Raw genomic sequence first — 72,089 nt, 5'->3', positions numbered from 1 at the left:
ACTTCCTAAATCTAGTGGACCTTTTATGTTTTTCTTGTCAGTAATTTTAAATATAGTCTTGAAAGTTTCACGTACAAAACGCACGAGTTAAACTTTTTATTATTCAGCTTCAATTGCGTGCTTTAAATAATAATGCATAAAACAGTGTAATAAAACATTTGGTTAACAACAATAACATACGGATAAGATAACAGTTACTTTCATAATTTATAAATAACTTGTACTTTAAATATATCACTGACAACTGTAACGTTTGGATGTATAACGATCAAATCACCATGACCTTAACCTTTGAACTAGTGACCTTTGGTAGGAACTGACGCGGCCTCGTATGGAGGGGGTTGGTCATTCATTCCAGGAACAGAACCATATCCTGTTAAAAAATCAAAGGTATTTAAGTTACCACGTAGAGAAGATATGTACGTTTAAAGATGAAAATTGATTTACATTGTAGAAGCTAAATAAAACGCGTTCATTAAAACCAAGTACTTATATGGCGGTGTTAATTCGTGATAACGCAAATGAGATGATCACTAATTACCATCTCAATTTTACTATTATGTGCATTATCAGTACCTGTACATGCACAGACCTATATACATGTAGCTAAATGAAAATTCCAAGAGCCGGGGAGGGGGGTTCTGCTATATATATATATATATATATATATATATATATATATATATATATATATATATATATATATATATATATATATATATATATATATATATATATATATATATATTTGTGTTTGCCGAGGTAAAATTTCGGTAAATGCCTTTTTAAAAAAAGATTTTAAATCCGCCGTGTATATCTAGGTGAAATTAACAGACTTCCCACATGTACCTTACTTAAATTCTCTACGTTGTTCTTGGGTTTGAATATCTTTTTGATATTAACTTCAATGATCTGATTCAGTGAAACAAAATTATAATCTGTTTCTGGTACCCTGTTGTCAATTTGTAATTCAAACTCACCGTTCTGCTGTGTTTGATAAATACCCGGATGTGGGTTGGAGTATCCCGGTGGAGAGGGACCCGTCTGTCCGTAGTTGAGCGGCACGTGACCCCCGACTGACAATAAACGAAAAATAATTAGGTCGATGAGGCTAAATACTGTTGATTAAGAAAACAAAAGCCCACCTCTAAACCCCCCTTTGAACTTATCTTACCGATTCTATAGCGTATTTTAGCTTTTTATTCCAATACATAATTTTAAATGACATGTAATTTAGATAGAATTTATTTACAAGCATGTTTTTCTGTCCTTATTGGCAAGTTACCGTAATACTGCCCAATGTTAAAGCTCGGGTTAGGTATACCTATATTATTTCCGGTAAGATGCACTCGTTCGTCAATGTCTCTATTACAATTTTCTACCAACGTCCGCATCCGGCAAAGATCGACGAGCCACCCAATGCCAAGGAAACCGAAAGTATACATGTACAGTAGTCCCCAGCCACGCCTGTTTAAGTAGAAATGATGAAACCCGAGGAATCCGAGTGGAAACCAGAGAAGGTAAGCGTCATCGAGGTGTTTGTGGGTACTGTGGAGCATTGTCCTGCCTTTGTTAGAGCGCTTTAGTAAAACTGGAAAACGAAACCAATCCACGATGTATCCTACGCCAAAAATCCCGAAAGTGAAAGTATAGAGAAGCCCAAAACCAAATCGGTTCAAATAGTAATGATGAGCTCCGAAGAGTCCCGTAGGAGAAATAGCTAGGATGCAGGTCGTTGTAAATCTTTTTTCAGTGGAATCCTGGCTATCAGAGTTGGCGATTTTTACATGGTATGGCATTATAAAGGCATCAATTAACCAACCAATACCGAAAATTCCGAATGAGCAGAGATAGAAAATTCCGAGCCTGGTGTTATTCAGGTAGAAATGATGAAGCCCTGGTGAAAAATAAATTGAAAGATAAGGAGCTTTACCAGAGTAAATGTATTAGTTTTATGTGTAGTTTTAATATTCTATCAACTATAGTTAAATATTTCATAATTCATGTACTGCTTTCCACCGTTACAGTATAATGTAACCTACCTATAAGACCACCTGGAAACCACAACACATAAACATCATCCAAACGCTTTTTCTTGGCAAGGCTTGGATCTGGGTGAGAAGCTTCGTTATTAAATCGGGCAACCAAGACCGGAAGTCTAAATATGTCAATGAGCCATCCAGCGCCGAGCAAGCCAAAAGTGAAAAGGTAGAGGAGTCCCCATCGTGGGCGCTTAAGGTAAAAATGGTGCGCTCCAAAAATGCCCAGGACAATCATCAATAAGTAAGCCTCAATGAGAGAAACACGTATTCGTGACGTCGGCTCTGGACACATAGCCGCGTGATTGTGGCTGTTCCCCTCGTATTCCCTCATAAGTTTTTTGGAGTCTGGCGAATTCGTCGGCGAGACGTATTGTGGGTATCCATATTGCGGTTGCTGTTGCTGGTAGCCATATTGTGCCGGAAGGTGAGCCCCATGTAATGGCGGCGACAGGTGCCCGTTCGGATAAGCACCTTGCGGATTGACTGGTAAGCCTGGCGGGAACTGGTCTGTTGTGGCTTGTTGACTATCAGGCCCCGGCTGGGTGTGTTGTTGTTGAGTTTCTAGTTCGGTGCTCATTCTAAGAAGATATAGATGCCAAAAATACCAATCATCAAAATTGAGCTAGATAAGTATCTTATTGCAAAGATGGCATATTTGCAACTCCTATTTACGGTTTTTTCAACAAACTTATTTGCTTTGAGATTGTGTTTACCACTTTTGTTTTTATCATGGTTCACCTTATGGATGAGATATCTTCCTAAAATTAAATATTTTACGAGACGAAATATTAAATCCATAAGAAAATAATTGACTGCATAACTTTTATTTCTCCAACTATGAACTCTTTTTTTTCAAGAATTTAATTGATACGGAATTTTTAAACAAGAAATTCAGATGTTCCACCATTAAAAACAAAGATATTGAATTTTTTTCATTAAGAATACGCTAATTTTTGTAAAAATCATTACACATAACCTACATAACAATTATTATATAAAAGGCAAAGCAGTTGAATTTTATTTAGAAACAATTATTGAAATTAGTTTATTGGAAACGCAGTACCTTCGCTGAAACAAAAATGCCACTTTGTCCTCAGCATATTTATCCCTCATAAAATACTAAAACAATATTTCCTTAATTCATGAAATATGTTGCATGTACCATGCTAAAACCCAAAATAGTTCAAAACACCCATGATATATGTCAACTTTGTCACTCCACTCTGCGAGGGTGTGCACATGGAAAATAGCATATATGTCTAATAAAGTATAAATCAGGATTGAACATTTGTTGATGATAGATATTTCAAAAACAAAAACGTACAAAGGGGAACATTTTTTAGAATTTGTTCGCTTGTTATAATTTATAACTGTTTGTCCTGATCCGGGTTAATCAGATATTGTTAAAGAGTGTTATATACATGTATTTCTGAATAAAAATAAGATTGAACGTGTATTACACTATTTAGTACACAAGAAGCATATTAACATAATTTATTTCAGTTCAGTAGCGACATATGCATGTGTGTTTTACCGTTACAATACGGTGCATTCAAATAGACTGTATATCATTGTCAAAATTTATGACTCAGTTTTTATCGGTTACATTTATCTTGCCTTATCAATTGGCATAACGATAGGTACACATAGACAACTCTTACAATTATAAGTTTTAATGAATTCAAATACAAAGAAAAATTTTGCCCATTTTTTAGGTACTACTAAACTACATGCCTACATATACTTATTTTAAATTGTTGTATGAACGTTTAAAAAAGCAAAATCATTCTATGAAAGGTACATGTATCAATGCAAAATAAAATATCAAAGAATTACTTTTTTAAATTAACAAATGATGGAAACGATTATAAATGCTATTTATAGGATGACATAATTAAATATCAAAAAAGAAAAATGAATATCTTAATTTAAAATTTATTATTTTATCATGTATTTGTTTATATACTGATGTGAATGGTATACTGTTCGCATTTTTTGATTAACACCTTTTTTAAGTAAACGAGTATCCTTTAAATTAAAATAAAAAAACTTCATAATTATCAATTAATGCTACATTTTTTAATTTATTGATTACATGTACGTGCGTTCGTTAGTTTATCTAGTTATGTAATATAGTGAAGAAATGTTTAATGCAAACCATTTTACTATCCCTTCTTCTATTATCTTTCCTCATTTTTTTTTGGATAATGTATATGCTGCATATACAGGGGTTGTCTCCATTTCCATTTTCGTGATAAAAAGATCAATTATTTGGTTTTTCTATCAACATATAAATATAATAAATATGTGTTTTTCTTTTTCCTTCTACTCGTCTTTTTCTTCTTGATTAACTTAAACCCAATATTAAATATACCTATTTGCTTTGCTACATTTGATATTCTAATATTTTTCTTTCATATGAAAGTGTTGTTTTATTTGTTCGAAGTGTATTAATGCACAACATTAGTAAGCTACATCTCTTTTAAAAAGTTTATGACAAAACACTATGTTGGATAATTATTACAGCGCCAATATGGTTATGCATTTTTAAAAAAAAATCAAATATGCTAGAAAATATACGTTTTTATTTTTTTTTTGGAGATTTTATAGCCGCTTTTATTTTTCACGAAGCAGCATCTTATGCAGCTGCAAAATTGCCATCTTTGGCAAAGCTTTGTGGTATAGTTTTACAAATAACATTCCTATGAATGATGACTCGTGGCCCAGCCCTTACTTCAAAAAAAATAGTGCCAAACCACACTGATATTGTGATAACACAACATTATTACTTATCAGGTCTGTTACTGACTGTTTACAGAAATTTGTGGGGTCAGTAAAGTCCATAGAAGGCAAGGCGGAGCCGAGCCTTCTATAGACTCTACCAACACTACACATTTCTGTGCAAACCTGGATGCAGTTGTATATATAAGATCGTTTTTTTACGTCACGGGCAAAGGGGGTCACTCTAAATATTTTGGGGCTTAAGAATGAAAGGTATGTTTGAACGTTTGTGTAAAAAATCAGCTCAAATAACGTTACGTCCGCCATGTTGCCGTATAAATTTTGACGCCCGCCGTGTAAAGAAATTTAAGGCAGTCACGTGACGCGATTCATTCAATGACTTCGAGACATTCTAGTCCTAGGCAAAACATATGTCTTTCATGTACTTATGAATGTATAACTGTATACAGGGAAATATTCGCCCACGTTTTATTTTCCGTTCCTTTTGCCCTCGTTGTCACTGAGCGATTTTACGAGTACGCGAATTCCAATGTGTCCTATTCTATTTTTTTTAACACCAATAGCTGGGCGAATTCAAGACTGGGGGAAACTGTTGGCAAGTGTAGAAAGGCGAAAATTACACGGGGCAAAAATTACACGGGGCGAAAATAACCCTGAAAGTTATCTAGTACCATATAATTTTATTAGTCAGTTATGATTTAAAGCATTTTGTTAAATATTAGGTTAAATGTCAACATTTATTTTTGTAACAAAGTGCTATCTACTTGCTTCATTATCTATGTATCTATGAATATATCGTCAAAATGACTAATAGTAATTTGTATCAGCCTGATTCACGTTTGAACAGTGAGAACCATAACATTGCTTCATGGTCAAAGTTTGTGAGATAACAGATGACGGAACAATATACATTGAACATATTGTTTGCTTTCTTTTCATTAAAAGTGAATATTATTAGCCTATCAAGCAAGAAAACTTTATTTCTAAAACTTTTAACGTAGACAAAATATGAATAAGAAAAAGATTAAATGACAAAATTTTTAAATTACAGAACTCTTTTGTGTCAATCGTGTTTTCACTCAAAAAAAGAAGAAGTTCAAATTGATGACTGATTTTAAACATTCAGTTTTATTTTTTCTTTCTTCAAAAATTGTTTATAAAAATAATTCCCGCTATTTTCTAATATTCCAAAGCACACTGTGTTGTTGATACATATCAGTGGCGTCGGAAAAAAAATTGAAAGTATGGGGGGATTCTAGTCTTGTTAAAAATCTCGACCAAAAAACCCCCCAAAAAACAAAAACCGAACGGTCTTTGGTTATGGTTATGTATAACTTTACATGGGGGAGGAGGGGGGGGGGGTCTAGCCCGCCCGTTCGCTTCCGACTCTTATGCATGTTCATCTAAAGTAGATGAATTTTCGATTTATAATGAATTTTGAAATCAAACCACGCACCTGTCACAGGTATTGTATAAATAGTGCCTGTTCTGTACCGCCGGTTGACATTGGTTTTCTCAGGGAGTCAATTTCAACTCTTACCCATCTAAACATATAAACAGGCACAATTTATTTTATTTTACTGGATGTCTTAAATTTAAAGAACACTTTTTTGCTTTTATAAAGTAATGAAGTGAATTCTATGGCGAACTATATGCGCATAATTTACGCTCATGTAGCAATTCGTTGTGTTACCTGTTGCTAAGTGCGTTGCGAACGCTGGGGGTAATAGAACGGATTATCAACGGCGTCTTAACCAATCAGATTTCAGTATTGCATATATATGTACTTGCATAAGGGCTCCTTCGTTGGGGTAATAGAATAAACTGTAACCGGTGAACATAAGGGGTTTCTGTAAATTCGGCGGCAATAAGACTAAAATGACATGGATAATAAAACCCACTTTATCAAAACTTGAGGAAGTAATCTCTTCTTTAGGAAATTATGACATTTGCATAATTATCCATATATATATATATATATATATATAGCTGTAAAGATATATCAGGCCTATATTTAAAGGACACTGACAAGTATGTAAATTAAACACAACAAACCAATTTTATTATCAACCGAAATGTACATGTAACATACAGATAGGCTATATAATCGTTATTGTACTTAAAAAACATGCATTAAAACTATTTTAAAACATCAATTTATTCTAAAACAGGTTTCTTTTTAAAGTAAGTCTATGCTATATTTATCTTCTAGCTCAGACATATTTGTAGCAATTTGAACAAGCCATGCTATAATACAACAGGTCCGTCAATCATAATTTTAAATGATGATAAAATGAGTTTCAACATCGGATATAGCTAGAAAAGCTGATGTATGCATTATACAAAGTTCCCACACTAGAAAGTTCAGACACTTTCTTTATCCTAGAAATATCAAATACACCTGTAACAAATTCCAAAACAAACTTTGGACGCTAGTGACGTCGATTGCATAAAGGCCATTATATCGCGACCTTGACCTTTGAACTAGTGACCTTTGGTAGGAATGGACGCGGCCTCGTATGGAGGGGGTTGGTCATTCATTCCATGAACTGCACCATATCCTGTTAAAAAGGACAATATAACATATTTAAATGTGATATTTGAATGTGCTGTTCAAAAATATATCAATCAAAGTGAGAGTGTTTTCCCTTTGTTTCTGTTCTCTTTTAAGAAGATTTAAAGAAAAATATGATGTGTTGAGATAATTGAATGAAATATAGGACTATAAACGTTCTTAGTTTAGCGGTAATCATATGTACATTAACATGTATTCGCCTTTTTATCCACTGTTGAAAGATTTACTTATAAACTGAAAAAGATACTCTTACATGAGTATGTATTGGTAGAATATCAGCTCAAATAGATAAAGGTTTTGCTAAATATTGACTGCAAGAATTAGTTTTTGTACCTTTTCAGTTTTACATAACCTTGAAAATAACTTCATACATAAGTACCTAATTAGGATGAACCTAAATCATGCATGACACTTTGTCTTAAAGACACAATCAACATATTTTTTTTAATTTTGATAATTTCACTTAATCTTCCCGATTAAGTAAATTTCAGATACTTAAAGCCAATGTCTATTAGCGACGACTTCATTTTGATGCTCGCAATTTTCTTAAAATGTTTGTTAACAGTGATTTTGTTTTCATTTACCTATTGTTTTTGTCAACTCACCGTTTTGTTGTGTTGGATATATCCCCGGATTTGGGTTGGAATATCCCGGTGGACAAGGACCAAACTGACCGTAGCTGACCGGCACGTGGCCTCCAACTTGATTTAAGATAAGGAAGCCATTAAAATATGTAAAACATAGAATACAAAAAGAAATCTTTTCATTCTTGAAGAAATATTTTGGATAACATAGACTAGTTCGTAGCATTTAAACACGGCAATAAATGTATAAACTGAAAATGGGTTTTATATATGTTTATGAAAGGGTTTATACTGTGGTTTCGTCAATATTTGTGAGCATCACTTTTCGTGGATTGGATGAAAATTACGATTTGTAACATGCACATTTATTTTCTTACCTGTTGATGTCGGCATGTTGCCATAATACTGTCCTGGAATATAGTTGGGATTAGCTACACTCCGATTATTCCGGGTAAGATGCACTCGTTCAACAATATCTTTGTTACAATTAACAACCAACTTACACATCCGGCATAAATCAATCAGCCACCCAATGCCGAGCAAACCGAAGGTAAACATGTACAGAAGCCCCCAAACAGGTCTGTTTAGGTAGAAATGATGAAACCCGAGGAGTCCGAGTGGAAACCAGAGGAGATAGGCGTCATCAAGGTTTTTGTAAGAAGTGTGACCAATTTCTTTACTTTTGTTATAGCGCTCGAGTAAGATTGGGAAACGAAACCAATCAACAATGTAACCAATACCGAAAATACCAAAAGTGAAAGTATACAGAAGCCCGAACCCGGTTCTATTTAAATAGTAATGATGAGCCCCGAGAAGTCCCGCAGGAGAAACAGCTAGGATGCAAGTTGCGGCTGCGCTTTTCTCAATTGAATCTGGAATGTTTGAGTTGGCTTTCTTAACATGGTATGGCATCAGACAGGCATCAATTAACCAACCAACACCGAGGAGTCCGAAAGTAAAAAAATATAGAACTCCAAGGCCAATGTTATTCAAGTAGAAATGATGAAGACCTGAATAGAAAAAGAAGGATTTTAACGCTGTTATCGCGTTACTTAATTGACAAAAAAAATCGAACAAAACATAACTGGATGGTTAAGATTGTAACGAATGTATCCCGTAGGTGGTTGCTGTGACAACGAAGGGTTCTGGGGCAAAACGTATTGTGGTACTTGTGGGTATATATATTGTGGCTGTTGTTGATAGCCACCTTGTGGTAGGTTCTGTGGTTGTGATGGAAGGTCAGCCCCGTGTAATGGTGGCGGCAGGTGCCCGTTTGGATTAGCGCCCTGTGGGTTGGGTGTGAATTCCGATGGGGGCTGGGCTGGTGGGGCTTCTTGTCCCCCTGGTACCGGCTGGCTACGCCGTTGTAGTGTTTCTTTTTCAGTAGACATTCTATTAAAATGCAGACATACAAACTTTGAATGCTATGATTAAAACGCGTTTTAATGAGAGAGAGAGAGAGAGAGAGAGAGAGAGAGAGAGAGAGAGAGAGAGAGAGAGAGAGTTTACATGCATGTTGACTCTTATTTCATATGAAAAAGCAAGTGCACTTAAGCTGTAGAGAACGAGCCCCTTTTCAGTGCAATTTTTATGTAGGTATAACCCACGTTACTATTTGAAATAATTTATTCCATAAGTGGGTTCAAACATGGGTCACGCACGTAAAAGCTGCATCGAATTTTTTATACGGTTTTTTTATATGCTGGGTACCTGCCTAATGTTGTGCAAACTTTTTTTCACAGGAGTTTTCTAAATGTATAATGCGTCTTTTGTCTTTTCCACAAGTTTGTACACGATTAGTCTGACAGTAAACAGTTACTTTGAAATGAATACCTGTCCTCGATTTACTTTATAGAATCACAAATGTCGGCTGACTCGTACTATGTTTTAAAGCTTCGTGCTATTTTTATACACTAAATTCAGCGCTAAAACTTGTTGATTCTTTTAGTTTGAATATTTATAAAAATAAAATAATGCTTAATTTGAATTTTCATTTTTTTCACTTTTTACTTGGACTCATAAGTGCACATGTCCTTATAAATGAAAATGTTTACTTTTGGAATAAATGAAATATCATTGCTTCACATTTTTAACACATAACCCTTATAATATTGCCAAATACCCGAATGATTTTGTTACCTCGTTATACAAACTATATTATAATACATTTTTCTGCTTAATAATTAAAATAATGCTAACACATATATTTACTTACGAAAAATATATTGAAATATTCCACATTTTGAAACATGATAAAAGACTTACCGAAATTTAAAATTATAAATGATTTGTACTTCTACAGAACTGATAACAGAACAATTCATTCTCTTCGAAATATAAAAAAATATATATAATTTATAAGCGTGAACAATTAAAATGCCTGACCGCTCATTCCTTCACCACTCATTAAGTCTGAAGTTATATTCAATTTTGTCTTATAATAACATGTATTAACATTTGAATGTAATAGATATAGGAGCAATAAAAGTTGTTAGAAAAAGTTTAATATAAAAAAACAAATGAATGAATGTAACATCAGTTGATTAATTTTTCAATTAATGAACAAGAATTGCAAAATAAAATTAAACACAACCCTAATATACAAGTTTCAAACAGTGACCCAATAATTGAACTTGTGTGTTTACATACATGTACAGATATACCCACGAATACAAAAGAAGTCCAGCTATACAGCAAATCTTACTTACCTGGCTAATATCCGATACTGACAGACAGACATACAGCAAAAACACAGGTGTTTTATTCAAAGAACCGGAGTCACAAGATCCGTTACGTCACAATTGGTTCGGTTCTATTGATCTTAGACGCCGGGATTTCGGTCACCAACTCGTGATATTGACATAGTTTTGTTTACAGTCTATTTTTAGACACTCGACACAGTCAGGTGATGAGATCCAATACTGGAGCGGATCGTTCGGTTGAGAGTTATTTAAATGTTTGTGTATATTCGTTGGTTTGATATTTAATATAGCGTATCTGGGATTTCGTTGGATTTGAATGATTTTATTTTAAAATTGCAAAATTGCCATCTTTGGCAAAGCTTTGTGGTATAGTTTTACAAATAACATTCCTATGAATGATGACTCGTGGCCCAGCCCTTACTTCAAAAAAAATAGTGCCAAACCACACTGATATTGTGATAACACAACATTATTACTTATCAGGTCTGTTACTGACTGTTTACAGAAATTTGTGGGGTCAGTAAAGTCCATAGAAGGCAAGGCGGAGCCGAGCCTTCTATAGACTCTACCAACACTACACATTTCTGTGCAAACCTGGATGCAGTTGTATATATAAGATCGTTTTTTTACGTCACGGGCAAAGGGGGTCACTCTAAATATTTTGGGGCTTAAGAATGAAAGGTATGTTTGAACGTTTGTGTAAAAAATCAGCTCAAATAACGTTACGTCCGCCATGTTGCCGTATAAATTTTGACGCCCGCCGTGTAAAGAAATTTAAGGCAGTCACGTGACGCGATTCATTCAATGACTTCGAGACATTCTAGTCCTAGGCAAAACATATGTCTTTCATGTACTTATGAATGTATAACTGTATACAGGGAAATATTCGCCCACGTTTTATTTTCCGTTCCTTTTGCCCTCGTTGTCACTGAGCGATTTTACGAGTACGCGAATTCCAATGTGTCCTATTCTATTTTTTTTAACACCAATAGCTGGGCGAATTCAAGACTGGGGGAAACTGTTGGCAAGTGTAGAAAGGCGAAAATTACACGGGGCAAAAATTACACGGGGCGAAAATAACCCTGAAAGTTATCTAGTACCATATAATTTTATTAGTCAGTTATGATTTAAAGCATTTTGTTAAATATTAGGTTAAATGTCAACATTTATTTTTGTAACAAAGTGCTATCTACTTGCTTCATTATCTATGTATCTATGAATATATCGTCAAAATGACTAATAGTAATTTGTATCAGCCTGATTCACGTTTGAACAGTGAGAACCATAACATTGCTTCATGGTCAAAGTTTGTGAGATAACAGATGACGGAACAATATACATTGAACATATTGTTTGCTTTCTTTTCATTAAAAGTGAATATTATTAGCCTATCAAGCAAGAAAACTTTATTTCTAAAACTTTTAACGTAGACAAAATATGAATAAGAAAAAGATTAAATGACAAAATTTTTAAATTACAGAACTCTTTTGTGTCAATCGTGTTTTCACTCAAAAAAAGAAGAAGTTCAAATTGATGACTGATTTTAAACATTCAGTTTTATTTTTTCTTTCTTCAAAAATTGTTTATAAAAATAATTCCCGCTATTTTCTAATATTCCAAAGCACACTGTGTTGTTGATACATATCAGTGGCGTCGGAAAAAAAATTGAAAGTATGGGGGGATTCTAGTCTTGTTAAAAATCTCGACCAAAAAACCCCCCAAAAAACAAAAACCGAACGGTCTTTGGTTATGGTTATGTATAACTTTACATGGGGGAGGAGGGGGGGGGGGGTCTAGCCCGCCCGTTCGCTTCCGACTCTTATGCATGTTCATCTAAAGTAGATGAATTTTCGATTTATAATGAATTTTGAAATCAAACCACGCACCTGTCACAGGTATTGTATAAATAGTGCCTGTTCTGTACCGCCGGTTGACATTGGTTTTCTCAGGGAGTCAATTTCAACTCTTACCCATCTAAACATATAAACAGGCACAATTTATTTTATTTTACTGGATGTCTTAAATTTAAAGAACACTTTTTTGCTTTTATAAAGTAATGAAGTGAATTCTATGGCGAACTATATGCGCATAATTTACGCTCATGTAGCAATTCGTTGTGTTACCTGTTGCTAAGTGCGTTGCGAACGCTGGGGGTAATAGAACGGATTATCAACGGCGTCTTAACCAATCAGATTTCAGTATTGCATATATATGTACTTGCATAAGGGCTCCTTCGTTGGGGTAATAGAATAAACTGTAACCGGTGAACATAAGGGGTTTCTGTAAATTCGGCGGCAATAAGACTAAAATGACATGGATAATAAAACCCACTTTATCAAAACTTGAGGAAGTAATCTCTTCTTTAGGAAATTATGACATTTGCATAATTATCCATATATATATATATATATATATATAGCTGTAAAGATATATCAGGCCTATATTTAAAGGACACTGACAAGTATGTAAATTAAACACAACAAACCAATTTTATTATCAACCGAAATGTACATGTAACATACAGATAGGCTATATAATCGTTATTGTACTTAAAAAACATGCATTAAAACTATTTTAAAACATCAATTTATTCTAAAACAGGTTTCTTTTTAAAGTAAGTCTATGCTATATTTATCTTCTAGCTCAGACATATTTGTAGCAATTTGAACAAGCCATGCTATAATACAACAGGTCCGTCAATCATAATTTTAAATGATGATAAAATGAGTTTCAACATCGGATATAGCTAGAAAAGCTGATGTATGCATTATACAAAGTTCCCACACTAGAAAGTTCAGACACTTTCTTTATCCTAGAAATATCAAATACACCTGTAACAAATTCCAAAACAAACTTTGGACGCTAGTGACGTCGATTGCATAAAGGCCATTATATCGCGACCTTGACCTTTGAACTAGTGACCTTTGGTAGGAATGGACGCGGCCTCGTATGGAGGGGGTTGGTCATTCATTCCATGAACTGCACCATATCCTGTTAAAAAGGACAATATAACATATTTAAATGTGATATTTGAATGTGCTGTTCAAAAATATATCAATCAAAGTGAGAGTGTTTTCCCTTTGTTTCTGTTCTCTTTTAAGAAGATTTAAAGAAAAATATGATGTGTTGAGATAATTGAATGAAATATAGGACTATAAACGTTCTTAGTTTAGCGGTAATCATATGTACATTAACATGTATTCGCCTTTTTATCCACTGTTGAAAGATTTACTTATAAACTGAAAAAGATACTCTTACATGAGTATGTATTGGTAGAATATCAGCTCAAATAGATAAAGGTTTTGCTAAATATTGACTGCAAGAATTAGTTTTTGTACCTTTTCAGTTTTACATAACCTTGAAAATAACTTCATACATAAGTACCTAATTAGGATGAACCTAAATCATGCATGACACTTTGTCTTAAAGACACAATCAACATATTTTTTTTAATTTTGATAATTTCACTTAATCTTCCCGATTAAGTAAATTTCAGATACTTAAAGCCAATGTCTATTAGCGACGACTTCATTTTGATGCTCGCAATTTTCTTAAAATGTTTGTTAACAGTGATTTTGTTTTCATTTACCTATTGTTTTTGTCAACTCACCGTTTTGTTGTGTTGGATATATCCCCGGATTTGGGTTGGAATATCCCGGTGGACAAGGACCAAACTGACCGTAGCTGACCGGCACGTGACCTCCAACTTGATTTAAGATAGGGAAGCCATTAAAATATGTAAAACATAGAATACAAAAAGAAATCTTTTCATTCTTGAAGAAATATTTTGGATAACATAGACTAGTTCGTAGCATTTAAAGACGGCAATAAATGTATAAACTGAAAATGGGTTTTATACATGTTTATGAAAGGGTTTATACTGTGGTTTCGTCAATATTTGTGAGCATCACTTTTCGTGGATTGGATGAAAATTACGATTTGTAACATGCACATTTATTTTCTTACCTGTTGATGTCGGCATGTTGCCATAATACTGTCCTGGAATATAGTTGGGATAAGCAACACTCCGATTATTCCGGGTTAGATGCACTCGTTCAACAATATCTTTGTTACAATTAACAACCAACTTACACATCCGGCAAAAATCAATCAGCCACCCAATGCCGAACAAACCGAAGGTAAACATGTACAGAAGCCCCCAAACAGGTCTGTTTAGGTAGAAATGATGAAACCCGAGGAGTCCGAGTGGAAACCAGAGAAGATAGGCGTCATCAAGGTTTTTGTAAGAAGTGTGACCAATTTCTTTACTTTTGTTATAGCGCTCGAGTAAGATTGGGAAACGAAACCAATCAACAATGTAACCAACACCGAAAATACCGAAAGTGAAAGTATACAGAAGCCCGAACCCGATTCTATTTAAATAGTAATGATGAGCCCCGAGAAGTCCCGCAGGAGAAACAGCTAGGATGCAAGTTGCGGCTGCGCTTTTCTCAATTGAATCTGGAATGTTTGAGTTGGCTTTCTTAACATGGTATGGCATCAGACAGGCATCAATTAACCAACCAACACCGAGGAGTCCGAAAGTAAACAAATATAGAACTCCAAGGCCAATGTTATTCAAGTAGAAATGATGAAGACCTGAATAGAAAAAGAAGGATTTTAACGCTGTTATCGCGTTACTTAATTGACAAAAAATAAATCAAATCAATTTACTATCAGAATACTATCTTCCCATCTACTATGCTTGTAAATATAATGCCTTCTCGCCTACTCCTATTAGATTATTGAATATTTTTCTTATGTATTTTACCCATTAATATTTTATCCATTTAATATGGTATTGCTTTTTAAAGTAAAACAAATCTATAGTCATGACTTACACTATTGTCTAAAATAAAACCTACCTAGAAAACCGCCTGGAAACCAGAGCACATATGCGTCATCTAAATGCTTTTTCTTAGCTAGGTTTGGGTTTTGTTGTGAAGCGTCGTTATTACATCGTGATACCAAGACCGGAAGTCTAAAAATATCAATCAGCCATCCTGCGCCAAGTAATCCGAAGGAAAAAAGGTACAAAATACCCCATACAGGACGTCTAAGGTAGAAATGGTGTCCTCCGAATAAGCCTAGCACAATCAGTAGCATATACGCCTCTAAAATGGATTTCTGTGGAGCTGGCGTCGGACAAAACATAACTGGGTGGTTAAGATTGTAACGAATGTATCCCGTAGGTGGTTGCTGTGACAACGAAGGGTTCTGGGGCAAAACGTATTGTGGTACTTGTGGGTATATATATTGCGGCTGTTGTTGATAGCCACCTTGTGGTAGGTTCTGTGGTTGTGATGGAAGGTTAGCCCCGTGTAATGGCGGCGGCATGTGCTCGTTTGGATTAGCGCCCTGTGAGTGGGGTGGGAAGCCCGATGGGGGCTGAGCTGGTGGGGCTGGTGGGGCTTGTTGTCCCCCTGGTACCGGCTGGCTACGCCGTTGTAGTGTTTCTTTTTCAGTAGACATTCTATTGAAATGCAGACATACAAACTTTGAATGCTATGATTAAAACGCGTTTTAATGAGAGAGAGAGAGAGAGAGAGAGAGAGAGAGAGAGAGAGAGAGAGAAAGAGAGATAGAGTATTTACAAGCATGGTGACTCGTATTTCATAAAAAATGGGCAAGTGCACTGAAGCTATAGAGAATAGGCCCCTTTTCAGTGCAATTTTTATGTAGGTAGAACCCACGTTACTATTTGAAATAATATATTCCATAAGTAGGTTCAAACATGGGTCACGCACGTAAAAGCTGCCACTTACTATAGGAAAAACCTCGAAATTTTCAAACGTTTTTTCATATTTTGGGTACCTGCCTAATGTTGTGCAAATTTCTTATTTTTATAGAATTTTTCTAAATGTATAATGCTCTGTTGTAAAGCTTCGTGCAATTTATATACACTAAATTCAGCGCCAAAACTTGCTGATTTTATAAGTTTAAATATCAATAGATATGAAATAAAGCTTAAGGAGGCCGATTTGGGTTTTTTTGCGGAAAAACTACAATAGCATAACTCTTTATTTTTTAACCATATGTAATTTAAACCAATTCTAGTTTATTTGCGAAGGTTCATAAAAATCGACCGTCTGGTTCATTTTAGGGACCATCTCAAAATAGAGGTACATTTACTATAGGAATATATAGGAAACTGTCATTTTCCGCACATCAAAGCAGTTTTAAAAAATACTACAATAGCTTTTTTTCTCAAATTGTTATATATGATTAGTAATATCATGTCCTACCTTATATGTAAAAAACACAAAATTCTACCGTCTGGTTTTTAGTGGGGGCCATCTCAAAATATTAAAATGCGGCAAATTTTGCTATATATTTGGATCATCACGAATGATGATTGGTATAATGGATTCATTCCAAAAATGAGGAAAATATCCTCGAGGATAGCATCATTCTGTATATAAAATTTCAACAGCGTACAATTTTTACTTTTTCTTTTATGTTATTTCTTATAACGTACTCCTACAAAGCTTCATTTTATCATAACGTCATAAAAGCGCAATGGCAATGCTCCCCTACCGCACAACGTAAAAAATCGTGTTAAAAATAAGAATTTCCTTTAAAAATCTAAATATTTTTATCTGTATTTTGTTTATTGTGTTCGATTTTATAAATGATATCGAAAAAAATTCATAAGAAGTATAAATCAACTGTATTATATTAGAATGTGCAAAAACATGCGCAATGCAAACTAAAGTCGGCCTCCTTAATTGGAATTTTCATTTTTTCACTTTTACTTGGACTCATAAGTCCACATGTCTTTTTAAATGAAAATTTTTACTTTTGGAATAAATGAAATATCATCGCTTCACATTTTGAACCCATAATCCCTTGTAATATTGCCAAATACCCGAATGGTTTGTTACCTCGTTGTACAAACTATATTATAATACATTTTTCTGCTTAAAAATTAAAGCAATGCTAACAAACACATGTATTTACTTACGAAAAAAAAAATACTGAAATATTCCACATTTTGAAATTGAATAAAAGACTTGCCAAAATTTTTAAAAAATTATAAATGAATTGTACTTCTACAGAATTGATAACAGTACAATTTATTCTGTTCGAAATATTAATAAAAAATAAATAGTTTATAATCTATAATACTTGCTTTCAACAATTAAAATGCCTGACCGCTCATCCGATCGCCAAACAGTCTGAAGTAATTATCAATTTTGTCTCATAACAACATGTTTTAGATTAAGGAGCAATAAAAGTTGTTAGAAAAAGTTAGATATAAAAAAAATGAATTAATGTAACATCAGTTGATTAACTTTTCAATTAATGAACAATGAACACAAATAACAAAATAAAATTAACACTACCCTAATATACTAGTTTTAAACAGTGACCCAATAATTGAACTTACAAGTGTGTATACATACATGTACAAGTAGACCCACGATTGAAAAAAGAAGTCCAGCTATAGCAAATCTTACTTACCTGGCAAATATCCGATACTGACAGACAGACATACAGCAAAAACACAGGTGTTTTATTCAAAGAACCAGAGTCACAAGATCTGTTACGTCACAATCGGTTCGGTTCTATTGATTTTAGACGCCGGGATTTCGGTCACCAACTCGTGATATTGACATAGTTTTGTTTACAATCTATTTTTAGACACTCGACACAGTCAGGTGATGAGATCCAATACTGGAGCGGATCGTTCGGTTGAGAGTTATTTAAATGTTCGTGTTTATTCGTTGGTTTGATATTTACTATCGCATATCTGGGATTTCATTGGAAATTAATTAATTTTATTTTAAAACAGTTGTATAAAGTGTTTCATGCGTTTTCGGGGGGGGGGGGGGGGTCGAGGCCTAATTTTAATTTTACGTATATTCAAGATATTTTTAAAATTGGTTTGAGGGTTCAGATTAACCCCTCTATATGTTATAATTCATGTTTTCTACCTCTCTCATGTCGCTGGAATTTTCTTTTATCGTATATTCATAATCTAGACGTCTACCTTAATATATTTTAGATTGATTATTAACGACTAGTTAATACACAATTTCATTTAAATACATTGAATTGGACAAATTATTTCTATGATAAAGGCTAATGTTTTCAATATACATTTATTATTTAGCATATGATTGATCCGTCATGCCATAAATGCCTGGTATAGGTTTGACAATACTTCAGTCATACATGTAACACACCCTGCTTGATTTATTTTAACTTTGTGTATTGGGTCTAACTTTAAAAAAATGTCTGATTTCATGTTAATGTTTTTGCAGGTTAGAGATCTCTAAAGTAAATGAATTGTCATGCTCAGATCTAGAGTAAGGGTGGGGGGTGGGGTGGGGTGGGTAGACACTTTGCAAAATCACAGGATGAATCTCTGCCATTCAGTCAATTGAAAGGTGACTGAAAAGTGACTGAATGGCATATTTGTGTCTTCGGTCACCTTTTCCAGACCATTCAGTTATCATTCAGTTGATTGAATGGCAGAGCTTCACCTTGTGTTAGATTTAGATTTCTTTAAATTTACATTATAGAATTAGCATAAATATCCCCCCCCCCGGTAAACTCAAATAACCATCAGACCCCCCCCCCCCTCCCCGAAAACATTTTCTGGATCCGCACATGATTGTGATAGTATCTATTAATGTAAAGTCAATTTAAGGTAAAGTGGGTCAGGTAATATTGCAAACTACCTGTATTTGAAAAGCAGATAACAAAAATGGGCTATGCGAAAGTTTAAATCTTTTGAAATCCGTGCGTGTGATGAACGGGGAGTAGATTATTTACATGTACTAAAATAAATAAAAGGAAATGTAACGAAAACTTTACATAAAAATTCAAAAAAGAAATAGCAATTAGGATATATGGAATTTTATTCGTTGAATCATTTTCCCTATATGCAGATGGTGGTTTGGATATAAGTACAGTTTGTGTCATTGTATGTCATGTATGTACATATTCAAACTTGTGAATCTGACGATTGGAGTAAAAAAAATTCTTGAAAAAAGAGACTTTATTGACTGTAATTCATTGAAAGCTTGATAAAAAACTATATATTAAACCAAAATTTTTATTTGAAAAAAATAAATACGCAAATGATTTTAGAACGGTTTTACAACCCAGTGGGAATATTAAAACAGCAAAATTAAAGATCAAATGTTATTCAGCATGCCTGCATAAAGGCTTAGCTTACAACTGATAAAATTAATTCAGGTATATCCAATTGCAGGTTTGTCAAAATGAAAATGATGATTTATCATCATTTTTATCATTTTGTGTTTTTTTTAACTAAACTTTGAACTGTGATTAGTAACTTTTTAACATACGATGTATAATTATTATAATTTTTTTTTTTACAAACATTAATGTATACTATACATTTTATCATTTATATAAAACCCTGGTGTTTAGCAAGATAGCTTCAGATTTATATTATCCATTTAAATGTGGAAAAATCATTTAGCTGAACAAAATTACACCTTAAGACCTTAATATATTGCTTTGATTTCACAAATATTGAATCAATTGATCAGTAACCCCCATTTCCACGCCTCTTGATATAGATAAAGAAACAATAATAAATACATATCCTAGTAACTAGCATATATCGTCAACCAAACTTCTGAATATTATTCTCTGAACGTACACTAGATGACAGTCCAGCCACTGAAAGAAGAAAAGTAAGTAGGGCCGCTCCATAGAACACCGTTCAACACGGCTATGGGATGGGTGCGTACATACACCCTGTCACCCTCATTAAGTTCCACCACGGCTACACTTGAAGTATGGCGGATATTGTCGTCCCCTTGTCCGCTACAGAGCATGTCTCCTACACTCCGTGAATTGACCACCAGTTCGGAAATCAAATAGCCGCCATTACTGCAGTACACTGTCCACGAGAATGCATAAACACCTTGTATAGGACAGGTGAAGACTCCAGTTTTGGAATTGAATTTCCCGCCAGTGTTTGTGACCACGTGATCGAAGACTATCGTCTGCTTTGGTTTGGGGTGCATGTCAGTGTTTGAAAGGTACGAATAGAAAGCGACTCTATCTAAGCAAACAAGAAAAATGATTCCTTTAATGTGACGAATTATTACTTTCTGAAAACATCAAAAACAAAGTTACAATCAAAACAGCCTTCTTTATGATTCAAAACCCCTTTCCAACAAAACAAAAGAACAACAACAAACCAATACAATCCCAGTGCTCATTATTATACTTTTCTGTTAAATTTTAAAATTTGATTGGTTAATACGCAGTTGATAATCCGTTCTATTACCCTTAGCGTTATCAACACACTTGGCAACGGGTAAAACAACGAATTGTTACATGCGCATACATTTTGCGCGTACGGTTAGCCGTAGAAATCACATTCATTATAATAAAATAAAAAGTGCCTGTTTAGGAGGATAACAGTTGAAATTGACACCCCTCGAAAAGCATTGTCCTGTCAAACAAACACTATTTATATAATGGAAGCTACAGAACATTTCAACTTTTCCCCTCTTTTACATGCTAGCGTTACTTTCTTGTCCTTACCGCGGTCAATGTTTTGAACATCTTTAATTAAGCTGTTTGCATCATGTATGCCATGTCGACGATTAATAACTTGCTCGTTTACACCCTTTTTGGAAACTGTTGACCTTTTAGAAGTTATTGCAACGGAAGATTCACTATCAGTGTTTTTCCTGTCGAAACTTGACTTACTGTCAAAACTGTTTTTGTGCAGCATTTCGTCTTGTTGTCTTTTAAAAGCAGACTGTTTTGAAGTTGTGCACGTTCGAGCAGATAATGCATTAATGAGGTCTTCGTGTTCTCGATTCTTTTTCTCCTGCACTTTTAGCCGTGACTCCAGATTTATGTTAATATGTTTTTGTGTAGACAATCTCACCTCCAAATCGGCAATTCTCTCTGTCAATTCACCGATCACAGACGTAAGTGTTTCTGTGTTGTCAGGAATGAACGCCAAACACGAGAGAGGGACTGAAAAGAGAAACCAATTGAAGAGCATTAACATCATTGAATATGGATAGGAAAAGAACCGTAGTGATTATAAGGAACGCGTTAAAATGTCAAATTTGTTATCTCTTTAGAAATGAGGGCATGCATGTAGAAAGAGATAAGAATTTTATGAATTTCGCAACTTAGCTACCTTTTCTAATAACGAACTGATTTTGCCAGCGAAATGCCAGCTACAACAGAGAAATCAAATGAATTTCAGAATGTGATCAATGGTATTGGCGGTCACGAATGTAACATTATCCTTCTAAAGTATTGTTTTTCGTGTATGTGCCATTGTGCTTCCAAACATAGTTAATCGTAGACCGTTTACTGTAGATTTTTAAATAGACGCTAGGAAATAATATCGACGTCAAATTGCGTATTAGAGATCTAGCTTGTTTTAAAATGTCGCTTTTAGTTTTCTGATAATTAAATTAGACTATGATTAAAAAATTCGGCGTTCACGATTTCATATTCTCGCGATTTGATGCAAAACAGTTGAGTCGCGAAATTTAGTACTCGTGTAAAATAAGGAATCTACAATAGTTGATACTTTAATACTACATGCGATTATCATAACAACTTAAATTCAATTTAATAACATGTTATTAGCATTTCATTCCACTCATCTCTTTTTAAAAAAAATATATTTAAGAAAATAAAATTTATTGCGCTAATACAAATATATGCAAACCATTCTCTTTTCAATCAGGTTAAAATTGCAGATTTTTTAGGCACCTAACATGATAAAACTGTCACCCGATTAAACCTACTAAGATTTGCTCTTTATATTCCTATGTAAAAATTTGAACCCTCATTGTGGCCCCACCCTACCTCCGGGGATAATTTGAACAAACTTGAATCTACACTAACTCTGGATGCTTCTGTTCTACACAAGTTACAGCTTTTTTGGCCAAATGTTTTTGAGAAGATTTTTAAAAAATATCAAAAAATATTTAATGATTTTTAATCATCTCCCCTTCATTTTAACAAACGTAAATTCCCTTCACCCAAGGATGCTTTGTGCTAAGTTTGGTTGAAATTGGCCCGGTGGGTCTGGAGAAGAAGTCGAACATGTAAAATGTGTACAGACAGACAGACAGACGGACAGATGGACACCGGACTAAAAGTGATCAGAAAAGCTCACTTGAGCTTTCAGTTCAGGTGAGCTAAAAAGGTAAAGCATTGAGATACTAAATGGGTAGATTCAAAGGTTAAAAAAATACTATAACTAAATTTTTGGGGCACATAGCTTGGCTAATTGCATGAATATTTGATTAATTGTATTTTAGAAAGTATTTAATATTCGTTTTTAATCATGACAAAAACAATCAAAATACATCAAATGTTGTGTTCGTGACCATATTGTGTTGCCATGGTTACCATAAGGTTGTGACACAGATCATAGTATGAACCCTTGATATCTGAGCTTTAATAATATATACAGGTTACCTTTTGTAAATGTCACAGTTTTCATTTCAAAATTGTTAGCTAAATTCTTGGAAAAACTGTCAAAATGGCGGTCGTGAAACGGTAATAAAAACTACGCTGTTAGAAATATACTAAGCAACTGCTAGAAATTAGAGAACAGTTTATCTGTTTTTAAAACAATTTTTTCTCAAAGTTTTTTTTTTCTACACGCTTTTCTTCCCAATTACTTAAAAGTAAGTAAATGAAATTAAAACTTGTTAAATATGTTCAAACTTTTATAACATTGATGTCGTTTTTCTTAAGAGTGTGTTCTTGATAAATGAAATTGATAAAATCTCTTCACTGAAAAAGTGTCATTTGTACAGAGTATACATGTGTTTCTTGTGATAAACAAAGTTGATGATATATGTGCGAGGATCGCAAACCTTTTAAGGGATTTTGTAGGATGTTTAAATTTTGTTTCATGATGTATTATATAGCAATCTATCTATATTTTACAGGTATGACACGTTGTTACGTATTTTTAAAATATGATGGTACAAATGAATTTTAATTCGCTTCACAGATTAAATGGATGGACAAAAAAATAAATAAATAAAAAGAATAAAATGAAAAAAAAACAGTTTACCTTTTAAGAAATAAACAGTATTCATAAAAGGTATTTCTTCAAGTAAATGATATTATTTGTTCCAAAACCTTTGTCACTTTGTCTTTTTTCATCATTTTCGAGTATTATTAAAATGGTGTCCCAACGAATTTACAGAAGCACGATATGGAGGCAGTAAATATTGCTTTAAACTATTTTGGTTGCCAGAATCGTATCCAACTGCAGCAGAAAACTGTGAAAAGTAAGTTAACCAGACACCAACTTTGGTCGAACTCGTCAAGGTGAATTCATTGGAGAAGAAGTTGTATTAATTTGAAACCTTTTTAAAGCGTAAGGATGCTTGTTTACCAATTTTGTGACACAAAATATGATTGAAAAGCTGACTCGAGTTTTTTGTTTAGCTAAGAAGGTGTCGATTTTCAAATATTACTTAAAAATTACTCTACTTGAATTTTTGTTTTAGAAGAAGTCTTAAACGACCGTTTACTGGGAATAATCAAAGTATGCCGTTTTAGTTATGCCTTCAAAGTCAGCAGTACTCTTTATTGATTATACAGAACAAACCATAAAGAAAAAAATGCACAATTAAAAATAGATCTTGTTTAAAGTGCATGTTTACCTCCTGTTTTTTTAAATTCATACGTGGGCGTCTGTACATGTAAATAAGCGTTGGACCATGTTCAAAAGGTAACGCAAATATTCGCTGACGAAGTCATTGGAAAAATGTCCTTGTTACAGGACAAGTAATTCCTCTTTAAGATATATCTACCAAAAAAAAAAGGATTATTGTTAGTATGCATTCAGGTATGACAAAATGTTTATGTTCTTAACTTTGCCTTATGGTCCAACCACCTGTGTTAAACATAATATGATACTTTATTCAGATCATGAATGTAAGTGAACACAGATGTAAGAAACGCAAATGTAATATGGAAGGTGTTTGTTTTTTAAGAAAGAAATTACCCTACAATTAAATGTTATCACCTTTTGTCGTTGTTGCTATAAAATAGCAGGTATGTAGATCTCCTTAAGGGGTAAACAGCATAACACCTGATGCATCTGGTAAAAAAAATGATCCTTGCATTTACTTGTTTATGGCTGTATAACTCCCATCACACGATTCTCACGTGGAGTTTTTTTGGCAAGTCTTCAAGAAACCTGTGCCATACACTTATAAATGTTTATTTGATGCCTATTTGATTAATGCTTATTCTACTATCAACCAGGCACCAACTGTAAGTAGAGAGATTTAAAAATCAATATTTTATAAGTATCGATGACCGGAACCATTTGATACCATTTTTAGATCTCCTTAGGAAGAAAGTCTATATATAGATATATTAGAAAATATTATAATTTCAAAGATAATATTTATTAACATATTTTTTACTAAATACAAATTTATAGCCTTAATCTTTATTTGTAAGAAAGGGTAAGGTAGATCGGGTGGGTAATGTTTTGACCACCAACGCCTCTTAAACTGTGATATATGCCTATAATTTATCATGATATGTGTAATACCATTTTAAATAAATTGATGACATATTAAATGTATATGCATAATATAATAACATATGGTATCATATCGTTAATCATTGCATATTTAATGATTTGACTAAATATTGTACTACAAGATCTAGTCTATAAAATGGTAACGGCATAGATCGATATGACGAAAATATTACTTTAGTGTTATAATTGAATACCTGGTAATAGTTTATAATGTCATGATTATTAAAATGTCATATCTAAATCTTTTTTTTAAAGTTTATAATATCTAACGAAAATCATATATAAGGTTTGTTAAAAGAGTTCAATATGATTCCTATCCACATTCATATCGGAGCAATAGAGATCAGGCTCCAAAAAATATACTCAACGAAAAAAAAACCCCACACACGAGGGGTCTTTCTTTAGTGGGTGGTATTTCAATGTTTATGATGTGAATTTGTATCGAATCTCTGGTCACTATTCTAAGGTTTATAAGTATATGGGTCACTATTCTACAGGTCATTACTCTACATGATCATAATTCTACAGGGGCACTGTTCTGTAGAGATCCTTATTCGTGTCTACCACGGGAAAATGTAATTATTTTCATCCATGTATCTTTTGAAAAAAAAAATATATTCCTGCCCCAGAAACGATTCCCTCACCTTGACTGATGTCTGTATTTACAATGTTATGATGCATAATTTAGCTCCTAAAAAGTCAATCTTTTGATATGTTTAAAAATATGTCTTAAGTAGACGTTATAATCTACATAATGAATGATTCATTAGATAAGGTAAAATAAACAATCTCTAAGCAACAGTTTTTTTACCATATTTAAATGTACTGAGCATGTTTTCACCCATTGCTAAAAAAGAGATATGGTGTCGTCCATACAGCTACTAACAAAACCATCAACCGGTTCCCGTAAGTAGTAAGTAATGAATGTATTAATGTGAATATTATTCGACAGACTTTCATTAAAATTGATTAAATCGTCTATATATCTGCTAATTTTGTTTTTAAAATAAAAATGCATAGATTGCATCGTCTTATCATGTAAAACTCAGAGGTTGCATTAAATCGGATAAAAATGTTTTCGGTTGATTTTTCGTAACATTGAGAACATGTTGTAGGATTTTAGAAGTATTTGCTGATTAAGTGAAAAAATTTTGCCGGTTGCCATGATAATAGGACAGTTTTGAGAGAAATTTAGAGGAAATGTAAATCCTGCTCAGAAGTTTATGGTTAAAAGAGTAGACCAACCAAGTTACCTGAGTTTTCTACCTGTCAACCAAATGAATTCCAGCGAACTAATAAGTAATTATGTTTGATTCACCTTTAAACGTGAAGGGCATGATGGAAAAAAACCTCGATGGTAACCGATGAGACAAAAAACAAGGTGTATTATGAGTCCACAGGAAAGGTAAAAATTGTGTGCAGTCATACAGAACGATCGATGTCGTTAGCTTTCAACTGTTTAAGATGTGCTGCATTTTGACAATGCTGTGTACACGAACCTATCTTCGAACAATGACCGATACAAAGTTATCCTAAGGTATAACCATCAGGGAATCGGATACATTTGTTTTTCATAAAAACTACCTTGAACTCAGTTGAACATGTTCGTAAGATTTTCATTATTTGGGTTTTACATGCTCATGGCTCTCAATTTTGAAAGTTTCATGAACTTTGGGATTAAGATATACTTGTGTTTTAGTGAAGAATATTTTCATCCTTCAAGTAAGAAAGCCATTGACTGTAAGTTGATTGACTAGAAAATTATTATTTAAACGTAATACGTGCACATTCGTACTAATTGTCAAGGAATGCAATGGCAATTGTTTAAAAAAAAGAAATAAAAAGATCATAAAAATAAAAATGGTCTTTTTTTTATATTGAAGTAGAACTAATAGCATAGTAAGAACTTGAATACAAATGATTATTCGTATATCATATTAATATGTCGAATGGGACTCGGTGATTATTAAAATTGCACCCTTTATAAATGAAAGATTTGAATATAAGAGGAGTTACAATGTACATGTATCAAGAAACGTTGATTATAATTAATGTCTTATAGCAGGACAGTGACAACCATGACTGAAAAACATACAATCTATTTCGCCGGGAGAATCACTGGAGGAAGAAAGTATGCTGATTTATATCAGCGGATTGTTGAAAAGTTAAAGACATACGGCAACGTTTTGACGGAACATGTGGCAAACCCAACAGTTGAAGCCGGTAAAATAAAATGTAGAATATTTTTTACAGTTATTGAGTGTATACAATCGATATGGATAAAATATGGCAAATGCGGTTTGATTCTTTTTTGCTTTCGCAGATGAAGACAACGCGGGATTAACTGACGTTTTTATACATGATAGGGACATGGACTGGCTATATGAATGTGACGGTAATATTTGTAATAGAGAAAAAAAAAACTTAATTAATGAGAGACCATTCTTCTAAATGTTCTGAGCTTGCTGAATCTTTTTTTTTCAATAAGTCATATGATCAATAATATTTGAATCAATTTGATGCAACGCAATAAAGAGAGGCATTTTTACAACGAATGAATATCGACCGAGTTAAAAAAAACTCTCATAAATAACCACAAATATTTGTATATATGCTAGTCCCGCAAAACAATTACTTACATTTTATCATAAATTTGAAAATACTAGCAAAGGATTATAACAACGTACATTGTATGATTTAATTAATAATTGTTATTATTGATGTTTTTGTACTTGACAAAATGTCATTGCATAACAAACTATATAAAATCACAAAGCATTGTTTCTTTTCCCAAAGTAGTCATTGTTGCCGAAGTAACACAGAAGTCTCTGGGAGTGGGATACGAGATTGGAAGAGCGGTTGCTCTCAACAAACTTGTCATTTGTCTTTTCCGTTCTGATTCTGAAGAAAGTAAGATTTTAAGATTCATATTTACCCGCAAAAGACAACATTCCAGGATAAAATGGTGTTTGCTAATTTATCATTCTAAAATTTTCTTTTATGATTTAAGATTTACCTAGAGGAATTGTTCATAACCATATAATAGAATAATCTATTCCTCAAATTACTTTGTTTTTTTTTTTTACTATCAAGCGGTTTTGTATTGCAGGGTTATCACCGATGGTTGCAGGAGCTGTTGGAGAAAAATTCTTCGTATACCACTATAAAGAAGATCAATTGCCTGAAATTTTCGCAAAACATTTGAAATGAGTTATTACATCTTAAAATTTACGGGAAAAAACTCTTTAAAACTTTTTATAGTTTTTTTTATAAAGTTAAAAATACAGAGTTTTAAGTTTTTGTTTAAATGAACATGTGAAGTTATTCAATGGTTTTAGAAAATTGGAGTTTTCCTTGTGACAAAACATATCTCTCTTTGTTCAATTTCGAACGTTTCGTAATGAACAATTTCAACTTCTCAAAATCGCTGAGCAAAACATGATGTAGTAATCTTTTATAGTTTTATGAACAAGTTTTGTAAAGGTTATAATAATTCATTGTTTAATTTTAATTTTGATTGTTTCAAGTGGATGCAATGGATAAAATTGTATTATAAAAACTTTGCTTTTCATAGTTCGATCAGGATGCCGATTACTAGTAGTTCTCAGTAAGTGGGAACTGCGAAATCTCCGAAAATTGAGCCGCTTTCAACTCATATGTTCCACAATTTATATACTTTGTAGAGAGGGAAGAAAATTTTTTTTTCACGAATCGCTCAAAAATTGAATTTTAATTGTTGGTAGACAGCTCATATTGTTACACAATTTATAAACTTTGTAGAAAGGGAAGGAATCTATTTTATTTCACGAATCACTCCGAAATTTAATTATAATTGTTGACAGACAGTTTGAGGTCTGTATATACATGTAGCAACTAAACAAATAAAGAAAGTACGATTGATTCTATTATAATTGTATATGTACATATGTACCTAAACGACCTTGGAGCCAATGTATGTGTTGTTTGTATATTGTACTATTATGTACTTCGTTATTCTTTTTGCTATACTAATGCTTCATACATTTTTAGTGGACATCAAATTTAGTGGATTTATGGAAACTTTAAATTTTTGTGATCGGCTTCGGCCGATTACTGTTGTGTCCATATGAGGCATCCGGCAAATGCTTCCACGTGCGCACACATTCCGCTTGCATAAGTAGTTCTTATAAAAACTTGAAGTTTGGTTTAGTATTTATATAACATTTTACTCAGTTTTATTTCAATTCATTTACCTTAAGAGATGCAAACATACATAAAATACAGTTCGACCTGTTAATTCAAGAATGCACTTTTTGTCTCACGCGTAAGAATTTCGATCGACAGATTCATTCAGTAATGCAGTTGACTTCAATGAACTGACCTCAATCATAAGAAGATGCTCCATGATCTGACCTTGATCTATTGATATTGCATAATAGTTGCTAGGAAGACGGCTTGATTTATAAACAAGGTTACGTTATAATGCGACCTCAATAGCAAGTTATGATGGCATTCAATGTTTTGCAGTCGCATTAAATCATTTTAATACAACTCTTTCTTTGTATACATGTTAATGCTCTTTGAATAGCCCTACTCAGTATTCTGAAGAAGAAGATACATTAACATTTAATAATTACGTTAAAAATATAAAACTAGACAAGGAGTTTATGAACGGCTTTCCCCAAATTTATTTCAAAATTAAATTTGTTGACTGTTTATAATGATGAAATTATGATGTGCACATTCAAAATTAATATTCTATATTTTGTAAAAATATAGTACTTTTAAAATTATTTTACATCAAACTGATCATGTTAATTGCTTCTAGCTATCAATATATCATTATTGCCGATCATTCCTTTAAAAGGAATACTTGTTTAATGTTACGTTTACTTTAGACCTTAGGTCAGTTATCATCCCAACACTTTGAAATTGAAGAAATGGCGATTTTGTAGAACAATTGGTTTCCTTCGACATTTCAACAAAATATACTGATATTCGGATGTTTTACATTTTTTGGAGGAAACCCCGATATATGGGGATTTTTAACAAGTATTTTATTATGCAAATACAAACATAATAGAATTGGACATGAGGCTTTGCCTATTTTAGTTCGCTCCCCAAGGATCAAAGTGACAACTGATATTTCAGTTACATTTGAATTTGATAAGAATAGAAGTTACAGAATATAATATGTTCATAAAATAATATGAAACATGTAATTGAAGCATTTAAGAAGTTGGAATTCATGTAGGATTAAGAACAGAGAAACAAAAATGAGAAACAAAAATACAAAAAAAAAAAAAAAAAATTTGGGTTATATAAACAATTGAAAGGAAAATTATAATGATAGTGAATATTTTATATGAAGTATATAATAAGAATAAGAGATATACGATATCGAGTGCATGTATAGATAGGAGGATATGCAAGATTATTAATAACAGGTATTATTTAGAATCTTTTTGTTGACTTGATATATTGTTGAACTGCTCGAAAAATTGAGCAGTTGGTTTTACAGAAAAGTTTTTCTATCGGCAAAAAGTAAAACATTTAAAATTTGCTCATAATTGAGATTGTTAAGATTTATTATGGGCCGCCAGAAGGCAGTCCGTTATTTGATATACATTAAGATATTATTAACTGAGTTTCTGTAGGATATTTTTTTGTGTAGAATATTATGCCTTTTTTTGAGGATTAAAAGTATATTTGCACGTTTGCATGTTTTATGCCTTAAAAAATTACATATTTTTTGTTTATCTCGTAAATGTCAGGCACATAGCATTGTAAGGGTGGGGGGGGGGGGGGGGGCAGGGGGCCTACATAGAAAAAATTGAATTAACATGGAGTTGCCCCTCCCCACTTTTATGGAACCATGTAAAAAATTGAATTGAAAATAAGGAGACGCTGAAATTAAAGTTAAAGGTACCCCTCCCCCGGTTAAGGATTTTTAGGATTTTAGAAAGAAGCGACCCCCCCCCCCCCCCCCGTTTTTTTGGCTTGTCAAGATTTTTAAGATGAGTCTGCCCCCCCCCCCTCCCACTTTCAAAAACGATGCTACCTGCCTGAATGTGAAGTAGGTCATAGTGTAAGGAACATTTTTATCGAGGCTACATATTATTTCTATTTGGAAAATTTAAGAGTTTTTCATTCTTTTCAAAACAATGTATCGGAATCCGGGATATACGTACTATAAACCTGAATTAATAAAGACATGGATGACACGAAATTTTCTATAAATGATATGCGTCTAATGAAATCACTTCGTGTGTGTATTTATCATATTTTAATGTGAAAAGTGATCGAAAAATATGTTGAAATGACATCCATATCAATAATTTTCGGAAAAATATGAAAGATCTGAAAATTGGAATTGACCTGAAAAGGACTATGTATGGTTTAAGCCAAAAATGGCCCCCTTAAAATTTAATTTAATGAACATTGTCATTTTCCTGTAATTCTTTGTTTTATTTGTACAAATATACATTTGAAGTTTTTTCATAATTTTTATTTTGATTTAAGTGCCCAAAGTTTAGAAATATGACATCAAAATTTAACCTTTTCCCACCATTCTCTCATTATGAGCATAAAACGGCTTGTTTTTAAGCAGTTTTTCTTTAAGGAAACATTGAGCGACTGCTTGAACAAACAAAATATTTTCACCAAAGATGTATCTCTCCAATACTTATAAGTGACAAAAAGTTCGTTCTTGTTTAAAGAGTCGCTCTATATTTCCCATTCGAAAAAGATAAGTTAAATGTCCATTTTTGACTGATTTTGATTGAATTCTAAAAATAGCATCACTTATGACGTCATATTTTGCCAGTGAGTGCATATAAATCAAATAAATAGGTGAAAAACGTATTTTATGTCAACTCTTTTATAAAATAACCCAACAAATTATTGTAGCTAAATCATTTTAAAAATAGCCAATTATGGGGGCCAGATTTGACTAATATCATATATAGTTCTTTGAGCTGGCCTTTGTTATTTTTAATACTTTTGAAAACATAAAAATTAAATAACCATGATTATCTTCATGAACTGAAATGAAATTAAGATTTATAATTCCATTATCCGGCTTATTTTTTTATTTTAAAATTGTGCATTTTCTACCGAATGAGCATATGATCTTACATGTACCTTTAAAATAATTCTATTATTTATGTCGTCCCTTGAATTCACATAAACTAATGCAGTACGTTTTAATTCAATACAATGCAACACATAATAAATATGGTTTGAAGTCAGAATTGTTGAACTTTGTATTAGAATAGAGTACAAATCAATGTGTTCTCCATCACTTCATACCATGGCAATGATCATACAATTACCGTTAGAAATGCTTACAGTAACAAACTCGATTCTTTATATGATACTTAAATGTCAAACTCAAAACATGTTGCAGAAGATATATATTGAAATTTACCATAAACATTAGTACTACCAATTCATTTTTTTCTTCTTTGTGGTGTGTGTATTTTTATATAAACAATCAATGATTCATACAACAATTATATTTTTTGCGGCCCATTTGACGCTTGCGTCATTTTGTTTTCTTGTATTATTTCGAATACTGTTAATGAGCAATGTCTTGTGATTAAGTAAGCTGGACAAGCAAGGAAAAAATGAAGATTGTTTTCACATGTGTGACCACAATTATTACAAGTTGAAATGTCACTTAAATGTTGATTAAAAATGTTAGCTTGTAAATTACTGGATTTATTTCTAAATTGACAGTGAGCGATATTTTCTTTTTGAAATCGACAGATCATGTGGAAGCCCATGTATCAATTTTATCCAGATCAGCTGTTAATGAAAAATGCTGATGCGTTTACATCATTATGAAAAAAAAATGACAATAACAAACCGTCAACCTTCTCGAAAATCCATAAAAAATTACAAATTCAAAGCAGAGCAACACGGACCTAAAAAAAAATAGAGGTAGGGTCAGGTGCCTAGGAGGAGTGAGCATCCTCTGCTAACCGGTCGCACCCGCCGTATGCTTTTTGCCACAATTGGGCATGTTATAATCGAGGTAAATGTAAAAATGGAAAAAATGTAATAATATGGAATAAAATAAATAGTTGATGATTTGGTTTGTCTGTGATGGTCAAAATAAAAACATAAAAAATAAAGCCAACAATACGGACCTCCAATACATTGAAGGTAGGATCAGGTGCCAAGGAGGAGTGAGCATCCTCTGCTGAACGGTCACACTCCCCGTGTGCTCTTTGTCGTAATCGGGGAAAACCCCCGGAAAAGTCCGTAGACAATTAGGTGTTCATTATGGTCTTACATTAATTAATGGAGACTGCCCAACAAGAATGACAAAAGGATGTTTGATTTGTAGTCAATTGACAAAATTGGAGAAACGCCAAGTTAACCATACACCCTTATATCGACATACCTGTAGTGAGTATGATGATCCCAAGGTCCGATGAATTGAAACCCAGAATCATATGATGTATTTTAGATAGAACAAGTCAAAAATAAAGCTGCTTTTCATGTATTTTTTAAAAACAAATTATCATTAAAAAAATCTACTGGTACTGTACCAGTTATCGGCTAAGACCAGTTAATGGCACGCAAATATCCAAGATTTTTTAATTCATTCGTCTGTTTCGAATAAAGAAAAGTAAGTTTGCTTGAAAACTTTCTTCAATATGTTTTAAACATGAGCTTTAACGATCATTGTTTACCGCTGATTTACATCTTTGCACTTCAGCTGTGGGGGAAGTGCCGTAATAAGTTAAAAATAGAATATGACCTCTTTGTGATACGTAATTATATCATTACATATAACATTTATAAACAAAAGGAACTCACTATATTCAGAGAGATTTATGGCGCAGTGTAACGCTTGATTGTATAATTATGAATTGATTAGCGTAAGGTTTTGTGTATTACCGTATGATAATAAACGAATAATTTTATGAGTTTTGTTTACGTATAATAACCCCTACGACCTATAGGCTGACCCCGCAAGGAACATAATTTAATTTACACTTTGCGGAATATAAAATCAACATGTACAAGGATTATACTATGTTATTATCACGAAGCCGATAACTGGTGCAGTAAATCATAAAACCTCGGCAAATTCGGGGCGAGCTAAAAAGCACAGAAACGATATGTTTTGGGTTCTAAATGATGATGTAATCTAACCGATGGATACATAAAGAGTTCACAATTTAAAGTATGAAAAGTTTTATTCCAATATATCTTTCCGAAAAAAGGAAACACGAAAAGAAAACGTAAAATTATAGCCGATAACTGGTACAGGGCCAGTACAGTTAACCAGTTTTAGAACATTGTTGACTTTCATATTTTAGTATTTACAAATCAGCCCAACATTGTAATAAATAAGTTGGCAGTATTTTTTTAACATTTGTCAGATATTCATAGTGATAAAAACATACAGTAAAACACGGTTATAACGAAGCGTCAGGGACGGGCGATTTTGCTTCGTTATAAGCGTAATTCGTTGTATTCGTCAAGTTTAGAACATGTTATATAGTCACGGGGAATAGCAATCACTTTGCTGTAACCGTCAATTCATTATAAGCGTGTTCGCTATAACTGTGTTTTACTGTATTTTGTTCAGATATTTTTCTTCCATATAATAATTGAGGAGATAATCTGAGAGCACAATCAACAAAGTAAAAAAAAAAAAAAAAAGGTAAAGAACTTGACACTGGTTGATATGACCGAGGGTTATACGCTGCATTGTTAATAACATGAATGCAGCGCTTTCATTTCATAAATTGGCCATTTAAGTTTTTTTGCACTGCTTAATCAAGCTAAAAGAAATGCTCAAAGGTTTAATTATGGGACGATCACGATTAAGTTTTTGCCAGGTAACGAGAAAAATAAACAGGGCGTGAATATATTTTTAATGTAACATAGTGCGCTAGAGGCCTTGAATGTAAAAAGGTAAGTAATTTTCTTGTTGATTCATAACATAATTGTATTTCCTTAGATAAAGTGTCAGCTTTACTCAAAAACATGTTCATCTAAGTAAAGTGTTGATAACTATTAATAGTCTATTAATATTATAACTATTATTTACGACATAAGACACACGGTGGGTGTTACTTTTCAGCAGGAGATGCTCACTTCTCTATAGCGCCTAATCCTGCTTTTGATTTTGTAGTGGTCCGTGTTATGGACTTTTGAGTTTGAGCACTGTTGGCTATCAACCCACTTTATCTAAATACAATTTCATAATAAAACTAATAAAACTGTGATAGGGAAACATTATACATGTATGAAAAGATATCTATTAGTCTCAAAATATAATAGAAGTCGCAATTCAGTCATAATATTCGATTTTGATGAAATTGTAAAGTGTAATTTAAATGTTCTAGTAATTCGCTATATCAAATATTGACTTGATTTAAAGTCACACATGCAAGAATGATCTAACTTGTATTTGTTTGCATTGTTTGGCCCCTTCTATAGGGTGTTTATAGAATTCAAGTTTCTACGTAAAACATGATAATTACACAGCGAGTTTTAATAAACAGCTCTGCAGTCTTTTGTAACACGTAAATATATGAACTGTTTTTATAAACCATTGTTCATGTTAAATCAATGCTCTTGCAGAATAGAAATTAAATTGCATGCAACTCTCTTAAAAATATAAATCAACAATATTATTCAAAGCCAAATCTTAAACTAAAAAAAGACATCCGAAGTAAAATGAAGCAATTCTTTAAATCACACATTGATTCAAAGGATTAAAACGGTTGTTTTCCATAAAGAATGAATGAAAGCATGAATTTCAAATAGGTGGGTTAATAAACGACACATTCTTTCTTTTGTTGTTAAATTAAAAAAAAATCAAACAGATTAGCTTATTTTGATAAAATATAACTGCATAATTTCAAACAATCATGCTCAATCTTTTCAATTTTCTCGCATTAAAATATTTTATAGTTTTTGTATGAAATTCTTGTATAAAACAATGTCTCCAGAACGTTTGTTTGTAAACCATACATTTTCGATCCATACTTAAAATAAAATCTAAAAAGTTCTTAACGTCTCCTATATCTAAAATTATATGTTTATGAATCAAATTTTGTTGTTAATCCATACAAAGAAATTTTGAATTATATCCTAAAGAAACAAGAGGTTGTATCCTATCATCGGGTCTACTGCTACAAATGTACGTTGATGCCATCAGTAAACGAACTTCGGTTAAATTGTTTTCTATAGACAAAGATAAAAAACAAAGGAGAGTATAAATTTTCTTTGGGAAATATGGCGAATTAGTTTTAAATGCATGGGTAACAACAATTGCGGCATATGTAATATTTGTTTATTTAAGTCTTACTTAAAAAGGTTAATTAATAATTGTTGGCAGACAGAATTAGCAGACAGGCATTAAAACCAATACAATATCATATTATGATGGGACAGAAAAGAAATGTTATTTAGGGATATCAAATAGACTAAAACCATTCCTACCTTCACGAAGCCAGATATCTGTCACACTGTTTTATAAATAAGCCAGAGTCGTTGCCAAATAATTAATAAATCATTCAACGTTTCTATGAGAAATATTATACAAATTAAAATACAATGTTATTTTTTCCTTCAATTTAAGGCTGATGATTTTTTTAAACAACATATTTTCTCTTACCATTTTGAATTTGTAAGACTAAAAAATGAAATAAATAAGAGATCAAAATTCAAGTCCTGCAAATAATACTTGACTAGCCCCTGAACTATATCTATAAAAGTATCGGAAAAATTATATGAAAATGAATGATAAATTTAATTTCATTTTTGCCTTATTATTCCAAACTATTTGTGAGAAAAAAAAGGAAAATTATACATGCAGCACACTTAATTCTAATTAACAAAAGATACGATCCAATACGTTAACCCTTTTTAATTACAGAACAAATGGTACTGGGATTTATAAATGATGGCTAACTCAAAGTATGCATCAACGCGGGAAACCACCAACCTTGCTCGTGTAGCCCGCATTATATTGGGTCCTTGTACAGATTTTCTTTGTGATGTTCTCAAGAAAGAGATCCCCCCGTCAACACTGTCACAGAAGGTAACGACACATTTAGCTAATTTACAAAAACGGAAACAACCTCCAATTACCAAAGAACAAGAAAGGGTCATACACAATGGAAACTACTCAGACTTTGATATAACTTTACTCTTTTTTCTTTTGCGAAATATATCGAACATTTCACCACATGCAAAACAATGGGGAAATGAACCAATCCCATGTGACAGGAGTGTGTCAGCAAACATTGAAAGAATTCGTTTGATAAGAAACAAGTACGGGCATTGTACAGATATATTTATTTCCGACACCGATTTTAATAAGAAAGTTCTAGAAATTTCCAGCATTATTCAGGATTTGGAAAAGTACCTACGCATATCAACCATTTATCAGAACGCAGTTGTTAAGATCACAAAATGCTCTATGGATCCTGAACAGGAATCTAAATACATCAAAGAGTTGCAGAATTTGGATACAAAAATTCATGATATTTCAGGTAGCTATTTTACTAAAATATACTTAAAATGATACTTTTGCATCTAACTAGAGACATATAAGCTCGTTTTTAAAAAAAGATACACAAAGTATTCACTATAATTCTTTTTCATAAACAGAGAGAACAAAAAGAATTGAAAAAAGATGTGTTCCCGAGAATGTAAAAGGTAACCATTTTTTTACTCTAATACAAATGCAATATTCGTTTTTGAAATTTTTTGAAATTATATTTTAACAAATAACATAGCATAAAAATACAATGTTAGTAGCATGTACCTTATATATATATATATTATTTTTCCCTCAGACTGAAATGTCACACTTTTGTTGGTTTAAACATAGCACGTGATTTCCTCATATATCTCTTTGTTAGTTCACTGAGAATTAATATTAGGCAATATGGCCATTATTGATCGACGCTTCCCCTACTCATTTCGACATTTCATATTTTCAAATACAGAAACCACATGCTATAAATTCTTTAAAAATCTGGAGTAACTGCCCCTTGCAATTTTGTAAAATAAGGATAGTTGCCCTATGAATATTGACGTCACATTGTTGTGTCTGGAACAAAACATAATGGCCTCATCGCAATTTGCTCAAATAGGGAGAAAACGATTACAATTGAATAGCAAAAAAAAGAAACAAAAACAAAACAAAACATTGATAGTAAATATGTGTTAAGCGAAGATTTTTAAAGAGTATATGAAATGTGAAATTAGTAATTTTAAGTTTAAATGAGTTAATTTGGACAAAGTTATAGGCATCTTGTACATGCGTTTTTGTGAAAAAAATAAGTATGTCATTTGATAGTCCTCAGGAAAAACAAAACACTTATTTGTAGTCAGTCAGTATCAAACCAATATATATATATATATATATATATATATATATATATATATATATATATATATATATATATATATATATATATATATATATATATGAATGAAATTTTTTTGTTTTTTTTAAACAAGATGATTAATATAACGTTTTAATTAAAGAAAAGGTAGGATTCAATCAGCATTTGTGATAAAACTGAGATGGTTTGCATTCACTTGATATGTTTATTGTTTTGTGGAAACCGCAGGGTAGTGTCATTTTAGGTTAAGGCATATACGTAAGCTATTTATTTATTTGCTGTTAATAAATGCACCGATGTGGCAGTAATGTACTATTTGATTTCATTGCATTGATATCTCTTTCAAAGGATGATACTTAGTTGATCTGATTCAAAACGATTAATGGATCTCACGATTTTGAGTATAACAGTAAGAATACGACGCTAGTTTTTCCACATGCTTCTTTAACACCCCCGTGGAACAACTTTTAAATCAGAATTTCATAACGTATAGCTGTATAAGATGTATCAAGCATCACCTTTTTGAAATGAGTTTTTTTAATTGCCAAAGTGTTTTCTTTAAAGACACGTATTTTAAATTGAGATTTAAATTACGGTGTAAATTACTGCGATTTGAGCTTTGATTTTTAGCCGGGCTCCGCTGAAAGTCCTGGCTGTAGGCAGGTAAATTGCCAATGTTACTATAAATAGCACAACTTCAAAAGTAAACACAAAAACAAAGAGCGTCAAAGTAAAAGCTTCCGATAAACCAAATAGTTACACAATGAGCCATGCTATGTCAAAAGTGTTGGCATTTTGTTTTTCTTTTAATTTCGAGAGAATTTGTCAATCCTATTTAGTTTTCTTATCAATAACGTGTTTTAAAAACAAAAATATGCATTTTGGACACATACAATGCGCAGGAATTGTTATGAACTACTTTGCTGCGCGTGGAAGAAATGGGATCAAATATATAACGCTTGTTGCAAAATTCAAGTCAGCAACTCTTGAACTTTTTTCTACAGACAGACATATTTTTGTTTATAGCCGCTTACAAAATTTGGTCGCTCGCTCTCTGACGTTTTGTCGACATTAAAACCATAAGAGAGAGAGAGAGAGAGAGAGAGAGAGAGAGAGAGAGAGAGAGAGAGAGATTTTCAGTCTTTACTACACAATAAGCATAGACACACCAAAAGAGCTCGGCTTTTAATACTTCAGTACATTGATTAATAATAGCAAGTCACATGGTTTTGTTTTTCAGCTTTATATGAAAGGGATATTTCAAAGTGGAAAGAGGATGACAGAGTGTTTTTAGAAACCCACAACTTCCCAGTGATGCTAGAGCAAGTCAGATCACAACCATACGTAACGTTTGTCGGTGTTCCAGGCTCCGGTAAAACGGCAACAGCCCGTCATATTGCTCTAATACTGCAAAAGGAAGGGTATGAAATTTTTCCAATCAAGGAAATAAACAAGATTGAAGATTATAGTAACCAAAACATTCCACAGTTGTTTGTAATCGATGATGTCCTTGGAGTTTTTGGAGTAAACGAACACGAACTTCATATGATTAATAAATACAGCGAAAGACTTAAAGATCCAATCAATCGAAAAACGAAAACCCTTGTGACGTGTCGTGAGGCAGTTTTTAGAAATGAATTGGTATCCGACTGTGTTCTGGTTAAAGGAAAGAATACGGTTCTTTTACAAAGTAAAGAAAACACATTAAACGATGACGACAAACAAGAATTACTTGAAAAATATTCTTTAGATAGAGATTTTTTGACCTCGGACAATTTGGCATCATCCTCAAGCATGTTCCCTCTTTTATGTAAACTCTTTTCAAGCGAACCGAAGTTGAAAGTTTATGGAAATTCTTTTTTCATATCACCTATTGAATGTATCCTGAAGGAATTGGACTCACTGAGAATACATAACAAGCACCAGTATGTCTCGTTAGTTTTACTTATGGCTAATAAAAACAAACTGTCAGAAAAAATGTTAGATAATGGCAATAATGCAGCTAAGGAGACAATGGAAGACAATTCGTTTGCTGAGATGAAATGCAGCATTCTAAGAACATGTAAAGTGCCATCTACAACAGATAACTTTCAATTGATCAATGCCTTGTCAGAAATGAAGGGAACCTACACAAAGAAAAATGACGATGAATTTACTTTTATTCACGACTCCATGTTTGAAATTATCGCATATCATTTTGGTCGTAAATATCCAGAACTGATTTTGCAATACGCGAGTAGTAAGTACATTGCTAGTTATGTCAAACTAGATAAAGATAACTCTAGAAAAAGGAAAAGAGAGGAAGAATGCGAAGAAGATAAAGAAAGTGAAGATAAAAAACGCATCCAAACAAGTCATGAAAGTGAGACTATCATCGACTTAAGTATAAAACTGCATGAGCCCCAATATTCAATGCTAGCTGATCGTCTGTTCAAAGACGTATATAATGGCGAATTTTATGACGTGTTCGGTAACGAAGCTTTGAAAACTGCATCTGTGTTTCAAAAGTTCATTACATTATTGAACAAGAAGTCGTATAATGATTTATACACGTTACTTATATCTGAGCTAAATAACACCTCTGAAGTAGATGCATGGAAATATAAACCTAAAAAATATGGTGATGAGGAAAAGAAACACGCAAGATTGAGCATGTTTGAATATGATTTTCTCATAAATGATACAATCATCGAACGTAGGCATGGCAGATTATATCCTTATATGAGCTGTCTCAAGGGAATACAATGGGTTATTCTTTTTGGACATTATAAAATTCTTCAGTATATTTTAGATCAAATGATTCAAACAAATGGAAACATTAATGACCTGTTTCTCAGTTGCTACAATGAACACCACCAAAGTTATTCATTTATAAACCAGACAAACATTGATAATAACGTTAACAGTAGTTGCAGTGACCAAGATGATGATGAAGCTAGTTTTATAGATAGTGACTCAAATAGTGACATAATTTGTGACACGTATGATGAACCATTTTTTGTTGAGCAATGTCGCCTGCTTTGTCTCGGTTGTTATTCTGGCGATCTTGATACTGTGCAAATATTACTCAAACATGTCAATACAGACGCTCTCAATAACAGGGTTTGGCCTTCAGGCATGGTATACTTTGAAAAAAATCCATTAATTATTGCTTGCAAATATGGATATCTAGATATTGTCATGGCACTGTTAGAAGCTGGAGCTAATATCAATATGTGCGTAGACTTTGAAACACCTTTAATAGCTGCGTGTGAAAATGGACAGCAAAGCACAGTAAGAGAATTATTGAAATTGGGTGCTAGTGTCAATAAAAAAAGTGTTTTAATTTCACCATTACAGTCTGCATGTCAGGAAGGACACGCACTTATAGTTGAAGAGCTGATAAAAGCAGGAGCTGATATCAATCTGAACGCCCCCATAATAAATGCTTGCAAAGAAAATCATTTGTGCATTGTTGAAAAATTGATAACAACAGGTCTTGATCTCAATATTTCTTTGAACTCTGAATCACCGCTATTAGCTGCATGTAAAAAGGGGCATTTTAGCATAGTCAAAGAGCTGATATCATCGGGGGTTGAGGTAAACAAAAGACATGAAGGAAAAACACCGCTTATTGCTGCATGTGATGGCGGTTATTTTGATATTTTGAAATTGCTGGTTAAAGCAGGTGCTCAAATCGATCCAAATGATAAAGATAAAACTACACTTAACTTTCCCTGTTATTGGAGCCATTTGAGTATAACCAAAAGGTTAATCGAAATGGAGTCAAAAGTCGATCTGAATAACACAAACGAAAGATCATTTATAGTTGAGTGTTTTCGTGGACATTTAGAAGATGTTAAAGAAATGATCAAACGTGGGGCTGCTGTCAATATCACGGAGGAAGATAAAACACCGCTTATAGTTGCCTGCTATAAAGCTCATATTCACGTAGTTAAGGAACTGATAGACGCGGGTGCCGATGTCAATATATGCAATGAATTTATTTCAACTCTGCAAGTTGCCTGTTATGAAGGAAATTTGAATTTAGTCAAAGAATTTAAGAAAGCAAAGTTTGACGGCAATGAAATTTCCAATTTTGGAAATGCTTTAATGGGTGCATGCTTTTTCGGACATATGGGTGTAGTTAAAGAATTAATTGAATGTCAAGCTGACGTCAATCAGATACATAGAAACGAAACTCTGCTATCAACTACAAGTTATATGGGACATTTAAACATTTTGAAAGAGTTGATAAAAGCAGGGGCTGATGTCAATCTTAGCAACGGAAATGGGACACCTCTGATATTTGCATGCTATCGTGGACATATCGATATAGTCGAAGAGTTAATAAAAGAGGGGGCTGATGTCAATAAAAAAGATTGCAACAAAACACCCCTAACAGCTGCATGTGAGGGTAGACATATACGTGTGATCGAAGCGTTGGTAATTGCGGGGGCTAATGTCAATCAAAGCGATGGATATAACACACCTCTAGCAGCTGCATGTCAAGAAAATGTTTTTGGTGTGATTAAAAAGTTGATAAATGCAGATACTGATGTCAATTCCTGCGTTGGTAACAAAACGCCACTAACAATGGCTTGTGAAAGAGGGCATTTGTTTTTGGTCGGAGAGTTGATAGATGCTGGCGTTGATGTTAATCAAAGCGACGGAAACAAAACACTGTTAACAGCGGCATGTGAAGAAGGACATTGGCCTGTGGTCTTAATTTTGATAAGGAATAGGGCTGATGTCAATCAAAGCGATGGAAGCAAAACACCACTTACAACAGCATGTGAGTTAGGAGATTTGAACATAGTCAAAATGCTGATAAAAGCGGGTGCTGATGTCAACCAAGGCGATGGAAACAAAGCACCACTGACAGCTGCGTGTGATGGAAATAATTGGGATGTGATCAAAGAGTTGATGAAGGCGGGCGTTGAAGTCAATCAAAGGGATGAAAACAGAAAACCACTAACAAATGAACGTGCTACCAATGGTTTATTCGGATTTGTCCTTGACAATTTAACCTATGATGGTTAATATTAGAATTAAAGTGACAAAGAAACCATGTCAATGTTATTGAAATTAAGTTGCAATGAATGAATTTATATACTCGAGAAAGAACAAGGGACGTTATTAGCCGTATTTGGCCGCAAAATTTATCATATTTTCAACGTCTTAGTTTTGTTTTTTGATGTGGTGCATTGTACTAAGTTCGATACTGGCTAAATTCTACAGGCACCAAAATGACGTCATTTGTCATTATGACGTCACTAGTGTACGCTAAACATGGAATGGTCTCCAAAAATCGTTATAATATATAGAAATATGAATAATCTTTGCTGAAATTAAAACCTTTCACATGCATTAACCACTTTTATATTTAACATACTTATTTTCTGTATCATAACAAATTCATATACTGAAAATGTTGACGGTTAATAACTGTGAACAATGTGAATTTTAGCAAAAAAGGATTAGAAAATTGCACATTTTAACAACGTAATTCAAACAACGCGATCCGACATGGACAGTTACTCGGCGTAACACGCGGTTTTTACTGGTGAAAGAGGGTTTTATCTAATAAAAATCTAAAATAATTTTTGTATACGTAAGAGAAGCCAAAAGGAAAAAAGAAATAGAAATTGCAACCGAAAAATAAATAAATTGATAAATAAATAAATAGAAAATTACAACACATACACTTTTTAGATGTAAACGATTATATAAAATTTTTACAGTGGATTTTTTGTTGAGATCATAACAGAAAATAATTGCCAACATATTGAAAGGACTGATCAAAGCACTAATAATTTCCTCTTTAAGTAAACACTTTATGTTTAAGTCCATTTGTATCCGTCATATGTGATCGAAGTAGTTTAATCAATCGTAAAACCAGGACAGACGTTAGACATATTGTCATATTGTCTTCGTCTTCCGTGATCTTTTCTTACTTTCGACTAGTACCGATGGTCGGCCTATTAAATAGACAAGTTCGCAATTGCTGAATATTCACCTGTAACTTCGTGGGCATTGCTTCATTTATCGAGAAAAAGGGTTCCGCGCCTGACCGCCGCGTATATATATATTCACCGATAGCCTGTAAATGTTAAACCTAATCCGTATACGGTTGATCGTCAGTGCATCAGTCGATTTGTCAAAATCGCCCCAAAGACCTGTTGACCCTCGATCGTCAGTCGGCCGACATTTAAGAAAATCCAAATGTCGATCGACCGAGCGACGACAGACATAAGAACTTTCTTCCGAAGGTCAAAAGATGATCGAGAATTGCTCGATGGACTACTAGTATTGAACGACTGGTTTAACTAAAGAAATCGGCCACCGACGCAGAAAAAAAATGTAACTTGGCCCGATGGACACAAAATTGGTCGGCCGACGAAAAATGAATACGACATCGTCCAAGACAACGGCAGAGGAACTGCATGCCGACTGTCACCCGATTAATTCCATTTTTACCCCCCCCCCCCCAAAAAAAAAGTCCGCCGTTGCTCGTTTTTGGAAATGTGTCTCGGGTTTTACTCTATTCAGCGATATCAAATCTAAAATATTAATGAAAACAATTATACATTCTCGATAAAAACAATATATGAAGTTAATTTCAACTTATATTTTCTTTCTATAAAACATTTTTATATTTACTAATATCTATTTTTTTCCCTATAAAACATGCACATGTTTCATACACCGGTATATTAAAGGAATAAGGAATCATTCTTTGAGTATTATGAGGTGATCATTTAGGTCGGGGCGTGATCAAATCCAATAAAGCCCGGCTTTTTGATAGATTTGATCACGCCCCGACCGAAATGATCACCTCATAATATTCAAAGAATGATATCTTATTACTTATATTCATGTAATTTTCAGCAATTGTACGATTAATTATTATTCTTGGCTTTTGAAAATGGTAGATATCATTAGATTTTAAAACACGGCATTTTTTGGCCAATAACGTCCCTTGTTCTTTAATCCAAATATTCAATAAAACAAATATATCTGAATATCTGCAAAAAAACCTGTAGTTTAGTTCAATGATTGATAAGAAATGGTATCATTGTTAAATATTTTTAAATAAAGACTTTAAAATATATTTGTAATCTGTTTTCGTTTATATTTTTCATACAGCTGCTTTTACATGAAGCAATAAGCAAATAATTTTATATATTGTATCAGTGGACTTTTGTTTGTTTGTAATAAAATGAATGAAAATCTATTAGAATCAGTAAGGTCTTTTATTATTAGTGACCAATGAGGAGACGGTTATTTTGCAAAACAAGAACCAAATGTAGTTTTAAATTTGTGGTGATATTTAACACAATAACAGTTTAATGGTTGATTGTGTGTTGATAGTTGCAATAAGGTATTACAGATTTTGATTAAGTCTTGTCTGTGTAGAATTTTCTTTTGTGTATATCATAGCTACAAAAACATAGCCTAACAACATAGCCTAAAATTTATGCCAAACCATCTCATGAAATATACGTGGTTGTGCATTTTGCGAGATGTATAACAAAAAAGAACTCGGGAATGTACGTAATCTGGAGAGCTTCAATTAATGATTCAGATATAAAGATAATGGGTTTATAAAATTGCATTACAAAGAAAAAGCAAAAAGAAAAAAGGATGAAATTTAAAGATTAGAGGCAGAAGTAACACGAAATCTAAATCAAATGATCCGTTTTCAGCATCTGTATTAAAAGAATTGATAAAATAAGTATGGTAAAAACAAGTATATAATCAGAAAGAATAACTGAAACAGTTGTTAAGTACAGCGTATATATAAATTTGAGGAAAACATTGAAGAAAATGTACAAATTTTGTTTCAAGATTTTTTTTAAAAATGTTTAGACCAATGCGTTTCATATTTTACAGTTTTTGACTTATGAAGGGCAACGCATGACATGGATATATCTTAACTTTAAAATAAAAATCAAAGGAACCATAACAATTACATGGGCAACAATTCTGCATGTATAGTAATTATCGAAACAATATTGTACTAACTTACTAATGTAAATTAAAAGAACAACAAAGTTGCTTATGACTTATCTAAACTTAATTCTACTACCGTTATTGCCGAGATCAAAGAGATGCCACAGACATTATCTGCCAATATACCACGAACGTCATAAGTAAATTAGCTGATCAGAAATACCTATTTGTCTCGCACTGATCAGAAAAGTGCAACTTCAAACCATTAAAAGTTTTAAAACCATATCAATTCGTTTCGTTTGAAGTAATTAAAAATTATTTTAAATTCAATTAAATTTAAAATAGCAACATATTATTACATATAACGACCTTAACAAACATGTTAAGTTATTTATACGGTAATATAAATGACTTTAATAGCAGTTTTATCTAGGTCGCCGATTGGATGATACTGTAATGCGAAGCTACAAATTATACCAAAATGTACAATTGTTGCTACGTAGGAAAAAACTATATGAATCGTTCTAATAATGGGGTTTTGTATGTTATTATCATTCAACTAATACATGTATATTTACGATTTATTGTGATTTAGCTAAGCATATTTTTTATTTTATTTAAAAAATACCTTTTTTATAAATGTTACAATGTTTAAAAAACATTATTATGCACGGTTGATAATTCATCTTCGTTCAAAGACAGTCATTGCTAACATTAAACCATTCGACGCGTCAGCTTGGTTTATTAATGTCATATATTTTCTTTCATATACTTCGTAGATAATTTGAAAGTTCACACTTCTTGTACAACAGGCTGTATGCATCCCTTGCACAACAAGATTATTTTATGAATAGTCACATACAATTGACAATGATCTGAAAAAATGTACTTATGTATAAGCAATATAAAGTGTAGCTTTTTCTTGGTAGTTGATCATAAACAAACACCATTGTTAAAATCTATCTAGTCGTCCGAGTTGTGTTGATGTGTTGTTTGAAACACATTTAAAAAGTGTTGATAATATTACTAGTTACCTCAATTTACATTTCCGCTTGGCATTCATTTTCTCTTAACAGAATCAGCATAGAATCTCTATCTAACTGTGTGATGTTACGAACATGCATTGTAATGAACATAACTGAGAATATTACGTTGTTAATGTTTAACAACAACGTCTTATTTTAACCGTAACTAAATTAAAAAGAAGCATCGTCAATGTAAACTTTTATATTAAAAAAAAACATTTTTTTTTTAATTTTTTGTTTTTGTTTTATTCTTACAAGAAAACATATCTCTTCAGTGTATTTCCCGCACAAATTTGAACATTCCTTGCCTGCGCTGTGTCTAAAAAAGAGAAGTAACACAGAAAAATGTTGTTTAGTTATCTTATCTCTCTCTTTCTCTCTCTCTCTCTCTCTCAATGTTTTTTTTTCCTAGAAAGGTAAAAGTTTATATATCTTGTGTTCTTATTTAATATCAAATTTCGAAATATTTATAAGTACATGGACAAACCAAATTTTTACTAAACAGTCTTCGGTGTCTTACACGTTACAAAGTCAACTTGAAAGTAAAATGTTCGTTTAAATTACTCAACAAACTATTTACCGTCTCGTCGTCATCTTTGAAGCAAGACCGCAAAGGAAGCCTCAGATTCGAAATTGTTAAAGGAACGGTGTAGCCGACTGTGATTCGAACTAGATGAACTCTAGACATAAATCCGTTTAATACTTCGACATTCCAATGTTCTCCTTCTGTGAACTGGTCATAATACTACAATGGGAAATAATTGTGTTAGTTAATACATGAAAAATAAAACTATGTAGTTATATTTAGTCAGTTTAAAAAAAAAAACCCAAAAAAACCCCAAAAAACCAAAAAAAAAAAAGAAAACAAAACAGACCAAAAAAAACCCCAACCCCATAAACAAACGACCGCCTACCCCCCCCCCCCCCCCCCCCCCGAAATAAAAAGAAGATAAAAGTAACGCAAAACAGAGAACCAATTATGTTGATACAAAATAATTTTAAAATTTCTTCTGACGATAAGTAATTAAACTTGGATTAACATGTCGGATTTTTATACGTTCGCGTTTGAAAAACTGGCAGTGGTTGTGAGAAGCTAACAAACATTTTTTTTTAAATACATACACGTAGCATTATCATTTATAGTAATCTAAAACGGTATCAAATTAATTATCTTCTATGAAAAATCCTAAAATTGTTATGTTTTGAGTTGTTGTATTGATACAATACCTTAAACAAATTTCCCTTTTTGTCAAATTTACTTATCAAAAAAAACCCAACTAATTATTTAACGAAACAGTGCTTGTTTAATAGACTATAATAAATTCGATGACTACATTTGTTGAACGGTATCAGACGGGTTTTTATCTTAGAGTAGATTTTAGATTAAAATAGACTTGATTTCAGATTTTTATTCGATTGAACAGCTAGAAAATTAAATGCAGAAACAACTTTTTTCCTAAGTAAAATAGTCAAATCAAATTACATTACAAAAATAATATACAAACCAAACAAACACAATACATGTAACATAATTAAAAAGGACGATGTCGTGTTGTCTGATTTCATAACTATCGGCTGACGAAACTGCAACCATTTGCTTTTGAAATTACGTATTATAAAAATCTACTTTAAAAATTCCGTCTTCTTTTGTGATTCTGTATGTTAATTTTTCTACAAACATATCTACATTGTATGTCAATACCATAAGTAACCCTAACGATATACATTAACACATATCATATTACATTAAAGTGGTCCCATGAAAATACTTACAAGTCTTGTAAAATTTTGTGTGCCATTTGTAAATGCCACAATCACGTTAAATGCCTTATGGATAGTGAAAGACACCTTTGCAATGTTTGTGGCCTTTCCCGAGAGAGTCAAAATAAAACGTGCGTAGCCACTGTGCGTGGGTAGAAATGTCTGTCCATTGGAAGTAAACATCTCGTTGAAAGAACCGTTATAAAAACCGTCAGTGGTTATCACAGCTTTATTCATTGCATCACACACTAAAATTGAGCAAAATGTATGCATGCTTAAGAAGACAGGAAAATATTCACAATTCAATTTCATAATGAGTTAAAAAGAGAATAAAATACTTTTAAATATTCGAAAAATCACAACCTTACGAGCTCGTACTGCGTTAAAAAAAACTGAACGCTGATGTACTGACCTACTTCACACGCCGAACCCTCGAATCCGGGTTTACATTTTGTACAAAAACCTGTGCTGGGATAACATGTCTCACAATTAGAAGGACAGGACTTTGAACATTCCGCTAGATCCGCCACAGGACTTGGACATCCTTAGTTAAAAACAAAACACGATTTAAATTGAGTACACGTGCACTTGTTATTAGTGGAATATTCAAGGAGTAGGCCTACACAAGTTTTTCTTTCTTTTTTTCTTTTTTCTTTCAGAAAGTTGTGATTGTTTACGTATGTGATGTACATTATCAGTTGTCATTATTACATGTTCTGTCTGTTTATAACGCGACGCTATTGGAATATATTTATGCAACGAGCTATTTATCAAAAGTATGGCGGGTGATTCTAATACGCAATACCATAAACCTCCACTTCACACAAATCCCCAAAAGCTTTGTGACGATAATCAGGCCCGTAATAGACCCCAGGCCGACGTTCATTGTAGTAGATGACGTATTTCCCACTGTGTTCACATTTTATGGTCAAGTGATCCGGTAAAGTATATTTAGTAAACCCAGGGTCTTTATAGCACAATATACCGTCATCTTTGTCGGCCGTGTTCGAAATGTACACTGCAAACCCGAGGTAATATGGCGCAAACGTACTCCTGAAAACTGAATGTTTAAAATTAAAAAAAATTATCTTCAAAGAACATATAAAAGTTAAATGCCAAATTATAAACTGTTTGTCAAATAAAACATAAAGAAAATTGTATACAGTATACATGTATATACATTTATATATACCCACGATTGATACGGCCATTTTTCACATTAAGCCAGATGTCGTTACTTCTGCTAAAATATTCTTTATTATATTGTCTACTTTTTAAAGTTTATATTAAAGTATTACAGTACTATTGATCCTTCTTATGTGTTTCAATTCGGTTTTTGTATGTGGATATAAATTCCACGTTACGTACGTGCTGTAGAATTATCCGTCCTGAAATACAGGTTAATGAAGCTAATCCTGTACTGTTTCTGCAGATTCACCCACCACGTAATACTCTGATCTGGGCTTGTGATTGTGCACTGACCGTCGCTATAATGGCGGGATTTCAACCCGTCGACAGCTTTATCGCTCGAATACAACTTATCATAGGTTGAGGACTGCCATGTGCGTTTTTTATAGCTCAAGTTCTCCAGATCTTAAAAATTCCAAATTACAAGCTTTGTACTACAGTGGTAACAACGTTATTGTTGACAAGTCAATCGTGTAAAATCGTTCGTGTAACGTGGGTGATCGTTCGTGTAACGTGCGGGATCGTGCGTGTATCACAGAAATTAGTTTGCGTTTTTTACCGTGCGTGTTCGTGCGTGATCGTGCGGTTTTTTCGTTTTGTAACTTTTTTACGGAATTTCAGAATTTATTCTTAAAACAACGACAAGTAGTTTTTGTAATACAATGTGAATTTTTAACTTTTTTTTAATAGAAGAACATTGACAGTTGTTAACATTCATTCTCTCTTTCGTCGTTAAATACATTTAGCAAGACTTTCCACAGCTCAATCAATCCTTTGTTCGGTCGAGTTAGTTTTGCATAATTTTATAATCAGCCTATATCAAGCATCCATTGTGTCTTGACACATAATTTTCATCAGCAAGAGCGACACTTTGAATGAAAGCTGCCAAGCTTACCCATTCCCCGTTTTAATCTAAACGAGTATTCCCGCCGTTTTTTTTCTTTCATGAGAATACGATGCACATTCCTATCTGGTACATTGTGTAAACATTTGTTTGAAATAAAATTTCTATAGACACTTTAAAATTTAGAATAAATAGAAATAAATCAATTATGTACTGTAAATAATGAAAATATTGGATGTGGAAAATCGAAATTCTTTGTAACAAGGTAATAAATTTACCTCTATCCCGCATAATCAAATCGTACGTAAGGGAATTTGATTACACAAACAGTCAACTCGTACATGTATGTAAATAATTTCGTGTAGTTTATGCATTATCTTCATTTCATTTACACTTAAGTTATTATTCGTTATGGAGACAAAAAAAATTACTTTGTGTATGAATCCTATATTTTTTTGTTTGGAAGTCTTAAAATATAAAACAGTACATGCCTACTGTACATGCCGCTTTTCAATAAAACACAAACATAAAGCAATACAAATTAAAGCAATACGTTTCCTTAATTCTAATCTTAAAAATTAATTCTGATTTTGCGTGTTTAATGGTGTAGAATCGTTCGGTTGCGTGTTTTATCGTTTTTGTTGGTGTATCGTGAAAATTCAGTAAGTTAGTGATCGTCCGTGTATCGTGCGTGATCGTCCGTGTATCGTGCGTGATCGTTCGTGTATCAGAATACTGCGTGTCGTTTGTCAACAATTACGTTGCAACTACTGTAGGTACTTTTAGTTCACACACTTAAAAAATATTGTGTTTGATTATATTGGTTTTTCAGCGTTTAACTATTACATTAATAAAATTACTAAGAGACAATATATAGATATAACAGTATCTAACATATTCAATTATATTATAATCAGTAACTATAATTGGTTTAATTTTATTAAACAACTGGGATTCAGAAAAGTAGTAAATGGGACTTAAAATATAAATATACTATTGAAAGTGATAATTTATTTAATGTAATGAAAACGCCTAGATTATCTCTTTAACTTTATTATTTTGTTACCCTATCTCTCTCTGATTCTCTCTCTCTCTCTTTCTCTCTCTCTCTCTCTCTCTCTCTCTCTCTCGCTAGCTAGCTAGGTCACTAGGTAGCAACCATTTGTTCTTGACCAGCACAGTTATGTTTTTAATGCCCTGCCCCCTCCCTCCCCCTCCAAAAAAACAAACACAAAAAACAACAACAACGTAAATAACTATGAAAAAAACCACACAAAGAAAACACATATACAAAACTAATCAAACACTCACAGGTTGAACACATGGCAAAGCATGGAATTGTGCATTCAGCATCATCCTGTCCATATTCGACGATAGGACAACCTACAATTTAAACGGGTATTTTAAAAGCAATTATTTTCGTGGAAAGTATTTTCTGGTTTATGCTCCGTTCATAGACAAGTCTTTTAGTTCACATTGTGTTGTGATTTTCAACATTGATATTCAATTTCAAATTTATGCATTTCGTGTTCGAATATAAAATAAAACTCGCCTGAAACTTCAATCTCACAGAGGTCGCCATGTGCATATTTACTGTAATCCTGTGGATAATGTATCCCAGGGAGTCTTTCATTGTAGTAGAAGACGTACTGACCAATCACAGAGCAATATATTATCACCTCATCTGGAATGGTGGACGCCGTGTAGTGTGTATCTTGAAAACAGACGACGCCATCTCGACGATCTGTTGTATTAGATACAATGATGGAAAATCCCAAAAGCCTTTTTGTGAAACCGTTGTTTGCATCTGTGATATAAATTTTTAAATTGAGGACAATAATATAATTATCCAAGAAAATATTAATTCAATGTTCAGATAAAGTACCGATCAGACCCAACCTAAAACCAGAGTAAACCCAAACTAAACCCCCGGTTTACTTTTGGGGTTTACTTGGGGTCTACTTTTTGAAAATTTAAGTCCACTCAGGGTTTAGTTTGGGTTTACGTTGGGTTTACTCGGGAATTGCTTTTGAGGTCATCTGTATTCACGGTAGTGTGAATCAGACTCGTCTTTTACCTTACCATCTGACTGGCTGTAATCCCTGCCCCTTGTATATTCCGAATACACATGCAGCGCTTGCTTTCAAGGGTATACTTCTGAACGGGGTTTACCCTCTGTGTCCACTCTGGGTTTCCAATGTACTTTGGGTTTACTCTGTGTCCACTCTAGTAAACCCGAAGTAAACCCAGAGCAAACCAAGAAAGAAAACACAGTGTTTAGTTGGAGTTTACTTTCTGTTAGGTTAGGTCTGATCGGTACTGTACATGTAAATGTCAACCAGTAAAAGAATGGGAAAAGGAATTGGTAAAACTTCACTTCTGAATGTTCCTGCTAAATGTATATTATAAGAAATATGTCATTCTACATAAGGATTAGCAAAACCGAGCCCCTTCCTTACCCCATGTCTTATTATCCGTTCTTGAAAACACACTAATGCGCTCAATTCGTCTAGGTCTCTGCAAATTCACTACCCACATAGCAAAAACTTGGTTCTCCTTGGTCGAGGTGCATACTCCTTGAGTGATAATACCAGCTAATACTTTACCATCAACTAGTCTATCACTTTGATGCTTATCAATAATCGATGTCATTTTAAAAGTCGGACGATGCAGAGCCATATTGACTGTAAAAAAATTAAAAGAAAACTAAACTTAAAAAAAACCGCTGTTAATAAACTAATAGATCATGGAATTGGTGTGTGAAACGTATGTCAACGTATGTAGCTAACTTTATTATACATATCTCATTCAAAATGATTTAATTAAGAAAAAGGTGAAAATTCACTTTATAATAAAATGAAATTGACTGAACATTAACATCTGCAAGTAAACAGATCTTGCTTCAAAAAGACATCAGGAAAATATACATCGTAAGAAAAAAATGTTTGAAATAAGTTCTTTTATAAAATTCATACTTATGAGAATTAGCAAAAAAAAGAATTATCTGCATAGATAAGATTCGTCGGAAACAAAATGCAATAAATAACTTCTTTTTTTTATAGAATTCATAGCAAGAGGAAATACCATAACTCACTTCTTTTAAAATGATCACAATAACGACCGTCGTAGCCGGGAGTACAATATCCAAGACACAGTCCGGTGAGAATACTACAGTGATGGCAGTTGATAGGACACGGCTTAGAGCAATTCCCACCATAGAAACCAAGGGGACAACCTTTAATATCAGTTGGAAACAAAGAATATTTTAATTTATGACCATTTCAGACTGTCTTGATTTCTTTAAGATGAAGGGCACCATACGAAAATACTAAAATCTAAATTATTTGAATGTTTTCTTGACTAAAAAAGACGTTACAGATTTAGAAAATTAAAGCTTAAAATTATAGTTACATCTGATATTTTTTTTTTGTTGACACTAAGATCGTCTCACTAAGTTTACATTGACTTGTCAGTAAACATATAATGCCGAGAGAATTAGCAAATTAATTTAAAAAAACGCTGATGCTATATTTGACTATAGTTATTGTTTACAAATAAAAACATAAAAAAATGTTTCTTCATTTAAGTTGTTTTTCTCTCTTATTAATAAATTCAACGATTTAAAACTGAAAATGTAATAATAAAGTCTTTTAACGTCATCACTTACCAAAAACCTCGACCTCACAGAGAGATATCTGTGATTTTGCAGAAAAGCCCAGATTTGTTGTTGACATGAGATTCCTCGTAATGTGTTGATATAATACGTATCGGCCTACTGTACCACAGTATGCGGTGGTTTTAGGATGTATGTCTAGTGAAACGTGGTTGCTCGCGTGGTAGCAGACATATCCGTCTTCTTTTTCTGTTGTATTTGATATGTAGATTACGGAATCCAAGAAAATGCTTTCATTGGTGGCTTTTGAAAATCAAAGAAATAAAAAATAGTAGTATAAAGGTCGTCAACCCAAATAAGTCTTTACCTACATGTATAATTGTTTACCTGTTGAAATAAATATGGAATTTTATTATAACATATTAAAAATTATTATTCAAGAACGGGTTTAATTTTTAAGGAAAATAACGGCTGTGTGAGCAAGCACAACAATCTATGTACGAACTTATACATGTACGGAAGACAAGAACTTTGCCTATTGATTGTGAATTTGATTTTTTTTTATATAAAATGTTGTACCAGGTTTGTTATATGCATGTGAATTTTAGAGTTGAGAAAATGTTGACATTAATGAACGTGTCAATTTAAAATATTTGAAACATATACATAATTTGAAAGGTGTACACCTAATTACCTGGTATATGGTTAAACTGGACGATTTCCCCAGACTGTATATAACAATTTCTACTAGCATTTTCATTTTGGGCCAACATTAGCAATAGCAGTGAAAAAAATAAGCTAAATTACATATATGTATGAATGTACATGCATACTTCATGAGAAAAATACCAAATCAATGGCTATACTCTATAAAAACAATTAGACAAATGCCGACTTTTAAATGTTTGGTATACCATTATAACACCAGTTGGATTAAGACAACTAATAAACAAACGTTAAGAGATCAGTTTTGACAAAAATGACAACTCGATATTCAGGAATCGATTAAAGGGTGATATAGAGAATTTATATGTATATTGTATTTATGTAAATATGCTTTTTTTTCTTCATGTACCTCATATGCCATTTTATGGTTTTGATTGAAAATTAACATGAATTTAAATTGAACTGAATAAAGTAAACGTTACAAAAAGTATAAAACTGAGGTACCATAACTTCACCTTTGTTGGTTGTTTTGATTTCCATTTTATGACGTTCAAATTATGCAATATACACATGTAAAATAATTTTTATTCGAGAGTGCACTATGTGTTTGCGAGGTTAGTGAGGACATTGCATTTCAATCAAGTAGTTGTTCAGATAAGTTCACCAGGTGTCCAAGTAGCGTAAACGACAATTCGCGAGCTTATAACCGATACAACACAAGTTCGATCCCCGTAATCGACAGTGGCTGTATGTGATAAATTACGACAGTCGCCCGCTTGAACATGTAGTTCTTTCCGGGTACTCCTGCTTCTTCCCAGACCAATGACACCCTCACGCTTACATCTTTGCCAACAAGAGATTTTATTATAAGTTATGGAACTTGTTTACCAATCGTTGTAAAATTGATAATGTTTAGTTAACAGATTTAAACCAGTTGGTTTCATTACTCAAATCAAGGGATGTTAACGAGTATACGAGTACTCGACTAGAGGAACATTTAAAACATGTTCATGTTTTCTTAACGCAGCAGTTTTTGAGCTACGAATAAAAATTAGTTTTCTTTTTTTATCATTTTTTATTTCTAAGTTACCGACTGTGCAATTGTAACATTTTTTTGTAACGTTGAGCGCCTTACATATTGATCTCTTTTGATTTTGAAGAGCAAATATTTGTTTTGAATAGAAAAATTTAGGCAGATACTTACTAAAGATGACCAATGTAATGGGCCGTGTAATCAGTTGGTCAGTAGAGTATATGTATGTTTGATCAGACATTTAATCATATCAATATTTAATAAAAGGGGTTTAGTTTTTTTATAATCATTAAACTTAATTTTTGATTAGGAATGTGATGATGTTTTAACATGAAACTGATCACACTTGATCTGTTTTTGATATTATGGAGCTCATTTTCTTGTAAGTGTCACAAGTAAAAGCAAAAGATAAGGTATTTGCTAATGACTATTAAGATAAAATACTTCTTTAATTTATCAAGCAAAATGCATTTAGTAAATATTTTTATAATAAAGTTATAAAATGTATTTTTTAGTTTAAAATACTATATACGTGAAATTATCATTATTTGATTTGAGAAGGACACACAGTTCCAAAAAATCAACGAGTGCACATATGCTTCACTATCGCTCGACTAAAAAACCCATGATTAGTCGACTAAGCCAATCGAGTAAAATTGACATTTCTGCTTAACATGAACACAAGAAAGAGTATTTCACTTACCATACCTTTGTCCACCGGATTTATGATATAAAACTACTGTATATATACTGTACGTAGCCTCGAGGTCAACCATCCACGTGACTTCCTTCGAAGATGGGTAGGACATTGCGCACTGATCCCGTCCTCCTGAGCTAGTCTCGTACAGCCCATCTACTGCCTTCGCAGAGGAATATTTTTCAAGAGTCTGCCATGTAGGCTTCCTATACGCCAGGTTATCTGTATTTATAAAAGTATCCAATAGGTAAATATTATAGTACATCAATTATGTAAAGAAGTTTATCAAAGGGTTGTTTAAAATAGGTGAACAAATTATAACACAAGAGCAAAACTTCATTCAACCCATGTACTGCCTTTGTTGATTCCTCTCAAAATCTAAAAGAAATCATATACTTTGGTTTTGTTATGCCTGGTTTCTTAACAAATATTAAAATTGTCAGAAAGAAAAGAATATTAATAAACTAAACGAAATGAAAACAAAATAATTATAAATCAGCTACATTAAAAATGATAAATTGAAATCTACAATGAATGGCTGTTAAGAATCCGTTATCTTACCATTCTTTAAGTCAAGTTATTCACCGATTAATTAAAGTTAGATAGTTGGATTGGCAGCAAATATATTGTTAGATGTACAATGAATTTAAAGATATAATTTTAGCAGCCATAGAACAATTGTTAGATAAAAAAAAAAACCAGCGGTTTTAAAAAAAATTCTACCCTAACATGTTAGCTTCAACTTTTTATTACAGAAATGGAAAGATACATATGACCACGACAACTTTTACCGTCAACATTACATTAAACAAATTATTTAATGTACTTACATCCCACAGCCTCACAGAGCGGCAGCGTGGTCAGCGAAAAGAGTGCAACGAACAGCATTCCTTATGGTGTCTTGTTCTTCTGCACGAAGTAGATGCCTCAACAACTTATATATATTTACATAGATAGCAATTCGGTTCCCTTATTTTATACTTAAACAGCTATTTCAGCTATTTTTCTCACTTTTTACTTGTTTTGACAATCTGTATTATAAACAAGATGTTTACAACTATTTTAAATGTTTTATTTATGAGGATGTATGGTGCATTTTATGAATATATTAACAGTCAACAAGATAAATTTTCTCATTTTTTAGAGTTTTCAATAAAGCAGAAAAAATAAACGCACATTAAAACAAACTTCATTCTGTTAATATGTTTTCTACTTTCATGTTAATGTATTCATCTTCAATGAATAATTACAATATTATTGCCGTATCAGTAAAAATAAATACTCTGCACTTTGTTAACAGACCAATAAAGATAGTCTATGCAGGATATCATAGTTAACAATTATATCTAGTTCTTTAGTCGACATAAATAATTGTGAAATAAATATATATGGTAAAACATTACTCATAACATTCTGCGATTTAAGTATTATAATCATATTGGTCTACCGATGGATATTTAATTGAAGGGTGACATCTAACAGTTAATTCCCACAAGCAAAAGTAATTCACAATAGCCTCCAAATTGCACCGTTATATAATTTGAACTTCTGAGTCTCAGTACATGTTTTAAATAGCAAATTTCATCTAAGTTGCAATTCTGTTTGTTTGGGTTTTTTAGAATCTTTATTACAAATAAAAAGATAACTACAAGACGCAATTTTATTTGAACTTATTGTGCACCATTGATTATTGATGTAGCAGTGACAGAATAAATAATTCAAGATGAGACCATCGCAAAGTAATAAAATTATGATCATTGTATTTATTAACAATTTTAGGTACATCATTTACAGTCAGTGCATTTAATTTGCTTATCTATTATGATTGTTTACGTAGTTAGACTCAAACTATTAACGTCAACAGACTAAAAAATGCGTTTATGCTTATACGTGAATTTGTTTAAATAAATTTTTAAAGAAGAATATTTTTTTTATATTTTATATAAAGTCTGATTCTGTTCTTTCATTATGTAATGCACTGTTTTTAAAAAAAAGTAAAGGAAACTTTTGTTTTATAAAAGCTGGCAATAATTGTAAAGGAGTTTAATAATGAATATTCAACGAAGCTTTTATACACGTTATCTAAAAAAAGACTAATAATTTGCATCAATCGGTTAAATGAATCCAGTTTATTTAAACAAAAAATCGCACATGCCTTTTCTAGCTTATTGTAAACAATTATCTAAATTATCAAAAAAAAAAAACATTAGCAGGTTTCAATTCTAAAACATTACAATTAGAAACTTTTTTTTCTAAAAACCGTCATGACTTAAAAAGAAGTCGTTACTTTGTATTTTTGTTCAATAAATAAACATATTTCATGAGCAATAGAAATAAATTTGTAGGCATAAATTGTGTTTTCTTGCATTCACTTGATTGATACACATGACATATTGAATACTTAAAGACTATAATTTATAAACCACAAGTATATAAGTTCACATAGTTTGGTAGTAACAAAACACAATTGTTCAAACTATTTGAAAATAAAAAACAAACAAACAAACAAAAAACAACAGAATCATTTTTATTTTAGAGAGCATGTCTGCCTGTCTACATGTATGTGTTCCTCCATTCTGCTTTAACTTTTATCTCGCCTATCTCAGTTCCTCTGTTCAGGAGACTGTGATTCCCCCATCAATAGCAATAGCTGTTCCTGTCATGTTTTTCCCTGCTGGGGAACACAGGAACAGCACCAAGTCAGCAATCTGGAAATCGAATGGTAAATTAACATATGTCAGTGTTGTAAATAAAATGGTGGGGAAATAAAAATTTATATTTAGGTGGAATATAAGCTGCTTATGTTTTATATCATTTCGACGACCATATACAGATGTAAGTAGGGCCAAAATAACAGGAACAAATGCAAGTTAAAGTGAATTTGAATAAAGCTACTTCTAGTTTCTTTTCATTGCTTTTTAGATTAATTACCAAATGAAAAAATAATAATAACGTTTTATCTATTTGATCACTTGTGCTCGCTCTATTTGTATTAGTCTATATATACTTTTTATTAAGATTGGCTGTTTTATTAGCTATATACAATCTTGCCCCTGATAAAGTATCTTTGCTGACTTAAACGCCTTTGTTCCAGGTTTATATAGACTGAACACGTCACATCTAAGATACTTTAAAAAACAACTTTTTATCATTTAGAGTTTACCCAAAAATCCTATTTCTGTTAGTTCATAGCTACCTGATCTACTTCGGTGAACTGTTTCGTTGGATGTGCTAATCTTGCTGCATCCTTTATAAATACAAAACAAAAAATCAAAACAATTACCATTGGAGCTAGATATGCATCATTGGTCAACAAAAATGTGAATAAATGAATAACATCGTGCTTAAATACAGTACCGATCAGACCCAACCTAACACCAGAGTAAACCCCAACTAAACCCTGGTTTTACTTTTGGGCTTTACTTGGGGTTTACTCTGGGTTTACTTTTAGAAAATTTGGGTCCACTCGGGGTTTACCTGTGGTTTACTTTGGGTTTACTTGGAAATTGCTTTTGTGGTCCACTGTACGCACTGAAGTGTGAAGCAGACACATGTTTTATCTTACCATCCTACTGCCTGTAATTCCTGCCCCTTGCGTATACCGAATGCTTAGTTAGCGTCTGTTTTCAGGGTATATTTCTGATCAGGGTTTACTCTCTGTGTCCTCTCTGGATTTACTTGGGGTTTACTCTGGGTTTACTCTGGGTCCACTCTAGTAAACCCGAAGTAAACACAGAAAGTAAACCCAGGTTTACGTTGGGGTTTACTTTCTGTTAGGTTGGGTCTGATCAATACTGAATATTATATACTTTTCATCCAATATTTTTTTTTATTTCAATTATGAAATATGATGTAATTTTATCATATTTAAATGGATTGTTTATTTGCATTTGAGTTCCTGCACAACTGTTATTTACTGATTTTAACGATTCAGTACGAATGAGACTGTTATGTTGGATGTGCTATGTCATGACACATTAAATTTAATTCCATTTATATCTTCTATATTTACATCTACCAAACATAATTTCCTCTATTTCTTACGGAAACCTATATTTAATTCATAGCTCTATAGAAACAGCCTGACTGAAATCTACACGCCCTATTTATCGATTGGTCGAAATCTACAGCGGCTGAACTAAAACAGGACTAAAATTGACACGCCCTGTTAATCGATTGGTCTGAACCTACAGCGACCTTAGTAAAATCCCGGACTGCACGAAATAATCATATAAATATAAAATAATTGGCTGTTTCTTTTAGCTAACGTACTTTCGTACATTAACAGTTATTTAGTGAATTTTACTAACTTTTTTATAATCAGTTTATTAATTAGTTAAAGAAAGATGTTAATATAAACAATAAAATGCTTTCTTTGATGATTCATGCTGGTTATGAAGGTAGCGATCATTGCAGGAAAAAATTTACATAACCCGCTAACGCGGGTTATGTATTTTTCCTGCAATATCACTACCTTCATATCCCAAATAAATAACAAAAAAGCATTTTATTGTTTAGATATAATGCACTTATAAACTATACTATCAATTTAAAGAGTATTTTAGTTTTAATGATACTGTAAATATTATTATTTTTGTTTTTGGTAAAGTACGCATTTATGGAGTCAAACAACAGTACAATGTACTGAAAACGCCGATATGTCATTGACTTAATACAAGTTATGATTTTTTACCAATATGCACAGGGGTTTCAAACTTACTAAGCTACTAGCGTAAATTTGCACACGCGTAAATAACCAATTTAAAGCATCGGAATATAGGTTAATCACGTAGTCCTGCGATATGTACCGCCATGATAACTTACCTTATATTTTTTCTGCGCTTAACCCAGTGGGTGCCTCTTTTTCTTTAATGAAAGGGACTATAACTGAAAATAATTAAATTAAATTGAATTGAATGTTCATTGTATGGCATGCCAAACTTTGCAATAGTCGATCTTCTCCAGTTGTTTTGTTTAAATTCCATTTGTTTGTATGTTTTTGTTTGTTTGTTTGTTTGTTTTTTTTATATATATAACTTTTATTGGAATAGTTTTTGACTTTTTTTCATTTGCATTGCATCATTTTCAATTTGTATTGTATTATATCAAATCTTATTCAATATTTTTTCATTGTTTAAATCTTATTTGTGTTGTAAGATACAGTTCATTTGTATTGTTAAGTGATTCACTTGCATTGCATTTTGTGGATTCGTTATTTTAATATTTTACGAAGTATTTTATAGGGTTTATTATAATTGAGTAAAAATAATCCTTTAGCTAAAATTTAACAGAAAAGATATTGAATAAAAAAATGAAATGAATGAATTTTTACGATACATATAGCATTTATACAATATAAATTTTGTTTATACAATAGAAAGAAAAATGATGAAATACAAAAAGAAAAATTATTCGATACAAATGAAAATTGTACAATGCAAATGAAAAATTATAGAATAAAAATGAAAATTATACAATGCAAAATAATAGTATTCAAGTAAAAGTAAAATGTCAATATATATTATATCACTTACATGTAAATGATGCACGTTTTAGAACTAGAGAAAGGTGTCTTTTTAAGTAGGGAGATATCATAACATTTAATAAAGAATGTGACATACAATATAGAGAACAAATTACGTATTACCCGTGTTAGTCCAATTAAACCAGACTTAGAGGCAATGTAGCTGGATACGTTTAGTAAAGCCACAAGTCCACAAATAAAAGAAATATTAATCATTCTCCCCCATCCTGTCAATCATAGATATGAAAAGAATAAAGAAATGAAATCAATGGTGAATAGACATTCGGTTCTTAAGTTATTTGCATTTAATACCCTTTAAAGAATTGAAAAGAAAGCATATTTAATAGTTTTGAAATAGCATAATGAATAATTGTAAAACAGCTTATTTTAGGTGTCCATAAATAGTGAGCTTATAGAATCCAAAACCAAAACCAAAAAAAACCCTAATAGGGTAGGGCAGATTCATTTTCATCAGACATGATCATATGCGACGCAAAAAACAATAATTCATTCATTTTAAAGCAATAGTTTCAACAATTTACTTATTCGTTACCTTTCTCTTTCATTGAGCCCAGCAATTGTTTAATAACCATAAACGGAGCAGTCAAGTTGACGGTGATATCGTCCTCCCAGTTGTCATCCGGAAGTTCTTCAATCTTGCTGACGGAAAGGCGACCTAAATATTTAGATGATAATAAACCGATAGACTAATTGATGTATACTTAGTCTAGCAAATGCAGTGACGAACAGACATGCATACAGACAATAAAAGCTAAAAACAAAATACAAATCTTTGAAAAAATATCAATATAATAAAGCATAATTCAAAGAACGAATAAATCAACATTTAGGCATATGATTTCTACTGTGGTTTCATCAATGTCCGTTGAATTCCTGCTTTGATAGATTTCATTGTTGACTCTGCTCACACGAACAAAACAATCGTTCCAATCGGAATGTCAAATAGTATATTGTATTGTTAGAACAATAAGCATTGAATTTATGCATTAATGGGTGTTTAATATTCACTAAATTTACGAATATTGATGCCATGGAAAATGATTGAAACTGAGTACCCATGCAAAAGTTATGTATATACCAGCTGTATTAACTATGACATCAACATCTTTAGACTTCAGTTCCTGTAAAACCCTTTGGAAATCTGTTTTTAAAAGGTCGCATTCAAAAAATGTAACATCATGTTTACTCCTGCGAAAAAAGAAATGCAATTAACAAAAGGTATCTGAAAAAGCTCTTAAAAATACATATTTGAAAGGGGGATATGTCGCCAAGCAAAATTGTTTTTCCTATAACTACAAAAAACCAAAGGACAGAAATCATTTATGTCTGATAAAAAAAAAAAAACATCAAGAGACATTTATTCTATTTTAACATTTTTTGTCTAGTTTGTGAATTAAAAAAAAGATTACAGTAACGTTTAATATTTGTCAAAAAAGATAAAAAAAAATATAACAAATTAATTGCCATTTAAAGGGAAACAAATATCAACCTACCTTTCTTTATCTTATCGATTGAAATCTGTACACTATCCTGTTTTGCTTTGTCAACTCCAATGATGTCACAACCGGCGTTTGCCAAAGAAGTGGCGATTGATGTGATGATCCGATTGCACCAGCAAAACCGACTACAAGCGCTGTTTTCCCATCTAAAGTCATTTCAACTTTATCCTGTCAACCTAAAAGTATGGAATTTAATGGTACAGTCTTCACGCAGGTAGGATAAAGTCTCATGTATTGTTTTGGCGTGAAATAATCACAGCAATAGACCCGACTTAAGCAATTTTAGACAATAGCTGACAGATTTTTTATTCAAATTTAAAGTTTTCTGGAGTTATAATATTAGTGTGTTGTTATTGATCTAACCAGTATTTCACCCAGAAAATATAAACTGTGCGTCTTGTGATTTGAAAAATATAAAACATATTGCATGTAACTTGAATCTGTCGAAAATAATGATACAAAAAATAAATTGTTGTCAAGTACATGTATAACAAAAGCAGTACCAGCCCCTTAATCCTTAAAGACCAAGAACTAAATAATCAAAATAAGCAATAAGCTTTTATCAAACTTGAAAACAGATTTTATTGATCATAATAAAATGTATTTTGGTGTGACGATTCTATTCCTTCCTTAGCAGCAATTTTCTCCAAGCAATTATACATGCGGTAAAATCCAAAAAAGTATTACATTAAACACAACTGACAAAAAAAAATGTGCGGAGTGTTTTTTTTTTCTTTTGCAATATATACCTTGTTGCATGTATAGGCAAACGGCATGTTGCATTTTAAGAAAAAATTCTTTTAATGGAGTTGTATTTATTTCAAATTAGTAAAATAGTAACTAAAGTGATTTTTCGACAATTATGCAATGAATTGTGATATTATGATAAATCATTATCTTTTCGAAGATGTGAAAACCAAAGTAATTAGTGGAATGTGTGCAAAGAAAAGTCACAGGATATTCATAACACTGCAAATACATGTAGCATTGGTTCAAAACTTTCTGACAACCTTCATTTTTCATCATTTTGCCAATATCTTTTTTTTAAATAAACATCTATGATATATGTATATATCATTTTTTAGAGAAAAAACCCGCATTTTGTTTTCAACTAGTGTCATTCTCTTTACCCGTACCTTTCATTGATATCTTAATTTTGAAATCATTTTGATGAACAAATTCAGTAAAAAATTATGTGTTATTAAACTCATAAATTTTCTGTTCATATGGAAAGGAAATCTAAAGATTATGTATCGCAATGTATTAGACTTAGACATTTAAAATATATGTTCCAGGAAACCTTTATTAGGGTTTGCGTATTTTGTAAAATTCTGTCATTGTGTGTTGATGAAAATCTAAGTTTCAATGCTGCTTTGCAATTAAACATTTAAAAAAAATAGAATGAAACGTATTTATTCCGTTAAAAGTTCTTTATGCAAAGAATAGCATAATTGTGCAAATGCACACGTGTGAAATACATGGTGAATTCAAATCAAAAGGTAAACGGGTTAATTCCGAAGTTTTCACTGACTCTCATTTTAAAATATAACATTGTCACATATAAAATGATTTCAAAGCTCATTTAGGAATGTCACTTAATTCCAAACAACATCATTTATTTAGTTAACAGCACTGGCAGACATTTCCAGTCCTTATACGTATTCTAAATTTGGGAAAACATGTTTAAGCAATCAGACTGAATGTATTTTTTAATAATTAGTTATGGTTGTAGCGCACTTTCTGATTAGCTTGAAATTATTTTATATCGTATAAAGAAAGTTGCCTACGTCATAGTCAGACTAACGTCAAAAATGTATCAATACGGCTGACGTTACATTTGAATTTATTACAATTTTACGTCATTTTAAAGGTCCAAGGACCGTTTTTATCTACAATGAAGAATAAAAAATTAAATTATAAGCAATGAATACAATATTTATTAGTTTTATACGATATTAAATGGTTTTAAACTGCCCCAAATCATTTTATGTCGTATAAAACAAATAAATATTGAATTCATTCCTTATATAAAATATTCTTCAATGTTTAATATTTTTGTCTGGGATAACAATGTGAATCGATCTGTTAATGTATAGTCCGATGATTCAATATGATTTAGATTAAAATGTATAATTGCTGAAGATCAAAAAAAATTAAGTAACAGGAACTATGAGATGATCATAATGAATACGATCATAAAGTTGTCAGGCTTTGTTGGATTTGACCTGCCCCCTTTGTCGGTAATTGATCATCTCATAATACCCCTAGAATGATTCCTTTCCGAAAGTTAACACCACCATTGTTAGATGTTATATCATTTACAAAAAAAATTAAGCTGTAAAAATAATAAAATATTCAGTCTTACCTGATCCAATATAGCAAACAGAATTTTAAAAAACTATCTGTACAGTTGCAACACTGTATCTTGGGTGGCCCCTGACCCACTTTTGTAGCGGAGGGTCGTCGCTGTATAAAAATAAGGTTTTACACCCCTGTCATTGATGCCGAATAGATATCCTTTTAAAGTGCAAAGTAATCAGAAACACTTAGTAATGTTTTGCTTACTTAATAAAACACAAGTAATGTGTTAAAAAAAAATTGTAAAGTACTAGTGGTCAATTGTTCTTTTATTAACCATTTAAAATCGATAGCGCCCGTATTGCTTATTTATAGACATACATGCAATTTGAGATTTTTTTTTGTTTTTTGATCTGCAGTGCCAAAGACAATAACGCACTTGCATATAATGATTGATTTTATTGACTAATTGCTTGTCTTTGCTTGGCAATGCATTTTAATTTCTGTGAGGAGGGGTTAGAAGGTTTTGGTAATGTCCTAAACAACAGCAAGTAATAATGATAAACAACTATTAAATTAAGGGAACTATAGTCATCATTCCGGTTTGTCAGTTTTATTGTCCCCACTTCGTTTTCCCGTCGTTTTTTGTTTGATTTTCGTTTTTGTTGGCATATTAATTTCAATTTTTCTGTGTAGCTGCATAAAGATGCCCTTACAGATAAATTATGACTAGTTTTACTTTTTTCACAAGGTATATTTACGTATTATTCTGACCATTATGATCGGGTTAAATTAGTTATTTAAAGTTCCAATAAATAAAACGAAAAAAAAAGAAGGGAAAACGGAAGTTTTTAACGCAGATCCAACTGTACCATTAATTTAACAAAGCAATTATTACTCATTGAGTTCGACTTGCGTTACTTTTTATATCCACTGCGTGCTTTAAAGTTATAGACTTTTTTCAAATGTTTTGTATTTATGAACTAATTAAGAGTGTCCTGGTGCATTTATAAACCTATATAGACACAAATATACTTATCATGTTTGTTCTTTAAAACATATCCAGATCTTTAATTTGATTGTTAATTTAAACACTGAATTTAGAACGTCGAATCTTGATTCTCGTATTTCGAATCTAGTATTTCAAATCTCGAATCTCGAATGAGCCCTCTGAGCTTTCGTAGAAATCAATATCTTAAACACCGAATTGCTTGAAAGAAGAATCACTTAAAATCTACGTACAGACAGACAGAACATGTGGTGAGGTAGAAGTAGTCTTTGTAAGCATCATACAAATACAATGTACTCTTTCGAGTGTTCACACCCACGTTTCTGGATACTATACATAGATTCAGACTTTTTCTCTAACACTTCTTAATTGTCTTTGGTTGTTCCGTCTCCGGAATAATTTTCAATTTTGTCCGAATTTGTGTTTTTCTTTCATAATATAGAAACGTTGTACAAACGTTTTGCGTTAGTTTTAGCATGTGCTTCCGAGCACGATTCCTACATTTCATGTCTCTTTGATAGCAAGATTTATCGTAGTGGAGTCTGTCCCTGCACAGCGTAAGTGTTAATCATGATATGTTCTTAATTATAAGTTTGTAATTATAGTTTATTTATTAGTCCAAATATATAATACCACGCAACTATTTAAATAGTAAGAGAAAATTCGGAATGAACTTATCGTGGTACATAATTGTACAATTCATACATTTTTTCCTATCTTTAAACATAACTACTAAGTATTCAAAATATATTGACACATTTCATATATATGGATCTTTGATACATCTGTAAACTGTATTACTTCTGTATGTTCCTACATATGTTTTTGTGTGGCAAATGTTAATTGTGAAATTGTGTTTTGATATTGAGTGCATACTGTTTACATCTTGATAAGTCATTAAAGTAAGAAAGTTATATATTATACTTATGGGTATACCCTGTTCCAAATGCTCATTTTAAAGTGAACTTCTGTACAAATTTAGAAAGTATGATCACCAATAACTGTCACAATCCTGTATGATTATTTTTAGAGCATTGTTATTTGAGATTCAATTGTAACAGTGTCTTTTGGTTTTTTTCAGTTTTCTTACCATTTGGGCACAACCTTGATAAAGTAAATCATCTTTACTTTAATGCCTTTGGGGTTTTACTAGCGGTATAAACAATCTCCGGACTGCATAGTAAGAAACGCTCATAGTGCAGATTCAATGGCTGGTGACGATTAGGATCTTCGCTCTGAGAGACCCCTGACGGAGAAGGGACAGAGTGTGTGCGAGTCAACTGTGAATAAGTACCAGTCTAGACTAAACGATTCGTGGAAACACATCGAACTGTTGATCAACACGATTGACAACACTGCTAAATATTCTACATTATGCAAAGTAGAAGTTGACCTAGAGCAAGGTCACGCCAAGTTCACTTTAATCAAAGAAGATTTCGTGAAGTTTCTCAGCAGAACGAAGACTACCGATAGTGATCAGTGTCTGAAAAATGTGACAATTACATTTGATGAGAGGACAGGATCAATAGAAGAGGCCTTCCATAAGATCAGGCAGCAAGGATCAGATTGAAATACGCAAGAAAACCTTGTTCTGAAATGGAAGGCTCAATTAGAGGAGCAGCAGAAACTATCAGTAGCTAAGGAAAAAGCACATATCGAGAGATTCAAACAAGAATGTGAGGCAGAACTGAAGCTCTTAGATCAGAGAAAGGCAGCCGCTGAAGAAGATGCTGCACTGAATGCACTTGAACTTGACGCAGAAGAAAACAAGACTCTGTGGTCTATAGACTACCCCGAGACAGCAGATTATGTAGAGGCTCGCAGATTGAACTTCACGCCTGAACCTACAGCATCACAGGATCATCATGATCAGGACATTTGTGTAAGTGACACAGAGCCAGCAAATGAACATGTCGACAACCACATTGTTGCTTCAGCGCCAAATCCCGCACAAAACCAACTGTCTGAATTTACAAGTTTCTTATTGAATAAAGACTTGTTGATGTCTAGACTGAAGAACTTCATTGACCGTTCAGAGTCTTACTCCGCATGGAAAGCAACATTCAAGAGCGTCATGAAGGAGCTCCAAGTCTCCACAGAAGAAGAAATAGATTTGATGATCAAGTATCTGGGCCCTGAGTCTTCAAAGCATGCTAACAGCATCAAGATTTTCAATGTCAACAACCCGACTCGAGGATTACAAAGAGTTTGGGAGCGCCTAGATGAGGGGTATGGTTCACCTGAAATGGTGGAATTCGCACTCAAACAAAAACTGTCCAACTTACCTAGGTTAACGAACAAGGACAATAAAAGAATCTATGAATTATGTGACATTTTTTTCAGAAGTAGAAGCTGTGAAAGAAGGTGAAAAGTATGCAGCACTATTATCATACTTTGATTCCTTCGCAGGAATCCTACCTGTCCTAAGTAAACTGCCTCACTCTATCCAAGAGAAGTGGACAAACCATGCTGTAAACTATAGAAAGATACAAAATGTGACATTCCCGCCCTTTTCAGTGCTCGTAAAGTTTATGAGAGAGATTAGCAGAGTGCGGAATGACCCAAGCTTCCAGTACGATGGACTCCAGCCATCAACCGACACGTCTCCCTACTCAAAGACAAATAACTTTCAAGTGATGACTAAGAAAACTATTTCTCTGCAGAAAGTTCAAGAAGAACCAGACAAGGAATGCCCTCTTCATCATACAGAACACTCTTTGAATGACTGCAGAGCCTTTAGAGCCAAACCGATAGAAAAAAAGAAGAAGATTCGTCACGGAAAACGAAATATGCTTCAAATGTTGTAAATCAACAAAACATGCTAGAAAGACTTGTAGAAAGGAAGTCAAGTGTGCTGAGTGTGATAGCATTACACATCATTCAGCCTTACATGTCTCATCTCAGCTTACACGGACCCACAGGATGGCAGAAGTTCATGGCGGGGAGCAGAGGAGAGAGATCGGAATCACTGTAGACTCAAAGTGCACCCAGATTTGCAGAGATATACACTGTACAAGCAAGTCATGTTCCAAGATAGTCTTAGTGAAAGTGTATTGTGAAGAGTCGCCAGAAAATGCAAAGAAACTGTACGCCATAATCGACGACCAAAGCAACCGTTCCGTAGTAAAGTCAGAACTACTTGACACTCTACAGTTCAGAAGCGCACTTGTGAACTATGTACTCACATCATGTGCAGGCTCATTACCTACAAAGGGGAGGCGTGCTACAGGTCTTATTGTACAGTCCCTAGATGGCAGCATTCATCTGAAACTTCCAACCCTCATAAAGTGCAACAGCATACCAGATGTTAGTTCAGATATTCCGACTCCAGATGTTGCTAGATCCTACCCACGTCTCTTGCTAGATTCAAACCTGATCTAGACGACAGTAGCGATACACTGCTTCTTATCAGGAGAGATCTTTTACAGGCTCATCATGTCTTGGACCAACCTCTTGGTCCAAGGAACACGCCATATGCATAGAGACTCCATTTCGGTTGGGTAATTGTGGGAGAAGCTTGCCAAAACAAGACACACAAACCAGAAGTTGTGAATGTCAACTAGATAAACATACTTAGAAATGGACGTCCATCTTCATTCCTACCTTGCAACAACAGTTTTGAAGTCAAGGAAACCAGCAGCAGGTCTACCATGATCAAACCGATTATTGTTCAGAATGCTGTTGATCATGACGTATTCATCAGATCCATCCACGATGAGAAGATTGGATTTTCTGAGGAGGATAGACAATTCATCAGACTTATGGATAAGGGTTCCGAAGGGACTGCACCGGGAGCTGGAAAGCCCCTCTTCCCTTCAAAAAACACCGACAGAAACTACCAAACAACAAACCACAGGCGGTAAAGCGAGCTACCATTCTCGCAAACAGTCTTCGCAAGAATGACACCAAACGACAGCACTTCACCGCATTCATGGAGAAAATATTCAACAAAGAACATGCTGGTCCTGCAGAACCACTTGTAGAGAACCAAGAGTACTGTTATATGCCGCTCTTTGGGGTTTACCACCCCAAGAAGCCTGACCAAATACGAAGGGTGTTTGACTCCTCTGCCACATACAATGGCATATCTCTGTACGATGTCCTACTTCAGGGACCTGATTTGACGAACAGTCTTTTGGGCATACTACTTCGGTTCCGCAAGGAAATGGTTGCCATTGTTGGAGACATACATCACATGTTCCATTGTTTCAAAGTCACATAAGAACACTTGATATATCTAAGATTTCTCTGGCATGAAGACAATGATGTCGACAAGGATCTCAAGGAATACTGTATGCATGTACATATATTTGGCAATAGACCATCTCCAGCTGTCGCAACATATGGCCTGAAGAAAATAGCTGAGATATCCAAGAGCACACACGGAGCAGAGGTGTCAGAATTCATCTGCCGTAA

The 72,089-nt window shown here is 32.9% G+C and overlaps 4 protein-coding genes, 2 long non-coding RNA genes and 1 other non-coding gene across 8 annotated transcripts; 2 read left to right on the top strand and 5 right to left on the bottom strand.

The window, feature by feature from the left end:
- Positions 1–157: 157 nt before the first annotated feature.
- Positions 158–2,619, bottom strand: LOC117687853 (uncharacterized). The gene is made up of 4 exons (XM_066085555.1): positions 2,043–2,619; positions 1,325–1,897; positions 981–1,076; positions 158–373 (listed from the first exon to the last, which is right to left on the bottom strand). Exons 1-4 carry the CDS (start codon positions 2,617–2,619, stop codon positions 297–299), a joined length of 1,323 nt encoding a protein of 440 aa, XP_065941627.1. The 3' UTR covers positions 158–296.
- Positions 2,620–6,824: 4,205 nt separating this feature from the next.
- Positions 6,825–8,957, bottom strand: LOC105317622 (uncharacterized; the record flags this gene model as incomplete). The annotated part of the gene is made up of 3 exons (XM_066085549.1): positions 6,825–7,345; positions 7,965–8,060; positions 8,321–8,957. Coding segments are annotated over 3 exons (810 nt in total), but the record flags the coding sequence as incomplete, so codon positions are not given.
- Positions 8,958–13,115: 4,158 nt separating this feature from the next.
- Positions 13,116–18,275, bottom strand: LOC117687818 (uncharacterized). The gene is made up of 5 exons (XM_066088571.1): positions 18,110–18,275; positions 15,511–16,118; positions 14,612–15,244; positions 14,256–14,351; positions 13,116–13,636 (listed from the first exon to the last, which is right to left on the bottom strand). Exons 1-5 carry the CDS (start codon positions 18,139–18,141, stop codon positions 13,560–13,562), a joined length of 1,446 nt encoding a protein of 481 aa, XP_065944643.1. The 5' UTR covers positions 18,142–18,275; the 3' UTR covers positions 13,116–13,559.
- An 8,966-nt stretch (positions 18,276–27,241) lies between these two features.
- Positions 27,242–28,447, top strand: LOC105348262 (uncharacterized). Its single transcript, XR_010711647.1, has 4 exons — positions 27,242–27,416; positions 27,517–27,588; positions 27,993–28,103; positions 28,303–28,447. It is a non-coding gene; the product is annotated as an uncharacterized protein (transcript).
- A 6,586-nt stretch (positions 28,448–35,033) lies between these two features.
- On the top strand, positions 35,034–45,306 carry LOC117686184 (uncharacterized). Its single transcript, XM_066088268.1, has 4 exons — positions 35,034–35,108; positions 37,081–37,699; positions 37,818–37,865; positions 39,801–45,306. Exons 2-4 carry the CDS (start codon positions 37,105–37,107, stop codon positions 43,580–43,582), a joined length of 4,425 nt encoding a protein of 1,474 aa, XP_065944340.1. The 5' UTR covers positions 35,034–35,108; positions 37,081–37,104; the 3' UTR covers positions 43,583–45,306.
- Positions 45,307–49,299: 3,993 nt separating this feature from the next.
- LOC136276374 (uncharacterized) lies at positions 49,300–50,868 on the bottom strand. Its single transcript, XR_010714850.1, has 3 exons — positions 50,650–50,868; positions 49,694–50,341; positions 49,300–49,529 (listed from the first exon to the last, which is right to left on the bottom strand). It is a non-coding gene; the product is annotated as an uncharacterized lncRNA (long non-coding RNA).
- An 8,020-nt stretch (positions 50,869–58,888) lies between these two features.
- Positions 58,889–66,072, bottom strand: LOC117687843 (uncharacterized). 2 transcript variants are annotated; one of them, XR_010714848.1, is made up of 7 exons: positions 64,361–66,072; positions 63,946–64,055; positions 63,400–63,522; positions 62,970–63,073; positions 62,147–62,209; positions 60,519–60,569; positions 58,889–60,030 (listed from the first exon to the last, which is right to left on the bottom strand). It is a non-coding gene; the product is annotated as an uncharacterized lncRNA (long non-coding RNA). The 2 variants fall into 2 exon arrangements; XR_010714849.1 differs by lacking the exon at positions 62,970–63,073 and having other exon boundaries at positions 64,361–66,070.
- Between the last annotated feature and the right edge of the window lie 6,017 nt (positions 66,073–72,089).

This window comes from Magallana gigas, chromosome 1 (assembly GCF_963853765.1).
Source record: "Magallana gigas chromosome 1, xbMagGiga1.1, whole genome shotgun sequence".
Lineage (NCBI taxonomy): Eukaryota > Metazoa > Mollusca > Bivalvia > Ostreida > Ostreidae > Magallana > Magallana gigas.
The sequence above is the reverse complement of the archived record's forward strand: the minus strand, read 5'-3'. Positions and strand labels throughout refer to the sequence as shown.

What these genes read in the sequence shown, in the direction of transcription:
- LOC117687818 (XM_066088571.1), bottom strand. Translation starts at nt 18,141, where the DNA reads ATGTCTGTCTGTCAGTATCGGATATTTGCCAG. An exon ending in GTTTCCAGGCGGTTTTCTAG is followed by an intron (nt 15,245 to 15,510) that starts GTAGGTTTTATT and finishes TTTTCTATTCAG; the next exon opens with GTCTTCATCATTTCTACTTG. An exon ending in ATATCCAACACAACAAAACG is followed by an intron (nt 13,637 to 14,255) that starts GTGAGTTGACAA and finishes CCTTTTTAACAG; the next exon opens with GATATGGTGCAGTTCATGGA.
- LOC117686184 (XM_066088268.1), top strand. Translation starts at nt 37,105, where the DNA reads ATGATGGCTAACTCAAAGTATGCATCAACGCGGGAAACCACCAACCTT. An exon ending in AAAAATTCATGATATTTCAG is followed by an intron (nt 37,700 to 37,817) that starts GTAGCTATTTTA and finishes TTTCATAAACAG; the next exon opens with AGAGAACAAAAAGAATTGAA. An exon ending in TGTTCCCGAGAATGTAAAAG is followed by an intron (nt 37,866 to 39,800) that starts GTAACCATTTTT and finishes TTTGTTTTTCAG; the next exon opens with CTTTATATGAAAGGGATATT.
- LOC117687853 (XM_066085555.1), bottom strand. Translation starts at nt 2,619, where the DNA reads ATGAGCACCGAACTAGAAACTCAACAACAACACACCCAGCCGGGGCCT. An exon ending in GTTTCCAGGTGGTCTTATAG is followed by an intron (nt 1,898 to 2,042) that starts GTAGGTTACATT and finishes ATTTTTCACCAG; the next exon opens with GGCTTCATCATTTCTACCTG. An exon ending in TCTTACCGGAAATAATATAG is followed by an intron (nt 1,077 to 1,324) that starts GTATACCTAACC and finishes GTTTATTGTCAG; the next exon opens with TCGGGGGTCACGTGCCGCTC.